Source organism: Lissotriton helveticus, chromosome 3_1 (genome assembly GCF_964261635.1).
Source record: "Lissotriton helveticus chromosome 3_1, aLisHel1.1, whole genome shotgun sequence".
Taxonomy (NCBI): domain Eukaryota; kingdom Metazoa; phylum Chordata; class Amphibia; order Caudata; family Salamandridae; genus Lissotriton; species Lissotriton helveticus.
In genome coordinates this window covers 465,383,840-465,455,928 of record NC_136061.1, presented here as the reverse complement: position 1 = coordinate 465,455,928, position 72,089 = coordinate 465,383,840, and positions in this window count along the sequence as shown.

The following is a 72,089-nucleotide window of genomic DNA, read 5'->3' as shown; positions in this document are numbered from 1 at the left end:
CTCTGGTGAGAACATCATATCATTTAGGCTTTCGAAAAAACTGTCAACAGCTTCCTGGGAAAGTTCCACTAACTCGGAAATAGGTGTAATCATGCATTCGTGCACATGATTGTTTCCATTGACATTCTGATTTGCATTGCTGACAGAAGGTCGTACCTGGTCGTTGCTGCTTTCATCTTGAACTTCACTACCCATCAATCGTAGTGGTGAAGCTTCCACGAATGCCGTCATCAGGATTGGTAGCCTTTGAGGGCAGCACAAAGCATGAACCTTGATCGGGCTCAACAATGTTTCTGCATCCATTGGCGCATCCGATTGTAGCGTCAGACAGGTGTCTAACACGCATTCTTCTCCGCATAGCAGACACCTTAATACAGGTAAAACACATCTTTGCCACATTGGTCGAAATGACAGAAACCAAGTCATGTTCAGGTCTCTAAGCCGGGAGAGTCCCAGGATTTTTGATATCCGGTCCCGGTATCCAATGGCTAGGATTGTTTCTTCCCTTGTCGCAAGAGTTTTGTCTGTGACATGGGTTGCCATACCGAAAAATAAGGACCAAGAATAGGATTCCTGCAATTAGTCCCAAGATCAGGGGAAGTCCGCCAAAAATCGAATGGACGAAATCTGGAAAAATACCCAGTATGGCTTTGAATGGTGTTAATGCCATCGAAAATACTGTCTTAAATACCTTTGAGACCCCATTGGTATCAGAAATATTTAAGTTTTCGTTTAGTATTTCTGCGAAATGTATGGGGGAATTAGTTGATAATAATGAATGTATCTCTGCAGTCGTCCTTGCGACTTGTAGATCATAAGTTTCTTTTGATGACGTGAGCCTTGTAGGCGTCTGAAGAAGCACTGTTTTCATTCTGCTTAAAGTATCTATTCGAATAGAAGTAATTTTCAAATTGGGCCATGCCCTTGCCTCCCTGTCTGGAAAGGAGCTGGGGAACAATGAGCGTCCACAGCACTTGACCTTCGCAGTCGTAGTGACTAGATAAGGAGTCCCGGGCATAAGACTACAACATCTGCGGTCTACAATTAGAATGTAACTCCCATTATAGAGTCTTTGAAAGAATGGTTCTATTTCTGTTGCAGGTGCGCCTTGCTGGTGACATGAAAGGTTGTATGAATTCCCTTCACAGGCTCCATGCAAACTAATTCCGTTACACAGAAGCGTGCCGCTTAGTGACATCGCACAATTATTGCCACTAAGAAACACTTTCTGTCCTTTATTACTGACACATGCATGTGAATAGGGCAGGTTCCATGATGTTTTAATGTACCCCTTTCCCAATTTCTCGTACATGCCAGCCTGTATATATTTTTGGCAGTATTGAAACCTGAAGGTTGAGATTGGAATATTTATTATCCCATGTATTATCCATTCACTGACAGGTCGTTCTGACATTGTCACTGGTAATCTTTCGAGTTTTTCAATGCTCAAGATTGTATAATCAGCACCCTTTTGTGCCATACTGATTTGTCTATCAGTAAGGTTAAAGATTTGGAATAGTGACGTTGTGTTGATTAAACGCCAAGGCACATAGCCTGAACGCAGATTTTGTAACGTCCAGCCAAGCTGTACAATGGAGCGCAATTGTGACTGACCGTGTTGTAATAACGGTAAGTCTTGCGACAATATGTCGATTGCTGAAGACACAATGCTGTCCAAAGAAAAAATTCTGGAGGACAGAGTCATTAACCCATTGTCCACTACAGAAAGTGATTTTTCCAAATTAATACGGTCAATTTCCCGTATTCTCTCTGCTGTTTCAATTTGAGTAACCTTCCAGGCCTCATTGTATGCTGCATATACAGAGGCTGCTATGAAACGTTTTTGACGCTGTTTGCGCGGTCCCATAATGAAATCACGCAAGTCAGCACCATCAGTAAGTAAAGTTAGGTGTTGTTTAATTTCTGCCAGTGTGGAAGTTTGTAGCCATTGAAGGCATAATTTGCCCACACTGTAGGTGGTTATTATCCCTGGGTGATGTCTTTGGGGATATCTAGGGTCTGGCCTGGTCATTTTGAACCCCTGTGTTTTGTTCAGGAATCTATCTTGACAGTTATTTGTATCTGTGGGCCAGATCAACCACTGTTTCCAATCAGGATGTGTTCTGTTTTGGTTTAATACATAATTTACGTCTATCTCTTCATCTGTAGAGCTATTGCTGAACATTGTTGGCTTTGGAATAGACGGTTTATTTAAGTCTTTGATTTTGGCTAGGCCAAGACAGGTGGTTTGTTGAACAGTGTCATTTAAAAATATCATTTGTTCTGGGATCATGCAGGCTCTAAACATAGATTCTATACCCTGTACTTGCCATTCTTTTGTACCCCAAACACTTTTCAATTCAACATTCTTGTCCCAATAATCAAAACCAAAAGTATTCATTTTTTCAAAGAATGAGTCTGAATATATCAATTTTGTGTTGGTTATCATGGTCTTTGTCCCTGTCTTGTTTGACAATTTAAAATAGAATGCTTCAGCATTACTCGTGTTAAAACCTGAAAAGTATGAATATTTGTCATAGAAGGTCCTTGAGCTTCCTTTTGGAGGGGTTGCACAATGTTCCCATTGGTTATAATTTAAAACATTTCTAGGTTGTGCAGATCTATGTAAAAAATGGTTACCATAGTGGTTATAACAGTACATACTATCATAATTTGTAGAACCCTGCAAATAATCATGTTTGGTAAATTTAGCAGACATTACTAAGTCAGACATCATATTATTAATGCTTTCGAAGTCCCAATCATCAGCAAATGAGCTTGGTTTTGCAAAGTCACTCAATGAGATCTTAATTTGGTGTGGATATTTCAGGATTTCGACCGGACCATAAATTTCATAGTCAGTGTTGTCCCAGGCTACCCCACCAGGTATCGGATTGGCTGTGAAGTTGACTGAAGAAAGTTCTCTTTTCTCGATGTGTGAAGATGTGTGTGGTTTGAGGATCAAGTTGATTTTCTGACTTGCTGTGTCCATTTTTGCATATTTTCCCTCAATGAAGCGTCCCAAAGTTAGTATCATGATGAGCCAAAGTATGAGGATAAATGCACCAAAACCCACCCAAAATTCAATCCATGGAGAAATCAGATATGTTTCTTTCAGTTGTTTCAAAAGTTCTTTAGCTTTATCTTTAAAGGTTTTTGATGATGTCTGTGTCTTTGATTCACTGAAGCCTTCAGAGGAATCATCGAAGTTTATGAAGTAGCCGGATGCAGTTCTGTCAATTGTTCCAATTGGTTCATTGGTTGCATTTTCACTTGGTACTACATTATAGATTGGTGTGTCTCTGCTAAATGTTTTTATTTGGGTTTTCAGAGGTCTGAGTTCTATTGCATTGTTGCATAGTCCTTGTTGTTCTTCTGTAGGCGTTTCGAATGTGATGAGCCTCTTCGTTAGGACATCTGTACTGGTAGCAAACCTTGGTGTTCTGCTACTTATTGGGAGTCCACTTGGCCTACTGTTTGTTATCGGCCACATGTTGTGGTTTTACCAGGTCGATGGATACAACTCGGTTCTCCTTTCTTCCAGCAAGTGGCGGTAGTACAACTGATCTTGTCCCGTTGACAGACAAGACAGGAACTGCTTTTCTGTAAGAAGGCCCAAATTCCTTCTTTACCGCTATCTTTTCCCTGACTAGATCCCCGACTTTTGGAATCCAGACAGGTCCTGCTGGGACAGGTGGTGGTTCTTCAGTGGTTGTTGGCTGTTGTTTCAATTTTATGTTGCTCAGGTCTTTTCTTGTTTTGTTTAAGTCCTGCAAAATAGCCAAACGGTCTTTGATATCAAAGCTTTTTTCTTTCACCACTGAAGTCTGACTATCAATGTCAGAGATCAACATCCTAGTTCCAAATAATAATTCGTACGCACTGAATCCCTTCAGAGAATTTCTTGGCAAGTTATTTAGACTACGTTGGACACTTATTAGATGTTTGACCCACCCAGCTCCCGAACCTAATACATTTGCCGTTATAGATTGCTTTATGTCACGTTTTTTTCTTTCAACAATTCCGTTCCCCTCAGGGTGAAATGGACAAGAGTACCGCAATGCCACGCCCATGCTGACCATGGCCTCCTTATAAGCTCTAGAGCTAAAAGCAGGACCGTGGTCCGAATGCAGCATGCCAATTGCGTATGTGCCGATAAAGACTCGCAAATCTTTTATAACAGTTCTGGCATCAGCCGTTCGCTGGGGCCACATCCATATGAATCTCGTGCATCAATCCACTGCGACCAAGATATATTTATAGTTACCATCCCTTTGTAAGGGACCACAGTGGTCTAGATAAACACAGGCTAATGGTTTATCCGAGATTAGAAGGGGCGTCTGCGCTGGACGTCTCACCGTTGATACTTTCATTTTTTGACATATTTCACATTCTAGAACATAGTTCCTTGTTTGTCTTCTCATTTGTGGCCACCAGTATCTCTGTTTTAATAATGATACTGTGGCTGAGACGCCAGCATGTTTAGAAGCAAGCCCTTCGTGTGCCGCTATTATTAGTCCTAACCTGTGTTCCATGTTTGGAATTGCCCTATCCCCCACTCCAGGGATTCGAGCAAAAGGAACATTGTTCGCATCAGTTATGTATGAGTATTTTACTGGAAAGCCTTTCGGGAGTGTTTCTATCGAATCCTTTTCTGAAGCGCTGACAGCTTGTAATATTTCGCTGTCTATTTTTGTTTTTGACCGGGTGATGGCAGCTACAGAAGCCGTTTGGACAGCTGCCTTCGCGGCCTCATCAGCCAATGAATTCCCTGCAACGTGAACGCCATCACGTTGATGACTCAGCGTATGAATCACGTGAGTCTTTGGTAGTTCTTTTTGTAAAAGAACTACTTGTTCCCAGAGCATTTTATGCTTGATTGTGCCTCCTTTTGCATCCTTAAAACCATTCTGAAGCCAGATCTGCAAATATTCATTATAAGACTGAACGCAATAATACGAATCGCACACTATGAGTGTGGGGAATTCTCGATCGGTATTTTCAAGCGCCATCTTGAATGCCAGTAGTTCAGCTCGCTGAGCTGTACAATCTCCTAAAGATTGTGTTTTAGTGATTGCTGGTTTAAATATTCCATCGTGCCAGCGACCTTTAACGATCGCGCACGCAGCACTGTAAGCTTGCTTACCCCCCACCGCAGGTTGTGCTGATCCGTCTGTATATATTATACAGCCGTAGTGTTCTAGAGGCAAAATTTCGGTCGGCGGAGGACATTCAAATTCATATTGGAGAAATTCTTGTGTTTTTAAATAAGGATCAAATTCGTACGCCACGTCTGTTGCAGCAAGAGAATTAGCCCATTGTATCCATCTCGGATGGAGAGCCTTAGCATTTGGAATGCTTGCTTTTGTTACAGCCTCTAGGGCTGGTATCGGTGTCACGATTATTATTCGTTTACCTTGTGCCAGGGCTCGGTCTTTTGCTATAGCTGTCTGTGTTGCGGTAAGAATTTTTTCCGTTGGGCTAAATTTCATTTCAGCCTTAGTGTACAAGTGTGATTTGAATGCAATTGGTACCTTTTCTCCCTCATTAGAGGTCAGGTATGTGAATCCGCATCTCCCTGGGATGACTCGAATCACAAGATTGCGTGTGTTATCACGTGTTTATAATTTTGTTTTAATTAGCATGTCTGTTTGTAGGGATCTCAAAATTTCTGTGTGTATTTGAGTCCAATTGGATCTTTTAAAATCGGGTTTTATCAGATCATAAAGGGGTTTGACCCTTTCTGCGTAATTTGCAATGTATGTTCTTCCGAAATTTAGGAAGCCTAGAATTGACTGTAAGTTTTTTAGTGTTCTAGGTGCTTGGAGTACGGCACATTTCTCTAGGAAATTGTCAGCCAGGCTTTTGCCTTCGCTTGATAATTCATATCCTAAGAACAGGACTGTCAGATGGGCAATTCTGGATTTTTTAAAGTTGAATTTGTAACCCTCTGCTGCGAACCCAAGTATTATGGTGTTCACTCTTTTCAAGTGAGTCTCCAAGTCATCATCTGTTAAGTATATGTCATCGACATAAGATAATGCTTCATCATCATATAGTTGTAGTAATTCTGTTACTCTCGCTGAGAATACCCCCGGGCTGTTCTTGTACCCCTGGGCTAACCGACAGAATTGTTTTTGAGTGCCATTTATTGAGAATGCAGTTAAATATCTGCTCTCTGGTGCTATGTTTTGACAAAAGAATCCATTAGAGATGTCTAATGTTGTTTTGTATTTTTTGCGCACTATGTTATTCATTAGTGCAGCACTATGTGAGTTTTGCACTGCAAAAGTTTTGCAACATGTGTTAAGGTGTCGGTAATCCAAAACTAGACGGTATGAATTGTCTGGTTTGGAGACCGGAAACAAAGGGTTGTTCATTTGTGAGGTGCAAGTTTCAATCACCCCCTGGTATTCTAGCTGATCTAGTATTTCATTTACCTGTTTTTTAGCTTCTTGCTTAATTGGGTACTGCCTTTGTGCAGTTGGTTGTGATTTTAACTGGATTTTGTGAGGAGGAGAGTCCTCATCCCATCCCACGTGATTTTTATATAAAGCAGGAGCTAGAGCCACTGCCCACTTTCTAGCAAGTGTGTATTTTTTATGAATAGGAATTTTATTTGAGAAGGCAGGCATAATTATTTCTTCGCCATGAGGGCACTCCCTGACAAACTCTGGTGGCCAGTCTTTTTCAGCTAGAAGGATATCATAGCCCTTGGAGAGATTATCCCAAAATAGTCCCCTTACTTTTCTAGTCTTATCCCCCTCTATACGCAATGTTATTTCGTATATTTTGTGAGGTTTGCTAACTCTGGTGTCCGCAGTTTCCACTTGAAGATATTCATTCGTGTCCACTGTCTCCAGATGATTCATAAGGACTTTGCGAGCTATGCTCACTTCTGCTGCGCTGTCTAGCATTGTCTGAGCCCATTCTCCGTTTTTCAGTTGTGTTCTCAGTATTCTCGGCATTGTTAACTATTTTAATGCTGGCTACCTTCTTTTTTGGAAATTGTAATTTCTTTTTTAGCTGAGCAGGTTCCTTGTCTTTGTACTTGGCGTGCTCTTCTCTTTGTTCTGATCGTCCTCTTCTTTCAGATTTCTGCGAGGAAGTCTGAAAAGATTGAGAGGGACGTGTATCAATGTCTTGATATCTATCAGGCTTTTTTATATTATCCCTATTTCTAAGGTTATATCTTTTCCCAGAGGGGTCACTCTGAGGTGACCTGTGTCTTTGGTTCGGAGATTTTTCTCTTCGCCTAGGAGACCTTCCTCTGGACTGGAATTTCTTTTCTTTAGGATTGGATTGTTTGTTTCCATCCCAGTTCTTTTTTGGTGATGTAGAATTATTATTAAAAAATATTTTTTCAGGACTTTCAATTAGTTGCGGTTTTACTGGTATTCCACCTAAACTATCTCCACCTAGTTCCTCATAGGATTTTTCTATGATTCTGGCAATTTCAGCTGGTTGGTCTGCTATATCTGTCTCTTTTAATCACTGGCGGATCGCCACGTTTGCTGCTTCACCTTTTATGTTGGCTAATAATATAGCCGAGACCTGCTTGAAGTCTTTCAGTAATTTCATACCAAGAGTTAAAGCGGGTTCTGGACCATATTCATCTTGAATTTGTTTTAGCACATCTGGTATTACCGAAATGGATGGAACACCGTGCGTTTTTGTGTAGATGGAAGCAAAGACTGTACCCCAAGTGTCACAGTCCTCAATGTGTGGTGCGATTCCCATTGGAAGACAGATAGTCAGAATCCTGTGCTTTTCTAGCGGGGTAGTGTCTGGAAACACGCCTCTATTTGGGTTATTTTCTGCGCTAGCCAGAATGGTATTTGTTCCCGTTTAGCCGGTACTTTACCTAGGCAGGATTGTATATTCTGTGGTGTAATTTTATTTGTGTTCCCCTGGTGAGGGGTCAGCTGTGGGAGTTTAATCGCTGGCTGAATTGTTGAAGTCCGCATCACATACTGGACTAATTGTCTATGTATTTTTATTAATTGTTTTAGCTGTGTTAGCAAGTTAGCTGCAGACATCCCGTCGATGTCTGGATGTGGTGTGTATCCGGCTAGGACCGGCCACGTTGCTCCTGGTCTACCTAAAGGACCGAGCCTGGTGATGTGATTATTATGTTTTAGGGTGCCATCAAATAAGAGCAAATGCTCTTGAAATTTGAGTGGTACTTCCACCTCCTCGAAAGGAGTGTAATTTTCAGGAGGTTCCTCTATTTTGTAATAGTGGAAGTACTTTGTTACAGGATTTGCTGCTGGAAAATTTATCCATGAATAGTATACCTCTGTCTGCCGATATTCCTGTGCCTCAATTACGAATATGACTGTGCCACCTCTAGGTGTCAGTCCGTTTTCTATAAGTTTTAAGGTTATAGATTTCCTTTTGATGACCGGGATGAGTATTATATCCGGGTCTGCGTCTTGCATGGTAGCATCAGCTGCCGCGAGTTCAGTTGCTAATCTAACTGCCTCTCTTTCTTCATCACTGTCTCCCATTTTACTGACAGGATGGTTATTTTTTTGTTTGTTTGCAGATCAGGTTTCTTATGGAAACAAAGATTAGATGCACAATATTTTGGAACAGTGTATCCTTCAACGTTGACTTATACCAAGAACCATACATAGGAGTTCCCTCCTGCGAGGTCTGGCGGATATAACCTTTCACCCACTCCAGACGTCTTTGGAGTATTATGGGAAAAGGGGTCTGAGTGGGAAAGCACGACTGAGTTACTCTAAATGTCTTACGTTAGTTTTACCGCCCTTTCCAAACGCGTTGGGCGCCATGTAGTGTAGTTCCTATCATCCCAATAGGCTCTGCGCATTGGAATAATACCTACAGCAGTAAAGGCCTAGGCCAGACGTTAACTAGGTCTACTACTGTCGATACTAGACTTAAAGTTTTGGGTTTTGCCAGCTAGCTCAGAGTTCACTAGAAACGTTCTCGAATGTTCAGGAAGGACTTAACTTCCCTGATTAGACAAGAAGGGATTTAGTTTCTGACAACCATAGAACATGACAACTTTGCTCTCCCCTAATCAAGAGTATATCTCGAGAGTCGTGTGAACAAAAGGCAATTTATTTTACTCAGTCAGTACGTGCATTCTTAGTCTCATCAGATTGTAGAGAAAAGGAAGAGACGGGCGTGTTCAATAAAAAGGTGTTATTTATTGATCAGTCTCTTTTCTCATACAAGAGAAATGGATCGATATTATTGCAATACTTATAGCTAAGTAAAGTGCATACATTAAAAGCAATAGTATAAAATAATACTGTAAAAACATTGATATGGTTTCTAAGCCATAAGATGTTTTAAAATGAATAAAATATATTACATACACATATACATTTGACTAAACGTACTCAACTGGTGTTTCTAAATACGCCTACCCCGTGTACCTGACCTAAGCTTAATACGTGGGCGGGAATAGAAAGTTACAGTTTAAGTTAAGTTTGTTTTTGTCAAGTGAATAACTAAAGAATTCTCTGTGAGGGGTTATTCAGTTCTGTACCTGGAATCTAGGTTGAATGAGGGATGGTATCTCTCGTCTCTGGTCTCGATATTCCAGGCTGCCTGCGAGGGCTACCCGGAAGCGCCGGTGCTGGATCTCGTTCTCAGCGCGTCAGGAAGGCGGGGCTGTGCCAGCGGGGTCTGCTCTGCTCTGGGCTTCGGCAAGTATGGCTGCTCCGTCTCGTCACCACCGCGTGTGTTTGCATAGGGCAATATCGGTAATATTTATACCTTTAAGGTGCCGAGATTGACGTAAGGATGGACATAGATACGTCAATAAGGATGTCATACGACTTGCTCGTTAGCACATTCTTTTGCTGAAGTTCTCGGTGAAATCAAAACAATGGCCGCAGGGTTTTGCCCAGGTTGTCATAGGTTTGATTTGTTATGAGAACTCCGTATGCCTTATCAGGGGCTGGAGGAATATCGCTTGTCTAATTAGATCGCAAGCGTTATGACCTAATCAGATAACACGTTCCTGTGCCGTAGTGTGACTGCGTCAGATAACGGTATCTGCATCATGGGGGTTTTCTGCCTCATGGGCTGACTGTTAGTTAACTTGTTGGTTTGTTTAACCAGAAGAGGGTCAGGAATAGGGGGATCGATTCAGAACCTATAGGAATACATCACAAAACTTCCCCAGGATGTATACAGTTACATGCTGGCCTTTAGGAACCAGACTCGGCGCTTCAGTGATCTTGCTCAGGCAAATCTGGAGGCCAGCCAGGAAGAGATGAAGCGGTGGTACGACCGGAATGCCACTCTGGTGGAGCTTCAGCCTGGTCAGAAAGTTTGGGTCATGTCCCCTGTGGAACCTTGTGCGCTCAAGGACAGGTGGACTGGACCATTTGAGGTTGTGGAGAAAAAGAGCGATGGCACCTACGTGGTGGACTTGAAGTCTCCCAGGAACCCCTTGCGGGTCCTGCATGTCAACCGTTTAAAGCCCCACTTAGAAAGGTCCAAAGTAGGCATGCTCCTAGCTACAGATGCTGGAATGGAGGAGGAGAGTGAGCCTCTTCCTGACCTCCTGTATGCAAAAGAGCAAGATGGGTCAGTGGATGGTGTTGTCCTCTCTGACACACTGACCCCTGAGCAGCAGCAAGATGTCGCCAACTGTTGGGACAATTCCCTGATCTGTTCTCCTTGATTCCTGGTGTCACTCAGTGGTGTGTCCATGATGTGGACACCGGGGGCAGCACTCCTGTGAAGCACAAGGCCTACAGAGTGACTGACAAGGTCAGAGCATACATCAAGGAGGTGGTCTCCAAAATGTTTGCCTTAGGGGTGGTTGAGTCCTCTAGCAGTCCTTGGGCCAGCCCAGTCGTCTTGGTCCCGAAGGCGGCAGCGCCTGGTGCTTCACCAGATCTTCGGTTCTGCGTGGATTACCGAGGACTCAATTCAGTCACCAAGACTGACGCTCACCCCATCCCTAGAGCTGATGAGCTCATAGATCGGTTAGGGGCTGCCCGGTACCTTAGTACGTTTAATCTAATGTCTGGGTACTGGCAGATCGCCTTGACTGATGGGGCAAAAGAGAGGTCAGCATTCTCCACACCAGATGGGACCTACCAGTTCCGGGTTATGCCCTTTGGGATGAAGAATGCCCCTGCCACCTTCCAGAGGTTGGTCAACCAGGTATTGGCTGGACTGGAGGATTTCAGTGCCGCCTACCTGGACGATATAGCAGTGTTCAGCACCAGCTGGGAGGAACACTTGCGCCACCTCCAGGAAGTGTTGTTGCCCCTGCGCAGAGCAGGCCTCGCAATCAAAGCCAGTAAGTGCCAGATTGGGCAGCGTTCAGTGGTGTACTTGGGGCACCAAGTAGGGAGCGGCAAGGTAGCCCCCCTGCAACCCAAGATTGATACCATCCTGGCTTGGGCACCGCCCAAAACCCAGACTCAGGTGAGAGCCTTCTTAGGTTTCACGGGGTACTACAGGAGGTTTGTCAAGGATTATGGCAACATTGTGCACCCCTTGACTTCGCTGACTTCCAGGAAGCAGCCAAGACTTGTGATCTGGACTGACGCCTGTCAGACGGCCTTTGACACCCTGAAAACTGCAATGTGCACAGCACCCATACTCCAGGCACCCGACTTTTCTAAAGAATTTGTTATCCAGACGGACGCTTCAGAGCATGGCGTGGGGGCTGTTCTAGCTCAGGTGAATGAAGAGGGCCGAGACTTACCTGTAGCCTTCATCAGTAGGAGGTTACTTCCTAGGGAACAGAGGTGGAGAGTGATAGAGCGGGAAGCATTTGCTGTGGTCTAGGCGCTGAAGAAGCTAAGACCCTACCTGTTTGGGACTCACTTCCGGGTTCAGACAGACCACAGGCCCCTCAGATGGTTGATGCAGATGAGGGGTGAGAATCCAAAGCTGTTGAGGTGGTCAATTTCCCTACAGGGGATGGACTTCACGGTGGAACACCGCCCTGGTACAGATCACGCCAATGCTGATGGTCTGTCCAGATTTTTCCGCCTTAGTGATGAGGACTCCCTAGGGTAAGGGTAGTTCTCCCCACATTTCAGCTGGAGGGGACACGTGTTAGACCTGGCATAATTGGCATGAGTCTCTCCTCCATTTTTTCTGTTTGCCTCCTCTGTTTACAATGTTTTTGCTGGTATATTGCTTTAAAGAGTGGTAGGTAATAATGGGGTAAACCCTTACCTCATCGACCTGGGTCAGTGCAATGTTATATAAAAGGGGTGGTCGATTACAAAACAGTTAAGCATCTCATTACTTAAGAAGAAAGGTACACAGTCACTGTGGACGATTCGGCAGCGGTCACGCAGATTGTGTAACTCATCTACACGCTGGACTGGACCGCCCGTTGGATGTAGGACGTTTGCCTCACCCACAGTTTGACCGGTCCCAGTATCGCCATCCACGTCATTGGTTCTTCATAGAACGGGCGAACAGAAGAACTACGACACAGGCGCGAGTCCCAACTCAGACGGGTTACCCCTCGTTCGCCTGCACATGTGCTCAATGTCACTGTTTTTAATTGTCCTGAGGAAGACCCCAAACTGAGGACTCATCTGCCCTTAACTTGGGGGTCGAAACGTCGACATCATGACCTACACATACACATCCTACCGGAAATTAGCCAAATTCAACTTATGTGTATAGTGTACACCGTGGGAACACACTGTGATCTGTAACATGACTGGAAATGTTTTGCTGAATAAGACTGAATTGTTTATAGGACACAATTCCTTTTCTTTGTCCCTCATTCTTTTCCAAACACACCCTACCCTCCCTCAAATCCCTTTCCTTATCTGACAATCACCGAGCACTAATTTAAGAATTAAGCGTAATTTACCATGTATTGTATGAATTTGAAATATAATATATGTGTAACTGCAGCAAATCACTACAATGAGTTGGATTAAATGCAATCTAAATGATATTTACTTGGTTGATGTACCTTTCTTCTTAAGTAATGAGATGCTTAACTGTTTTGTAATCGACCACCCCTTTTATATAACAAAACGGTATATTGCTTTAGGCACTGTGCCACTGCTGATCAGTGCCACAGTGCAAGTGCTCCCTATGTGAAATTGAAATTGATTGGATTTCATGTTTGGCTTATTTGGTTTACTGTCAGTCCCTAGTACAGTGCACCAGGAGTGCCAGGGCTTGTAAATACAAATGCTGCTAGTGGGCTTGCAGCACGTGTTGTGCCACCCACAGAAGCAGCATAGTAAAAGTATGTCTAAAGGTCTGCCATTGCTAGACCTACGTGCAATCTGACTGTCACGCGGGCTGCGCAAGTACACCTACTTGCCAGTCCCTAAACCTTCCCTTAACTTCATGTTAGTCACCCCTATGGTAGGCCCAAGGGCAGGGTGCATTGTAAGCATAAGGTAAGACAAGCCTGATGAGGTTGGCATGTCCTAATAGTGAATTACAGCCACATTAGTTTTTCACTATTGTAAGGTAACCTGCTCTCCATAAGTTAGAATGGGCTGCCAGGATTATTAAATGGTATAATCCTAGCGGGCTCGGGGAGCATGGTGCAATGTCGAGTTTGGTATCCCTGAACTCAGAGTTTAATAACGCATCTGTGTGGGTGGATGGTTTTTAGACTCTGTGTTTGAAAATAGCACTTTTAGAAAGTGACTATTTTCTTGACTGACTATCTACTGGTCTCTGCTGGTTTGGTGTAAATGTAAATGTAAATTGATACTTGTATAGCACACTACTCACCCGCAAGGGTCTCAAGGCGCTAGTACGAATACCGCTGTGGAACCCATCCTGGCTTTCCCTGTGAGGTGTCCACTCCTGGGCACCCCCAAGGTGGAGGCCAGGCATCCTTAGCGTTGTGGGGGCCGTTGTGGAGATTAAGCAAGCTATTGCCCAGAGTTGCAGAGTGGGACTCCATGATTGGAATAGGCACCGAGGTGAGAATTATCAGGTCCGTGGAATTTTTGAGTCCAAGACCCGCCGAGGCGGAGAATTGAACCCTGGTCCCGGGCTCCACTTCCTGCTTGACGGCTGAAGACTCTGCCCTGCACAGTGAATAGGCCAGGTGCCTCCGCCCGGCAACACCCACAACAAACCCAGGATGGGGGAAAATTCCCCTGCATGGACAAAGGAATCAAAGCAGAAAAGGGGTATAAGAGAAGGACCCCTGAACTAAGAATTTAGATCACTTCTGACAAGGAAACCGGAACCAAGGACAAGAAGCCTGCTGATCCAAGGACTTGCCTACCCCTTCTGCCAGTGTGCTGTTTGTTGGGGGAATCCTGCAGTTGCTTCTTTATTTTTGCCAAGGAAATAGGGAGAGGAACTGAGTGTGTACTCTCAAACTTTGCCAAGGAAATCTCCAAGGGTTGGAAGAGTGCCAGCCTCCTGTTGAAGTCACAGGGTTAAAGGACTTCATCATTTGCTAAAAGTGCTTATTGCTGGAACCTGAAAATCCAGCACCTCTGAAGAATCCAGCAATCTCGACGCCGACGGACGCCGCCGAATCCAGCTCGACATCGTGAGTGCAGCTCCCGTGTCCTGCACCTTCGCCGCCGGCCGCCGGGCCCGATCGACGCTAGTAGCGACGCCCCTACCAACGCCTCGACACCGAGCCCTCTCGACGCCGTGAGCGCTGCTCACTCTTGCAACATCATCATCGACATCGACGACGACGCCGTATCCGGCTTCACCTCGTGAGCGCTGCTCCTGCCTGACATCTGTCGACGCCGCTGCAGATCGCCCCGACTCCGAGGCCCGATCGACGCCGAAGACGCGACGCCGGACATCTCGATGCCGCTGATCATCGTGTGCTTCACTTTTCCAAGGTACTGTGTTGTGGGCGTCGGTTGCGACTCCGGGCTCGACGTAGCGCTCCTCGCGGTCGACGCTGAACCTTTGGATTAACTTTGCCTCGACGTCGTGTGACTCCTGTGGGGGTTACATTGTTGCCAAGAACTGTGATTTAAAGAAGAAGAGTTGCTTTTGTTACTAAAGACTTTGTGCTAAGAAGAAACTACACTTGAACTATTATTTTTTCCTTCCAAGAGTATTTATTAAGATTGTGGTATATTTTTGTCGTTATTTGGTCTTGCGCTAAGCCTTATATAAACATCCTTATTTTTATAATACTACTGTGTCGTGTCCATTTGTAGTGTATTCACTTTATTACTGTATGTGGTCATAAATGCTTAACGCACTGCCTCTGAGATAAGCCTGTCTGCTTTGCCAAGCTACCAAGGGGGTGAGCAGGGGTTATCTAAGTGTGTGATCCCCTTGCCCCTTGCCCTGACTAGAAAAGGTGTGTCCCTTTTTGTCAGAAGTCTATACCTCTGCCAACTAGAGACAGCCGCTTCTAACAGGCAGCGTCTGGGCAAAATGACCGGTGAGTGTACCTGGTCCCGACCTGCCAGGTGAATAAGCTCAGAATGTCATTGGCTGCAGGACACACTTGGTAGGACGCCCAGTGCGTCAGGACTACCATTTCCAGAATGCAGTGCGCTGGTCCGGCACCGCATCAACGATGTCAAATGTTCACGGAATGTTTCCACCTCTGAAATGCCTTGCAGGAACCACCTCTGCTCCCCATAACTGCACCAACCACACAGATACGACATAGATAGATAGATAGATAGATAGATAGATAGATAGATAGATAGATAGATAGATAGATAGATAGATAGATAGATAGATAGATAGATAGATAGATAGATATTACTTTTGAATCTAGGACCATGTTTCCATAGAAAAAGCATTTTTTGACTTGTCTATATCTTTGGCGTCATTTGATGAACTTCACAATTTTTTTTTGTATGTGAGCAAGGAATAGAGCATTTCGAAACGCGTCATATCTTTGAGGTAATAAAGAAACATCAAGCCTTACCTGAAAGTGGTTTGTGTCTCTCTATTCGCGGCAAGGAAGTTGGAGAGTAATTTGCTCTGCCTATATTTATATTCATACATATATATATTCACTGAAAAAACCATAGGTTATACACCATATATAGTTAGGAATTAGCATTTACAAAACCTTGAAAATTCACTGAAAAAACCATAGGTTATAGACCATATATCGTTAGGAATTAGCATTTAAAAAACCTTATTTTACTCACACAAAACCATTGAAATTCCATATATAGTTAGTTGCACTAACTATATATCGCGCACCCGCAATCCACTGCTGATGATGTCACATATTACATCATTCATGACATGGTCAGTGACATCACTGATGACATCACTGATGACATCTCAAATGACATCACTGATGACATCACTGATGACAACATCCAGTGACTGTATGTTTCTGTAAAGTTAAAATATGTCTTACATATTGAAGAATGAGTGGAAGTATAAGTGTCTGGATGAAGGATTTAGTAGGTGCATGACTGAATGTATGAGTGAGTGATTAAATGTGTCTCACTGAGTGCATGGGTTAGTGACTAAACTGTCTTAATTTGTGCATCATTATGTCTGTTGTTCTGTAAACTGCTGCATGTGTTGATCAGTAGCTATATGATTAACTATATGGGTTATTGATTGATTGTCCAAGTATTTGTATGGGAGACTGAGTGTGTGTGTGGCTGGCTGGGAGGTGTGTGACTCTGTGCAGATCAATGTGTCCTTGTATAAATGATTGTATAAGAGAGTAAGTATGTGTTAGTATATGTTTGAAAATGTAAGGTGCTCTATGTTTAACTGTATAGACAAGAAAATGGAAGTGTGATTGATTCTTTACAGGACTGACTAGGTGTGTGAGTAACTCCATGGATGAGTGGCAGAGTGTGAGTATCTGTATAGGTGTATGAGTGCATATGATAGTGTTGTAAAGATGAGTGATTGTATGTATGAATGATTGTATGGGTGAATAAGTGAATGTGTGTGTAGACGTAGGAATCAGTGAGTGCGTATGTAGTAACTAGTATTGGTGTGTGAATGGTTTCAAAAATTATACTCTGTATTTAACACTGGGTGTAACAAAGGTTATATTAAAATGTGAGGAGATGCATTGTATTGTCACATGAATGATATCATCAGTGATGTGGTCATTGATGTCAAATGAGATGTCATCAGTGATGTCATCAGTGATGTCATTTGAGATGTCATCAGTGATGTCATCAGTGATGTCACTGACCATGTCATGAATGATGTAATATGTGACATCATCAGCAGTGGATTGCGGGTGCGCCATATATAGTTAGTGCAACTAACTATATATGGAATTTCAATGGTTTTTTGTGAGTAAAATAAGGTTTTTTAAATGCTAATTCCTAACGATATATGGTCTATAACCTATGGTTTTTTCAGTGAATTTTCAAGGTTTTGTAAATGCTAATTCCTAACTATATATGGTCTATAACCTATGGTTTTTTCAGTGAATTTTCAAGGTTTTGTAAATGCTAATTCCTAACTATATATGGTCTATAACCTATGGTTTTTTCAGTGAATTTCAATGGTTTTTTAATAGCAAATATCATAAGCTGTCGAATGTCAAGTACGTGGTAAGTAAAAACATTTTCGTGTTTATGCACACTGATCTGCTTTGAATGCTGCCCCCCACCCCTCATTTCTATTAGGAGTTCTCTCTCTTTGCAGATAGTGAAGGGTAGTTAACGCAGGCCTTTGCCCCCGTTGTAATCCGTCGTGCCTGCTTCTCTCTCCATTTGATTGATTGTTCTCTTTGGTTCATTCTCTATTTACAAACAAGCACAGAGTCGCAATACTCTGTTTAGTCTTTGCAGATAGCGAAAAATCGTGTAAAAAAACAAAAGAAATCGAGCAAAATCAGTAGGCCACTAATGGGATCTCTTTTTGACCTCGCTAAAATAGAAACATTAGGAACAACCTGTTGAAAATAGCAATGTGTATGTACATAAGCGGCGTTCATTTGTGTTCACAGTACCCCTTGTTGATTGTTTGAATCGAGCATTGAATTGTTCGAAGTTGGTTCTCTTAAGGATCTTCTCTGCCTGCAAACGAGGAAGAATAGGAATATTCTCTCTCCCTTTGCAGATAGTGAAGGGTAGGTAACGCAAGCCTTTAACACGTCGTACCTATTTCATTCCTCATTGATTGATTGATTGTCCGAACATTGACTGTTTGGGAATTAGTTCTTTTTGGAGGTATTCCCTGTTTGCAAATTAACTTAGGAAAATCTTTGCAAGTAGTGAAAGGGTACGTAATGCGGACCTTTCTCCCCCGTTGTAATCTGTCATGCCTATCTACTCCCCACTGATTGATGCACCTGTTTCACCCGGACCATTTACTAGAGATAGGTCATCTGGTCCGACAAGAGAGCACCCCTAGTGAAAAGGACATATGCAATAATAACGAAGTGATCACTGTATCCTGTTAACAGAAACTTTAGCATGAAACAACCTGGAAAGAAAAGAATAGGAAAATGAAAATCAGTAGGCCACTGATGAACTTTTTATTAAATAACAAACAAAGAAACAATAACAATACGTAATGATAAAACCTATTATTGTCCTAGAAACAAGAAACGTTAGAAGTAAGCCCGTAATAAGAAACCTGAAAACATCGCCCCTCACTGCCCCAAAACGTGTCTGTCCCACCGCCTGCCACGGCCAAATAACGGCAAACTGGGAAAGATAGAAGTCAGCAGACATCCGCCCCATTCTAGAAACTTCCAAAGGGCAACAGGTTTTCGGCTACGCCCAGCCGGAAGCAACACATATAAGGTGGGTCCTGCTGCCACGCCTCGGCCAGGAGATCATCACGTAGGGTGTAGCCGGAGGAGAGGCCGAGGCCAGCGGGACCCGGCCAGGGGGATTGACAACACTGGAGAGTTTTAGGGGGGGGGAATGTCCGTGTCCTCGACCCTCCCCTCTCTCTCCCAGTCCGGCCGCGGTGGCCCTTGAGAGTTGCAGGTTGTCCCTCCACACTCTCTCCCGGTCCGGCCACCAACGGCCGGGGGCTGGGGCCGACGGGATCCGGCTGCAGCCGATGAGCCAAGGAACCCGTTCATGGGGCCAGAGCAAAGGGCGTCCGGCCGCCATCCACCGGAGGTCCGGCCCAAAGACGGACGGGACATTTCTTCTTTCTTGAATAATTGCTGCAACAACCCTGGGGGGGGGATGTCTTGCACATGCCTCCGACCCCCCCCCCCTCTCGTCCTCATCGCCTGGTCCGGCCATAACAAATCTCAAGCGAGACGCCGTGGGGTGCACTGGGAGGGAGAGACGGTGCGAACAGGCCTCTCCCGCCTCCCCAGGTGGAGGCTTCCCACCTGCACCCTCAGCGCTCCAGGCGCCCGGAAAAGGGTTCTTCCACTGTGGCGATGCTGCAACGTCTCGCCCGGCAGGGTGGAGCCCGTCCGCTCATTTGACCCCGCGATCGCCAGTAGCTACCGAACTCTCAAAATGGCGGTCGACCTGGCAAGAGCGGGCCCAGCATAAAGAAATGGCCCGGTCACTGGTTGACTCCACCACCGTAGTCCTCCACGACCTTGAAGATTCTAGAGGAGCCGCGGGAGTCCCCGACCCCCGCAGACACCCCCGATGGGGAATGACTGCCATGATCGCCCGTGGAGTGACGAAACTGTAGCCGCGGGACGTCGGCGCTCCCATGCTGGCGCCAGCCTCAGTTTGAATGACTAGAATCCTGCAGACCTCAGTTCCGGTGAAAGCACAGTGTGACCCGGTAGGAAAAATTGTTGCACCCCCTCCCCTTTTTGACTGATGGTTCAAACCACCGATCCTTTCCTTTGCCCTTTTAACGGAACTTTGGACTGCATCCCCCCCCCCCCCCGCGGCGCCCCACACCGTTATTTGCTGGGCGGCAACTTACTAGACATCACCTTTGTGCCACCTAGATTTCAGCGCGTTCTGCTGCCTTGGAACTATTCGCACAACAGACTGCTACTGACGACCCACCCCCAGGCAACATCTTCTGAATTTTCATAATTTGAAAGAACTAGTAACATGTCCTCATCAGGAATTTCCTCTTCAATCATCTCATCAGGAATCTCCTCATGAAAAGTCTGCAATGATGATTCTTGTAACTCTATGGTCTCCAAACATTCGATAAATTCGCCATCAAGAGATTGATCAAAAAAATCATTCAAGTCATCTCCTCCTTGTGAGAATATTTCATTATTGGTGCTGTCAATTTCATTAAATGTAGTGGATAATTCAAAAGAAATTGCCACGGTCTCTTCATTGTTTAAATGTTTTTACTGTTTTTGTTTTGTTGTATATATTTATAAGTTATTAAAGTTTTATATTCCTACTACTTTGTTGGAGTGCTATATATTTTTAATGTGACACATAATTGTAAAAACTTTGATGTACAAAGAGTCATCCCTGGAATCTTCCGCTTTAGGCTCGGTCCCCTCCCCAATCACAATACAGGATGGTTTTCAGATAGTATGAACACGTGTGGTGTGACGGATCTCATCGGGTGTGGGCCTTGATCTACTATAACTCCTTTGAAGAGGGGTGATTCTTTACAGCTGGGGCCATAAACTACATCTGCAGGGCTAGCTGATAGCCTAGGACCGGCCTGGACAATCGGACACAGAAGAAGAGGAGTGTCAGAGGGTGCGGTAGTGAATAGGGCGAAAGGGAGGTGTCGGGCGGGCACAGAGTGTGATTCTCAGGGAAGAGCAGCGCAGATGGGGGAAGGTTTATTGCCCATGCATAAGACAGAGAGCGGGGGTGAGCAGTGCCTGGGGAAGATGCTTGCGAGGGTGGGGAGCCATGCTACGAATCGACAGCGTGCAGAGAGTGGGTCTGGTCAAGGCATCTAAAATGGCTGCCGTGCACAACAAAAGTGTGGCATTTCAAAAAAGGCAAGATGGCGCAGACAATGTTTTTCAACACTTCCTCATTTCCTTCTAATCGAACGTTAACAGACGTTGGTGCATATTGCCAAATTTAAGCGATATTTATCGCTAACGATGCTTAGCAACGAATTTTTTTACCGCTAAGCATCGTCAGAAATTATCGAAGATAAACCTTGCTATTATCAAGGTTTATCGCAAATGCGATAAAAAACGGCCGCAATGCATGAATATCGCTAAAAAGTCAGCGATATTCATGCATTACCGAGCTAATGCTCTTAGCCATGTTATCCACCTCCCATTGGATAACATGGCCAAGAACTGCTCAGGGCAGGTGTTAGTTTTTGGAGATATTCGCGCTTAGCGCGAATATCTCCAAAAGTTGGTAATAGGAGATAGATATCTTGCATGTTGTAATGCAAGTTATTGTGGTATATGGAACTCATACCATAATCTCTCAGGAAAGCAGAAACTGATCCTTTTGGGACCGCCTGAGAAGGCCTAGGGGGTGAGGGGTACTCTACTTTGCCCCCTTTTCACGTTCCGAACTATTTTATTTTACTCTCTTCTGTAATTACACAAAATGGCAGCGATAAGATGCATCAGAGACAGACAGTGAGAGAAAGGAGGCCGGAGATGAAGAAGAGATGTCAAATACACATTGGAGATAATATAGTGGAAGAAGGAAAGTAAATATGAGTAAACTTACCATGTAACATAAAAATGTTCCACTCTATACTATAAGTCTCATTTTATACTACAATCACTTCGCTACAACCTCATAAATTAAAAATAAAAATGAATAATGTCTCAAACAATTTTTGTATTTCTAAATATAAATTTATTCTTCTGAATTTTCAAAATTTGAAAGAACTAGTAACATGTCCTCATCAGGAATTTCCTCTTCAATCATCTCATCTGGAATCTCCTCATGAAAAGTCTGCAATGATGATTCTTGTAACTCTATGGTCTCCAAACATTCGATAAATTCGCCATCAAGAGATTGATCCAAAAAATCATTCAAGTCATCTCCTCCTTCTGAGAATACTTCATTATTGGTGCTGTCAATTTCAATAAATGTAGTGGATAATTCAAAAGAAATTGCCACGGTCTCTTCATTGTGAGCCATTTTATTTTGAAATTGCTTGCTGTAAATTGCAGAAAAAAATAATCACTTTCATTTATCGTTTTTAGTAATACATAATATAAAACTAACTTTATCAAGTATTTAGTATAACAGAAGGACTGTAAATAAATAACAGAAAACATTTTTCAAATTATCTTAAAGTGTACAACATAGTTCCCCTTACAAATTAACAACTCACCTTTTTAAAAGTAGGAGAAGTGTTAGTACTGTGTAAACCAAACACCAGAAATTGAGCACCAAAAATTCCTCACAAATGTACCTCAGACAGTAGTATCACAAAATGGCTGTGGTTTCCTCTCATTTTAGATATATACATAACCAATTAACTTTCATCACACACAAATACAAAACCAAAGTAACATTTTAATTGGTTCTAAATTTCAACACTTTCAAATGTGTTTTCCCCATGCAATTTTCCATAGGACATTTAGATACGTCTACAGCCTGAATGGCTGAACGGAATTACACCAAACTTGGCAAAATGGTACATCAAACCTAGGAGGTCAGGGAGGATCTACTATGCCCCCTTATGGTCATTTGCCCCTTCGCTTTGGCCTCCTCTTGTCTCTCGATCCTACCGAGAGACAAGATGGCGGCCGCTACGGACTGTTTGCAATGTTTACAGACGCCGGAGAACCAATCAGCTTCGCAAAGCTCCGTTACGCGAAAAGTACGCAAAGCGGAGCGCTGTTACAGATATATATCTTTTTTTGAACGTTAATTTCTCAAAATCCACTGGAGCACATATATTGAGACCTAGCAAAGGCACATCGGGCTACCAGTCCCTACAATTTTGCCAAGTTTCGTGCAAATCCATTCAGCCGTTCGATTATTATTATTTTATATTTTTTTTGCCCCGCGGGGCCCTTTTAAAACCTCCACATCAAACCTAGAGGGTCAGGGAGGATCTACTATGCCCCCTTATGGTCATTTGCCCCTTCGCTTTGGCCTCCTCTTGTCTCTCGATCCTACCGAGAGACAAGATGGCGGCCGCTACGGACTGTTTGGAATGTTTACAGACGCCGGAGAACCAATCAGCTTCGCTTCACAAAGCTCCGTAACGCGAAAAGTACGCGAACTGGAGCGCTGCCTGGTCCGCTGTTACAGATATATATCTTTTTTTGAACGTTAATTTCTCAAAATCCACTGGAGCACATATATTGAGACCTAGCAAAGGCACATCGGGCTACCAGTCCCTACAATTTTGCCAAGTTTCGTGCAAATCCATTCAGCCGTTCGGGCTAAAAGTGAGGCCAACCGCCCTATGGAAAACTCAATGTTAAAAACACGTTTTAGGACCCCCCTTTTTTCTCGGCCCCCCCTTGACAAAACCCCCCCATATTTTCAGGGGCTGCTCAGAAACAAAATGTTCCATTTTCCTGAAAATTTCAGCCAATTTTGTCCACAAACGCCAAAGTTATTAGACATAGAATTTTCAAAAATCCCATAGAGAAAAAATCCTAACTATATATACCTACTGGCGACCGCCAGTAGGTAATATTTATAGATAGATAGATAGATAGATAGATAGATAGATAGATAGATAGATAGATAGGTAGATAGATAGATATTACTTTTGAAGCTAGGACCATGTTTCTATAGAAAAAGCATTTTTGACTTGTCTATATCTTTGGCGTCATTTAATGAACTTCACAATTGTTTTTAAAAAAGTGAGCGGGTGATTCTTGTTGCATATGGAAAGTTTTGGATGATGCGGGGTCTTAGAAAAAGGGTGGGTGGGGGTGCGAGACAGAATTACACCAAATTTGCCAGAAAGCTAGAATTTGCACCGCAGATTGGGTTTTTTGGCTGTAAATTGATTGAGTAGAAATTTAAGAGAATAAAGGGGGTCATTAGGAAATTCACCTGCCATCCTAGAGGTAACGGGACCGCCTGCCTGTCATGCGGCGGGCTCAGACCACTGATAATGATGCGACCTCCACCACGGCGGTCGCATCAGACAATTTAACATTGCGGCAGGGGCTGCTGGCTGCAGCACCCGCTGCAATGTCAAATGGCCATGCTGTGCATTTCTCTGTGCAATGTGGCAGGCACCGTGCGGTGCCTGCCACATTGTGCATGGAAATGGAGGGGGTACCCAGTTCACATCTGACCACCCGCCAACCTCCGCCAGCCTCCACCAGCCTTTCCATGGCAGTTCCACCACCATAGCAAGGCTCGCTGACGCCAGCATTGTGATCAAGCTGGTGGTGGCTTTGAGGCGCCACCCCCATATCCACGGCCTTATCCGCTCCGCCAGGCAATCATTACCATTGCCTGTGGCAGAAGCGTGGCGGGCAGGCTTTGCACCAGCCATGCTTGTGGAACAATTTCTCCGCCTCAACTGGCGGGGGGAAATGGGCATGGAGATGGCAGAAGGACCACCATCGCCGGTGGTGGCAATCCCTCAGCCATTGTAATGTGCCCCAAAGTTAGTGATATCTGAGGCCACACAACTTTGCGAAAAATAACCAGCTCAGGCAGGGAATTGCAGAGTTGTGATTGGCTGCCTGCACTACAACCAGGAAGTGTTGGCAGCATCTTAGGATGCAGCTTCAGCTGAGTCACAAACAAATGTAAAAAAGAGCAAAGGGGGCAGGTTAGGGATACTCTGACCCCCAACACTTGGTCTTGGAGTCCCCCTAGGACCTCACACAGCTTAAAAGCATTTAAGGACAAAATATTCACAAAATTGTGGGGGGAAAAGGGTCCTGTGATTGCTTTTGAATAACCCCCTAGGTGGGTCAGGTCCCACAGCATACCACAAAAAAGGTTACTGGAAAACTATGGAAACAAAGTGGCGATGTTCTAAAGTTGACCTTTGTAAAATAGTTACATTCAATTCAACTTGAGTAACGTGCCAGATTTAATGGAAAGATGCTTTTGATACTTTGAAATGCCAGACTTAGGGGCCAATTAGGATGGCGGTCAGATAACTACCCTGACCGCCATGGAAGTGGAAAACAACCGCCCACTGGTACAGTGGAAAAACCGGCAACCAAATTAGGATCATCAACCAAAAAACACCGACCGCGGCGGAACGGGGCCAAGAAACACCGCACGTAGCGGGCAGTGATGGCCAAAATCTGGCCGCGGCAGTCGGATACGCAGCAGAGAAACACCAACCCACCGCAATCATAGCCGAGACACCGCACGGTAAATTAGGATATTCCCGATGGTCCCATGGTACGTTCCGCTGTTTCCGACTGCCACGGTCGCACACTGGAATGAATAGGAGGTGCAGCAGAAGAGCTGCAGCAGAGCCACCGCAGCGGAGGATCCGTGAAAAAAATGGCGGACGAAGCAAAAAAAACACAATCAGGCCAAAAAGTGCACACAGCAAATTAACCATGCCCCCCAAATACACAAAACACACCCCAATGACACAAACACATGGCAAAAAGAAAAATATAATTTCCAAGACAACACACACAACACACCTGACAGCAATACCCCATTTGGACACACCCACATAGATGAGTATAAAACCAGCCCTTTCCCTGACCACAATCCTTTGCAACATTTCAAGACTGAAGGCCACCGACCTTCACAACAACGGATAGGCAAAGCAACACACCAGCACTACTCACACCACACACAGCACCACCACCACTTCACCTGCACCACTAACCCTCTGCACATCACACACCATACACATCGCAACCACACCCACCACTCACACCCCTGCACCTACAACCATTCTGCACACCACACACCATGTCAACACATAAAATGCCCAAATTCACAGAGAATGAGTTGAAGGTTATGATAGATGAGATAGTCAGAGTGGAACCCCAACTGGTTGGTAGCCTGGTCCAACAATAACCATTAGCCACAAGGAAACATGTGGGCAAGGATAGTCCAAAGGGTCAATGCAATAGGGCCCACCCCACGCTCCAAAAAGGAGATTATGAAGCCGTGGCATGATCTGAAGAGGGTTGTCAAGGAGATGAAAAGCAAGATCCGTGAGCTGGCTGAGAGGACTGGCGTGGCCCTCCCATTCCACCAAAGCCATTCACAAATGGGAGGAGAAGGTGCTTGCCATACTGCTTACAGAGAGTCTCACAGGAGTAGCGAGGGGGTGGAGGCTGGTAAGTACAAACAAATGACTACCGCCACAGTGATATGTTCTGTCTTGCACAACTACAAAGCTACACCACCTAGGACAAATCCCATTCATCTGCACCACACACTCACAAAATCATGTCTCACAGATCTAACATTCACCCACTCCCATTCACCCCAAACCTAGCTACCAACGTTACCATGGGGGCATGTGTACAGGCAGCTAGCACTACAACTCCCACCAGGCCCCCTTGTCCCAGAGCATCAGCAAGATGGATCCCTCCCCCCACCCCACCCAGAAGCAGTTGGAGAGTGTTTGTGGGTGGGAGGCTGTACCACTACTCCCACCATGCACCCTGCCCCACACCTCAGCAGGATGGAGCACTCACCCACCCCACCCAGAAGCATGTGTCAGCCATTACACAACCCACATCAAAATAACAGGTATGTAGCCATCTTGCCTGGGAGGGTGTATGTGGGTAGGAGGCGTATACCACTACTCCCACCATGCACCCTGACCCACTCCTCAGCAGGATGGAGCCCTCCCCCCACCCCACCCAGCAGCAGTTGGATGCATTGAGGAAGAGGTGTGGTGCCGCGGCTAGGGCGACTGACTCCGGAATCTGGGGATCACGGTGCGATCCCCGGCACCGGAGGCAGATTAGCCCAGCACCATGTGACTCTGGGCAATAGCTTGCTTAATCTATCCGACGGCCCCCAGCACCTAGAGACCCTTACGGGTGATTGTGCGCCTTACAAATGTGAATTTATTTATTTATTATTATTATTTGCAGTACACCAAACAAGCTTACAGGTAGGTAGCCATCTTCCCTGTGAGGGTGTTTGTGGGTGGGAGGCCTGTACCACTACTCCCACCATGCACCCTCCCCCACCCCACCCAGAAGCAGTAGGAAGCCATTGCAGTACACCAAACAAACGTACAGGTAGGTAGACATATTATTCTGTCTTATGACACCACTGAGTAGGATGTAAGCCACCACCATGCACACATAGATGTGTCACATTACAAAGCCAAATGTGAGCACGTAACAGGTAAGTAGCCAGTATGTGCACCCACAAATTTGTCACAAAATAAATGGTCCCATATGACGCCAGCCCTCTCATTGTACAAATATGCACACAGACCCCATTGTCACACACAATGTGCACACCGGTAAGCAAAGGAAACTTTCCCGGCTACCAAAGTGTGACACACCAAAGCACATGTAGAAAAAAGTCTGGCCACAAACATATACAGCACCCATAGACATGTGCATCGCCATGTGGCCAGAGCAACAAGGACCATTCAAAAAATAAGAAAGCATGTGTGTTGGTACAAATCAAGATATGCACCTGACAATGGCCAGTCCGTGCCCAGATGTGAGGTCTGCCAGGTCACACAAATCAACAAAGAGACCTCAGTGAGAAACATGTTGTGCCAGTCCCTAGATGGCAACAGGTCTCTGTGATCATAAATTATGCACGGGTCGCATGGTATGCATTGACACCTCATATCATGGACAAGTAATGCATGAACCACTGCATCATGTCAGGAAGCACAGTAGTGCACATAGAAAACAATGTTATGATCAGTCAATTGTGTAGTATACAAACAGTGAATGAAACAGAGCTAACACAAAGCTTGCGGGGTGCATAACAAGGACCATTTTCCATCTAATCCACAGGTGACCAAAAACTCACTGCAGAGGACAACACCAGTAACCTGCAGAGCCAGTCTCCCCCCTGGCACATGGACTCTCGGATGTTGACTCCCAGGATCCTCTGGACGATGAGCTTGAAGCCGACCCATCTGCTGTGCCAGTTAGCAACAAGTCCCAGGATCCCCACCACATCTGCTGCAATAAAAACTCCACTCCAGATCCCTGCTGTTATGGCCTGTGCGTCCACCGCCACCACCACCACCACCACCAGTGCTGCCTGCAACACACTCCCTGTCCCAGAGGATGACCACCCCACACCACCGACTGAGGACAGCGGGGAGAGGATGCAGGTGCCCACAGTGATGAGGTAACAGGTCCGTGGCAGCAGGGTAGGTGGGAGGGGCAGGGTCACCCACAGACACCAGGTGGCTGGGACCCAATCCCTGGACCCCATCACTAGAGTCCTTGGTGCTTATTAACAGGCCCAGGGACAAACAGGCCGATCAGACGAACTGTTAAGCAAGCTCATCCTTCTGATGAGGTCCATCGACACCCTCATGGGACAAATTGTGGATCTCTTGGGCCAGCAAGTGGCGGTACTGAGGGACAGGCCTGCGCCACAAACAACACCTCCACCTCCCTCTAGTGGGCCTCCCCTGCGCACGCAGAGAGGGGTGAGTCCTCAGACCCCACTGGCCCTACAGCAGGGCCCCCCTCCCAAGCAACGAAGGGGCCATCCTAAGAATACCCAGGGAGTATCTGGAGGCAAAGCACCTGCCAAATGCCAGTCACGGAGCCAGCCCTGATGTCAACCCTCTTCACCACTGCATTGACTTTTTGGATTGTCCTTCCCCACAATGCCTTGTGAATGGCATCTGTCTGTTGGACTGGGTCACCACATCAAGGTGGTGACTACTCGATTATCTCATTTACCATAACTTTCAACTCACTTCTCCACCACCACAATAGAAATGTACACCCCCTCACATGTCACCATTGTAAATAAAAAATACCTTACACACATGCTGTCGTGTCTGCTCCGTCTTTAGTGCATGATGTACAGTCTACAACATGACCACAATGTACCAGGAGTATGGACTGTATGTAGGCAAGGAAAAGTTGAAGGCACCTAGGGAAACACAACAGAACAACATTCACTGGTCTGGGTTTGGCATCACAGACATCACACAACACAACACCCACCATCCAGATAAGCAAAACATGCACACGTCAGAATGAGCAACAAGTGTCAACATACATGTCCTGTAGATGTTCTAAAATGACCTGACCCAGAAACATTGCCAAACACTGCTGAGTCAACAACTGGCCGCTGTAACAATACTCACATACCCCTTCACGATAACAGCAATATCATCAGACAATGGGTATGTTGTACATTGTCACACACCTTCAAGTGAAGTAGCAGGTGATGAGATGTTGACACAGGTCAACACCTTCCTCCTCTCCACTGACCTCATCACTGGACACAAGTTGGTTTGCAGGCGGGGTCCTCGAGTCCTCATCATCATCCAGGAGCAGGGCAATCTCCTTGCGAATGGCTAGGTTGTGGAGCATGCAGCATGCCACTGCAATCTGACACACCTTCCCGAGCGAGTATGCCAGTGTCCAGGCAGCAGAAACATGACTTGAGCAGACCAAAAGAACACATGACGTATGCTCCCATGGGCATCATTGTAGCGGATTTCAGCCGGGATCCTGGGATTCTGCAGTCGCCCAGCAACCGGGGACGGTTGGGATATGCAGAGTCACCTAGGTATGACAAACAGAAATAGACATTGCAATGTCGCTGAGGCATAGGGCAGCAGGTCACACACCCAGCACGCCATACGACTCGGCATACTCACCCACAATCCATGCACGCACGGGTAACAGATTAGCCATCAGCTGGTGGTACAATGCTGTTACACAGGATGTAGTAGTCATGGGCTGAGCCTGGGAATCTGCCACACCTATGGGAGATGATCATATCTGCCAGGCACACCACTTACACATTTATGGAGTGGTAATGTTTGCAATTCCTGTAAATGTTCTCATTTGCCTATGGTGGCACAAGACTGACATGGGTGCAATCAATGGCACCAACAACAGGGTGGATGTGCCCAAGAGGATAGAAGTCTCCCTTCACAGCTGGCAATTCAGTTCCCCTGGGTAAATGGAACATCTGTCCTTGTATATTATCATTGCAGAATGAACATCACACAGCACCATGCTGAACAACGGTTGTGACATCCCACCAGCACTGGCCACTGCCTACTGGAACGATCAAGTGGCAAAAAAAATGCATGGCTGCCATCACCTTATAAGTTGGGGTGAAAGCTGTTGGATATGTCGGGCCAGGCTGCAGATGGGGCTCCAACATATTACAAAGGGTTTTTACGGTGGCTCTATCCAGATGGAATTTCCGGATGATCGCCACATCCTCCATGTCCTCCAGTACTGTCAAGTGATGAAGCAGATATGGCCTCCTCCTAGTTGAAATGTCAATGCAATACATCATGAGATGGGTACAGCATCTCACATTCTGGATGACACAATGACAACAATGAATGCCATCAAAATTGAATTAAAGACCAGCTTACATATAGGGACACCTTCAGCTACACAAAGGGCACAACTGTCAACGTACACAAAACTAGTACCTCAAATACCATCTTGGTCAATGTGAATGCACATAGGGATGTGCCCACATTTCATATGGGCACGGCTGGGAGCATGGCATCCAGCAAATGTGTAACAAATCAACCCCAAAGTAGGTTTGTAGGTTTCTTTGTTGTAGGTTTTTATTAAATTAGCACAGTTAATTAAAACCGTTGCAATAGAGTGTCATCATAGCGCAGTTACCGCGCCAAAAGTAAAAAATAAGAAAAACATAAAGTTTAAGTTCATATACATATAACTAACACGGAAATCTTGTAGTTACCATTATAATCACGTAACAGGTTTCCAGAGCCAAGAATAAAATTAATTAGTACAGGAATACTAGGACAGGGGGCGAAAAAATGAGTAATACGTTTTTTTGGGGGAGGGGAGGAACTGGAAGGGCAGGGGCCAGAGAGGGTAAAAAGAGATTGTCCAGGAGTCTCACATACTTTCCAGTCCTTACAACCACTTGAGTGTCTAAGGAAGTAAAGCAAAGGGCCGATGCCTCCCAGCATGTTCTGATGCCCCATTGTAAATATAAGGGTTTTAAAAGAAGTCTTCCGGGAGCGTCAAGGGCGGAACAACAGCACAGAAGATGCAACCATGATTCAGACCTGTAGTTGCACAGTCTGCAGGCCCCCTCATCACTTGTTGGAGCCCATCGGTTGTAGGCAGTGGAGCGCAGACCTAAGAGACGCATGAACATTATGTTCTTCTGGACCACTGCGTTCAGATTTTCCAGGAGGTAAGATTGAGGTAACCCAGGGAGGTATGAGTTATTCAAGGAAAGCAGGATAGTTGATGTTTTTAGAACCTGGATGTCGATCCGGTAGGAAATGTGTCTGACCTGCTTATTGATAACCGTTTTCCAGACTGCGTATGGTATAGTGTCTGCGGTTCGTAATGAGTTGTCGATGTCTAGCACACTTATGGCCTTTATGATTTGGCGATTCCACGGATTCCCAGAGCTTGCAAGAGTTTCTTTTACCCGGGCTTTTAGGGTGTTGTCTACGGTTTTTAGTGTCCTTATAAAGTATTTCAGGGTATCAGCCTCACAAAAAATAGATTGTCTTTCAAGGCCCAGCTCCAGTCGTAGTCTTGCCCCGTGGATGAAATTCAGAAGATGGAAGATTGTCGCGTGGTCGAGACTGGCCGAGCATGCGCCAGGAAAGGCCTGATGCCCATAGTTTAAGGCGGGGAGAAGAGTGGCTTTAATCACCTTCAGAATGGGTTCTGCAGAAGGACTACTCAGGGACTGGTTGAGTCAGGTGAGAGAGTATGTTATTGCTCCAGCTCTCTTTTTCAAGGCGGCTAGGTGAACTGATGGTCTGGAAGACTCACTAAACGAGACCCCCAGCTAATTGTATTTTGATTTTGTTTTGATCTTTGCGGGCCCAATGTTCCACCTTAAACTTTTCTTGTTCTTGTAACAGCCGAATATTAAAACCTTTGTCTTTTCCTGGTTGATTTTTAGAGCTTTACCAGTATTATATTTGTGGAGTGTGCTTGTTGGAGGCCAGATTTTGCCTGGTCCTTTTTAACAATATTGTTGGCATATTGCAAAATGTGCAGGTTCGTTTTGCGAGGCCCAGTTGTGGCGGAAGGAGATTGCTTCTCTCCAGGAATCTTCCCAGGTTGGCGGTGTAAAGGTTGAACAAGAGGGGGGCGAGAACAGAACCTTGCTTTAGGCCATCTGAGGTTGGAATTTTTGCAGAGATTGTCATTGAGCCAGTTCTGATTTAAACCTATGTGTTCTTATGCAAGGAGATAAGGGCTCCTAGCAGACTCTAAGGGATCCCCCACTTGTCTAATTTCCTCCATAAGGTGTTGCGAGACACTTTATCAAAGGCATCGCTGTAGTCTATAAAGCAGCAATAAAGGGGGAGATGTTTTTTTGCTCTGCTTGTTGACATAGGATGACTAGAGTGGTGATGTTGTCTATTGTGGAGGCCTAAGATCGAAATCCAGTTTGAAAGTATGGTAGAATGTTGTTTTCCGCTACCTATTTTTCAAGCGACCTGAGAAGGCACCGGGCATATACCTTGGCTTCAATATCTAATAGGGCAATGAGTCAATAATTAGCTTGGAGAGAGGGATCTCCTTTCTTAAAAATTGGGCATAAGATCGAGCCTTTCCATGAGTCTGGTAACCGATAGGTAGTAAACACGTTGTTGTATACGGGGACTAAAAGTTTAGCCCAATCTTCCAGAGCACATTTGAATACCCCAGATGGAAGGCCTTTGGGCCCAGGAGCGCCATCGTTTTTCATGGCTTTCAAATACTTGGAGACCTCAGCCAGAGTAGTCAGCTCATGAGTTTCTATCTGCGTAGTTTTGACACAATATCTAATTTCACCCTCCACAGGGTTCAGGGTATCACAGCAGTATTGTTGAATCGCATGCTGGGACCAATCTTCTTCATGGACTGCGTTCCCCCTGCTCTTATTGGAGGAATGAAGTTTGTTTATATTGTGCCAAAACTGGGTCAGGTTTTTTCCCTTTAACAGGGCAAATATTTTTAGTCAGTCATTCTGTTCTTTTTGTCTCTTGGCTTCTCACAATGTTTTTTTGTAGGCTTTGCACAGTAAGGCCATATTGTTAGCGGAGTGCTCTGTGCCTTTCGATTTGTGCTGGCGCACAGCCCTCCTTAGGGCTCATACCTAGCTGCTGTACCTGTCATACCTTAATGCGTCATTTCAACCTGGCACATATCCACAACACAATGACGACAGTTGGCGCGTAAATGACGATTCTGTGCATGAGCAGACATAAGAGGCCATGCAAAAAAGTACATCATTCATTGAGACGAGCATTGCTGTTATTGTCACTGCACCTCAACACATTGACATGTGTACACATTGCAGAGTCCAGAACAACACTGTCCTGCCTACACGACCATCAAATTCATAAGTGATGTGAGGGAGTACAGGCCAATCTACGAAATCGCATACACAAACATGGCATGTGTAGTCACCAATGGAGTCAATGGAACATTGGCATTGTGTGCACAATGATGTGCCATTGACCAGGTGGGTACTGTGCACTGCTGAGGTTTGCCAGATGAACATTGCCATTGTATGGCACCCAAATCGTGGTAGCTACTGCCTGGCCACAGCGGTGTGTCACCAGCACCCCCCCATTCACACAAGTGCGGAAGTGATAGACATGGAGACATGGGAAAATGGCGGTTGGCATGCTCCGCCACCCAAATCGCCATAGCTACTGCCTGGCCCCAGCGGTGTGTCACCAGCACCCCCCATGTTGGCATGTTCCACCACCCAAATCATGGTAGCTTCTGCCTGGCCCCAGCGGTGAGTCACCAGCACCCCCAATTTACACAAGTGCGGTAGTGATAGGCATGGAGACATGGGAAAATGGCGGTTGGCAGGCTCCACCACCCAAATTGCGGTAGCTACTACCTGGCCCTAGCGGTGTGTCACCAGCACACCCCAGGTTGGCATGCTCCACCACCCAAATTGCAGTAGCTTCCACCTGGCCCCAGTGGTGTGTCACCGCCATAGACCATGCCCCAGAGCCAATGGGAACCTTGCTTGCGGTGGCATGATGCAATTTTGAAAATCGTGGTAGGCGTGCTCCGCCACCACGGAGGCGGTGAATGGATGCATTTGAAAGATGCACCATCACGATAGCGCACACCGGGCCCCTGCAGTGTGTCACCGCCATGGAGCATGCCTTAGAGCCAATGGGAACCTTGATTGGGGTGGCATGATGCAATTTTGAAAATCGTGGTAGGCGTGCTCCACCACCGCGGAGGCAGTCATTGGATGCATTTGAAAGATACACCATCGCGGTAGTGTACACCGGGCCCCTGCAGTGTGTCACCCCCATGGAGCATGCCCTAGAGCCAATGGGAACCTTGATTGCGGTGGCATGATGCAATTTTGAAAATCGCGGTTGGCGTGCTCCGCCACCGTGGAGGCGGTTGTTGGAATAGGCAGACCTGGACCACCAATTGCTGTAGCTTGGCACCTTTAAAACAACAACCGAGGGCTATATATATATGAGAGGGAGACTCACATTTCTACTGCTCCCAAAGCCTGCTGCCAGAGACCCTCACCTGCAGCTGCCTCCAGGGACTGCTGCCAGAGACCCCTCACCTGCTGCTGCCTCCAGGGGCTGCTGTCTGAGACCCCTCACCTGCTGCTGCCTCCAGGGACTGTGGCCTGAGACCCCTCACCTGCTGCTGCCTCCAGGGACTTCTGCCTGTGAGCCCTCACCTGCTGCTGCCTCCAGTAACTGCTGCCTGAGACCCCTCACCACCCAATTCCCTTGCTTTTGTCTCATGTCCGCAGTGATGGCAAGGACAGAGAAGATCCGTGCCAGACACTTCACGAGCGAGGAGCTGGAGGTCCTGGTGGATGAGGTGCTCACTCAGTACCCAAGGTTATATGGTGCCACAAATGTTGTGGCAAGTCCTCAAAGTGGGGGTGTAAGGCAGGGGGGGCACACATGTAGTTGGACTGATGCAGTATGCGCCTGAGAGTGAGGGGCTGTGTCATGCACTCCCTAACATGCTGTCTCCAGGGGGAAGGTGTGTGTACCCAATGCCACTGGTTTCTCTGCCTGCACATGCATGTATGAGTGACCTGTGTTGTGTTTTCAGCCATACAGTGATGCAGAAGGTTGTTCATGCAGGAGCCAGGACAGTGATTGCTTGGCTGAATGGCTGTGTGTGCCCCTGTTGTCCATCTGCGCCTTGATGCCCGCTCGGCTAAGTTCGCGCAATACAAATTAACTTTCATTCATTCATTCATTCATCTCAGTGTGAGCCCAGCGGGCCAGCACAGTGCCTGCCCACAAAGACAAGAACACTTCACTTAACTTACAGAGTATTACATCTGTCTTTTCTCATTGCACTCCAGCTATGCACCATCTCAGCACTGTAGATTTCACACAAACGGCCTTGTGATGAGGATTTTTGCTTTGTGAGTTTCATGTCCCTCAATGTGACATCCATTACACAGTTATCTATTCAGAGGGCAGTGACATTGAGGGCTGTGCAGTCTTGGACACAGTGAGTATACCCCCAGACACAAGTTGATTTGTGATGTATGTGTTGCTCAACCCAACAATGGACTGGAGATGTAGGCAGGCTACATAGGGGTTTAAGTGCTGGCATCCTGCATGTGTGTGAGATGTTCAGGGACAGTGTTCTCCCTCACACCTACATGCATTTACATCAGCTTTTCCCATGCGGATGTACCATGTGAGATGTGGTCTAGTCCCTGATAGACACATCATTGCATTTGTGATGAGTTTGGATCTTGATGCTATACTGATAGATGTTGGTACATAACACTGTGTCACTGATCATTTCCCCTCTTGTCTCCCATGCCTGCGGCGCAAGGTACACCAGCGTAAGGCTGTATGGAGAGCCATTGCAGCCAAGGTGTGAGCTCTGGGGGTCTCAAACCGATGGCGCACCCACTGCCACAAGAGGTGGGATGACATCAGCTGTCTGGCAAAGAACGTGGCGAAGATGACCTTGGGGATGCTTCCTCGCACTGGGCGTTTGGCACGGCGCAGCATGACTCCACTAATGGGCCGCATCGTGGCGGTGCCTCAGCCTGAGCTTGATGCACGTTTGAAGGAGCATCAGCAGCAAGCCAGGGGTAAGTATTTGGGGAGGGTGACTTTGGCTGGGAGTGGCTGCATGTGTACAGAGCCTGTGCCGGCGCTGGCCTATGTGATGTTGGTAGTGTGATGCAGTGGCATGTGAGTGCCTGCTGGGCTGGGTGCCAGTGTCACACATTTGCCCTACCTGTACTTACAAAGGCGATTTGAATGCTGTGCACTTCCATTGCAGTCTGAGTTGTGCTCATGAGCTTTCTTCTGCAGTGGGGTGGTCTGGGTAATCCTATTGGGAGGGAACGGCAGTGTTCCCAATCGGAGTGTGTCTTCATCAATGTGTCCATTGCAAGCACCAAGATTGGCGAGGCCTAGACATTGGACAACAATGCACCAGTCTTTGGGCCCCAAAGTATGACTTGGTGGGTGGCATGGGCTCATCGCCATTGTGGACTGTCATGTTGTAGTCTGTGTCTGTGTTGTCCCCTCCTGTTCCATCCAGATCTGTCAGTGGCAACAAGTAGTGTGCCCCCATCATGTCTCTAGGTGTGCTTAAAGCTAGTTGTGTGTCTGGTTGAATGGAGCCACAAGCAGGGTGTTGTGCTCTGTGGTTGTCACATGGCTCAATGATGTCTGAATTTCCGGTCCACGCACAGTTTGAGTCTACATAGTGAGTTGGCACGATGTGATTGCACAGGGCGGTGTGCAACATGTAGATTTGGCGATCTTTTGTAATGAATTAATTGCATATGTTTGTTCTGTGACACAAAGGGAGTGTACAAATTTCCCCGGGAAGAGTGATGGAGAGGGGTGTGTGCTAGTGAGTGGGGGATTCCCCAGTTGGAACTAGAACCCTCACACACCCAGCAAGCTAGGTGTCATGCTTCATCATATGGGTTCTGCTCCTCGTCAGACTGGCGCTGCAATGTCTGACGGGCTCCCGAAACCGGGGCTCTTTATCGGAGATCTTTTGTTCCCGCCATATGGTGCATGCGTGTGAGAGGGCGAGGGGAGTGTGGTCGTGACGTGAAAGAGAAATTAAAAAAGGTAAGTCAATCCACAGTTTAGTTTTATTCTCGTGGTAGACTCCCTTGGTTAAAAACCGGGGAGGTGGTGTATGAGGGGCGGAAAAAATACCCTGAAACTATTAGAGCAAATTTTAACTACTACCCTCAATTATGGTCGACATGTTTCATGCCTGATGGCAATTCTTCAGGACCTTAATAGATAGTACCACACAGTGAAAAAATATATGTTCGTGAAGGGTAAAAAACTTGCAATGTGGTATACAACCTTATTTGGTCAGTAATACCAGGGTGCAGGCCGATTGGTCCTGCTGCAGTGTAGTTACCCCAGCTGAATCCCTGAGGTACCTCACAGTCTGCTCCCGTGGGACCGGCTGAGAAGGTATGGTATCTTCGGCGGCAGCAGTCCTAGCCGAAGCACCTACCCCACGAGCGGCGTCGGAAACACGACGCAGAGCAGCTGCTGTTTGTTCTGTTGCTGTCACTGACCTGACTCTACATCTCTCTCTCTCATGCAGCATCTCCAGGGATCAAGGAGGGACAGGAGACGGACACCAGTGGGGGTGAAACTAGCACAACAGTTGTACAGGAGCCCAGTGACACAGATGTGACCAGCGCCTCAGAAGGGGACAGCAGTCTGCTGGAGGAATTCCAGCCTGAGACACAAAGTACACATCATCTAATGCCAGCGGGGATGCATCCATGTTGGTGAGCACAGGGAACAGGGACTCTGCATCATCTTTGAAAACACACAGCGGACAGTGCCCACCCTCCCAGCCACTTCCTCTGGTGCTGCCTGTGTCCTCATCAGTAAGAAGGGACAAGTGTCCTTCACTCCTAGCACCACTGCCCCTGCCCCTTTCCTCCCTGCTGCCATCAGTACTAAGTCTGTGGACCTTTTGCGACAGCTATGTGTAGGCCAGAGAGCTCTCCTCAATGCTTTCATTGACCACGACAAAAAATTGGCCCAGGTGGTTGCTTTCATGGAGGGCATACATTCAGACATGGGTGGGCTGCACCGGATTATCCAGGCTTTGTCCTCCACAGTGACATCTGGCCTTCAACAGGCACATACTCACAGTCCGGCTCCGGTCCCTTTGTCCACCCCCCTGGCAGTGACCAGGTTTGTTGATAGTGACCGCGGTCCACATACATCAAAGTCATGATACAGCACACAAAGCACACAGCAGCAGCAACCCAAGCAGTCACGGGCGCAGACACCATCCCCACAGAAGACCAAAGCCACCCCAGAGCGCAGAGAGAAAAGCCCATCAGGCTACACCAGGGGACACACCACTTACCATTGATACTGGGTCAACCAATCCATTTAGACTCCCCAAGAAGTGGAAAGGCACCCCTTCACAATCTCCCAGCCACACCGTGTCTCCTGTCTGCATGACTCCTCCTCCACGTGCCACTACACCACCTGGTCCAAGGAGCCCTCCAGCTTGCCAAGCCACTGATAGCTCTACCTCAGATGGGCCGCTCTCTCCCCTGTCAAGTGCTCAAGCTGTCCCTGAGACACAGCCAGCTCCCAGTCCACCTGACAGACAAGTCTGAGTGGTAGTCACCCTCACACACCTGTCTCTCACACAGGTGGGCCTGTACTGCACTTTGTTACGCCCCCAACTGTCTTGCTGACCATGGAAAGGTACATTCGCACACATTCCCTGTGCAGCCTCTCCTGGACATACCCTGCACTTCGTTTCTGCCACTGGCCTTGTTGCTCTTTGCTGTGTTCAAGTATTCCCTGTGCAGCTTCTCATGGACATACTCTGCACTTGGCCCTGGCCACTGGCCTTGTTGTTCTCTGCTGTTTTGCCCCTGCCTGTGCAGCTTCTCATGGACATACTTTCCCTTTTGCCCTGGACACTGGCCTTGTCATTCACTGCTGTTTTGCCCTTGTCTGTGCAGCTTCTCCTGGACATACTCTGCATTTAGCCCTGGCCACTGGCCTTGTCGTTCTCCGCTGTTTTTCCCCTGCCTGTGCAGCTTCTCATGGAAATACTCTGCACTTTGCCCTGGACACGCCTTATCCTTTACTGCTGTTTTGCCCCTGCCTGTTCAGCTTCTCATGGACATACTTGCCACTTAGGCCTGGCCACTGGCCTTGTTTTTCTCTGCTGTTTTCCCCCTGCCTGTGCAGCTTCTCATGGACATACTCTGCACCCTGAACTAGCCACTGGCCTTGTTCTCTGCTGTTTTGCCCTTGCCTGTGCAGCTCCTCATGGAAATACTCTGCATTTTGTGCCTTGCTCTTTTCTTCGCATGGTGCCTATCTGTGCAATATGTAAAGAGAGACTGTTGCCCCTCTGGTCTAATTTTCAGTGTCTTTACTGAATAAAGTTATTTTTCTGTGTGTATCTAGTTTACTGTGCCACATGGTCTGCGTAACACTTCAACATAGTCTATGTTTTGGCTCACTTACTCTATTTTTTACTGGGGTGACTCGGACTTCAGTGCTTCCTGAACCAGATACTTGTGGGGGCAATTATGTCAGTTTTTAATGGGAAGCAGTTGTTATGTTCTTAATTTGTATATTTTGGCTATGTTGTACACATGTCAGGTTGGGGTGCACTGCCAGCACAGGTTGGGATTCTATCTACAGTATTGCAGGCAGGCTGGCCAGTGTCAAATGTATGTTTATTCTACCTTCCAGTGTACCCATTGGCTTATGTGTGTGGTCATCTTGTGATGGCCAGTCATCCTAATCCCATGGCTTACTTTCCATGTGTGATCTTTGATGGTCAGGAAGTGTGCAGTGTGCAGGGGATGAGTTTCTCGGCAGTGTTGATGTGTGCATGCCCGTGCATTGTCAATTCCACATGTGTCACCCAGGTGTTGTATGCCTGTTGTTTTGATTGTTCAGCCCTGTGGATGTGGTTGTATGCACATGTGTGAGTTGTATGTTGTGCACTGTGCAGTGTGTTGGTGTGTCCTTGCAGTTCTGTCTGACTCCTACTTGTTTTTTTTGTCACTTGTGAGTATGCAGGGTGTGTGACTGCCAAGTCAGTGTTGTGTTTTGTTGATCATCCATGTGTCTTGTTACTGTTTCTGGTGACTGTGCAGACCTGCTGCTCCACACTGCCATTGTGGTTGTGCTTTCCCATGCCTTGCTGTCACATAGTGACTTCTTAACTCCAGTGTGGCATGTTGAGTGGGGTGTCATACCATCCCCTATCTGTGCTTCAGTTGCCTAACCATTGTGGGTCTGCACTCCCTCTATTGGTGTATGTTACACTCCTGCCATGTCCCCTACTGACATCCAGTACACTCCGTCAGCCTTGCCCTCGCCGCTGACCCCCGCATCCATTAAACGACCTCCGGCGGCAGATCCTTCTCCTACCTCGCCACAAAGACCTGGAACACCCTCCCTACCCACATACGGCAGACCCAAGACCTACTCACCTTCAGAAGACTCCTCAAGACCTGCCTCTTCGCACAGTAGCAGCACCCTTCCCCTCCCGTCAGGGCCTTGAGACCCTCACGGGTAAGTAGCGCGCTCTACAAGTACTCTGATTGATTGATTGACTTCACTTTGATTTCAGCTGTCCCCTTGGTTTACTTGTGTGCATGCCTCCACATCACTTCATTTGTGACACTGTGCTGTGTGGTGCAGTTATTTGGCCAGGATCAATGTGTCACTCAGGGCATTACCCCAATGGGTTGTATGTGATGTTCGTATGCTGATTGGCAGACATGGTTGCTCATATGCAGTTCAACTGTGTGTGCTACCCAGTCCTCTGGTCAAGCTTTTTCCACCTTTGTGTCCCAGACTTGTGCATCTGTTTGGTGTTGTGTTGGTTGTATGTGTTGGCTGTGATATTGCTTCACTTCCTGGGTGTGCTGTTGTCTTTGTGCTGTGCTGATTGGTGTTGTGTGGGTTGATGTTCTGTCTGTGTGTGGCTGGTATGCTTGGTGTGCACACACTGCTTGTTGTGCATGTAGTGCTGTGTGGGTATGTTTCCTTGTCATTGCCTGGTGTGCATCCCCTGGTATCCTGCAGTGTTTGCTATGTAATTTTTTGCCTGTGCATCTGTTGTTTGTTTGATGCGGCTGTGGTGTTCTGCAATGGTGCCCTTCTTGTGTGTGTTGTGGTATGTTGTCTGTGCATTGTTCATGAAGGATGAGGTTGTGCACTGCTGTTGTGTCTGTGCTCCTATTGCCTTTCTACAGTTTAGCTTTCTGTTCTTGTTGGTGTTCTTTGTGTGTTTCTGTTGGATTATGTGTTTGTCTGTTGTTTTTGTGCAGACATTTGTTCTGGCAACCCTGTGTGTGTGTGCTGTTTGCGGCTACCCCCAGGATGGGTGATTGTGTGTGTGTGCAAAGACTGGCAAGTATTGCCAGCCTTCAGTGTGTTTGACACTGGTGTTGTGTGCTTCTGGTGTGAGTGGGGGTATGTGTGTACATTCCTACTGGTGTTTGATACTCATGTAGTGTTTCAATGGGCCCTTATAGAGTATAAGTAAGTGATAGTATTTCTATTATGTTGTTTCATTTCATGATGTACATATGTTCTATGGGGCGCACTTTTGAAAAGAATGTTTCTCTTCAAAAGTGCATCACTCGTGATGTTACTTGGCCATTGAATGTTAACTGTACTCATATGTGATTCAGCTGTTGGTCTTCATTGGATGCAGACGTGCTCCCGTATCTTGCTGCTTATGCTTTTCAATAAACTACAAAGGACCTATTTTAATCATCTTGCTATCTCTATGGAACTTTATTTGATATAAAAGCTACACTTCACATTTGGCGACGATGGAAAAAGTGGCATTTTACTAAAATTTGCGCACCTGCAACTTTAAAAGGAATAAAGAGAAGACGCTTAAATACCGGATTATACCGGATGAATCTCTCCTGTGCCGTAGAAAGAAACCCGGACATCCTGAGTCAAACAACAGCCTCTTTGTGAATTTTGAGGCTTTTCCTTGGTTTCTGGGCGGATGATTGGTCTTGGCAGAAGTCATTCATGACACGAACAGCAGCGTCACAGTGACGAGCCAAGCCAACGTCATCACGCTTCTACACGCTCTGGCGGCCATCTTGGAATTATAAACAAGGCCGTTTCCATAGCAACAGAAACGAAAATCCACACATTTAAGCACAACAGATTGGTTTTCAATCGTCACGCAGGAGGAAAAGGTATTGGCTTACATTATTTTAAGAGTTATGTAAAGAAGAAGTAGTTTCTTCCAGAATATTTAACAATAAAAGAAACAGTACTAGACTTAAGAAGTAAAAGGAGATCAGATACTTCTTCTAGAAAATAACATTATAAAATATATTTGAAATATGGCTACAAATCAACAAATAGTTTACTTGGATCGTTTTCTGGCTGCTCCAGGAAAACCAAAAGAGGCATGGAAGTTATGGTATAAAAATGTTGAAAACTATTTGGTAGCAATTGGAGCAGATGAGTATTCTTCTAAAAGAAAACTTGCAATTTTGTATAGTCATTTGGGTACTGCTGGAAGGGAAATTTTTAATAACCTTCCAATTTTACAACCTCCATCTGGTAATGGAGAAGGATGGAATGAATTTACCGGGGCAGTTTTAAGACGGTACAAAAATTTTTTAGAAGAACCCAGTGTTATGATGGAACGTTTTACTTTTATGAAAAGAAGACAAGAGCAACATGAGTCTGTTGAGGAGTTTATATCGGCATTAAGAAATTTAGCAGCTGAATGCAATTTTGGGCCATATTTGGATACTGTTTTGCGAGACCAATTTGTTTATAAGTGTTTCCACAAGAAGATTCAAGAGAGAATATTAAGTTGTCGAGATCCATCATTAAGTGAAGTTATAGATATGGCAAAGAGCGTGGAAAGGTCTATAGTTTCTTCCAGATGCATCTCTGATGGGAATTTATCACGCACTGATAATGAGATGCAAGTCAATGCCATCTCAGCAAAAAACAAACCAGTGAAACCTTTTCAGAAAAAATGTAATGCATTTTGTTTCAGATGTGGCTCTAAGACTCACCTCAGCAATAGTCCAATTTGTCCAGCGTTGGGTAAAAAATGTACATTTTGTAACAAAATTGGTCATTTTAACATGGTTTGTAGAAATAGGAAAACAATTCAGGTTAGCACACTTTCCACACTTGAACATGACAATGTTGATGTTTCTAATGTTGGTATTTCAGCCCTTGAATCGAGCCTACATGATGTTCACATTAATAATGTTGAAGATTCAAATAAGAAAATATTGTTTATTGATTTAGTAGAGACATCAACAGACAATGTTCGTGTTAAAGATCCAACATGTTATGTATATATTGATCACATTAAGTTAGATATGATGGCTGATTCTGGAGCTCCAGTAACTATAATTTCTGATATTTTATTTAATACACATTGGTGCAAGAAAGTAAAACTTTTACCTTTAGATATCGTCCCAAAAGCATAAGAAGGGAAAGACATTGATATGCTGGGATATTTTATGTCCAATATTTCATGTTTAGGTAGATGTACCTTTACAAAGGTTTATGTGGCCATAGATGGTAAGTGTATTGTTGGATGGCAAGACCTTGCCAAAATGGGATTAAAATTGGTACTAGGTTCAAGTACACCAGTACAGATAAATGGTACTCCAGTTTTGCAGATAAATAACAATGGAAACAAGGAAATTGATGATTTGATCTCTAAGTTTCCTGAGGTTTTCAATGAATCTGTAGGACATATTAAAAATGTCGAACATTTGATTAGATTAAACCGAATGCAATTCCTATTGTCCACAAGTTAAGGAATGTACCACTGAATGTGAGGGATGAATTAAAAAAAAGTCTTAGATAATTTGGTATCTGAGGGCATCATTGTACCTACTAATTCATCGCTCTGGGTTAGTCCCATAGTCGTGGTAAAAAAAAGGACTCAAGCATCCACTTGTGTGCGGACTTACGTTCTTTAAACCAAAATATAATTGTGGACTGTCATCCATTGCCAAAAATACAAGAGTTGCTTACAAGTATCTCTGAGTCGAAATTATTCTCACTTCTTGATCTCAAAAGTGCGTACCATCAGATTCCCCTCACAAAATCATCATCTAAGCTTACCACATTTATAACTCCATTTGGGGCGTTTAAGTATCTACGACTCCCTTTTGGATTGGCATCCGCTGCCAGTGTATTCCAAAAGTTCATGGATACAATATTAAATGACATTGAAAATGTACAGGCTTATCAGGATGATGTCCTGATACATTCTAAGGATAAGTCTGGACATTTAAAAACCTTAAGAAAGGTGTTATCTCGTTTTAAAGAAGTTGGTATAACTCTTGGGCAAAATAAATGCAAATTTATGGTGAGAGAATTGGATTATCTTGGACATAGCATTTCTGTAGAGGGAATTAAACCTAAAATTTGTCTAACAAAAGCTATTTATAATGTTCCTGTTCCCAAAGATAAAGATGTATTAAAATCATTTCTAGGTTTAGCAGAGTATTATTCTTGATTTATACAAAATTACTCACAAATTTTTCAGCCTCTTCGCATTTTACTTAAAAAAGAGGTAAAGTTCATGCGGTCTGATGAGGCCAACTGTGCTTTTGATCTTGTGAAGAAAGTTATTGTAGAAGCGCCAGCGTTATCCTCTTTTAACCCTAATTTAAACTGCATCATTTCAGTAGATGCAAGTCAGAAAGGCTTGGGTGCAATACTTTGTCAATGGAATGGATGCAAAGAATATACTGTAGGTTTTGCATCAAAATCTCTTAGTAGTGCTGAATCAAACTATAGCACCATCGAAAGAGAGGCTCTTGCTTGTTCCTGGGCCATAGAAAAGTTCAAAATGTAAATTTAGGGATCACATTTCACAGTTCTTAGTGACCATAAACCACTTTTACATCTTCTTAATGTCAACGGAACAGGTAAGGCTTCTGCCAGATTGGTTAGGATTTTGTCTAGGCTCATGAATATAACTTTACGATTAAACATATTTCAGGAGGTAATAATTCTAGAGCAGATGCTCTCTCAAGACTAAGTTTTGAGAATGATGATGACGGGAAATCTGAAGAAGATGAAATAGAATGTGTAGTAGCTTCAATTGAGGAGCTAGTGTTATCTCCTTTTATTATTTCTGAAGCTAACTTCCTTAAAAGCTATTCTCAGGATGCAGTTTTGGTTGCTGTAAAAAATTTAATTGTTTCAGGTTGGCCGAAGATTTGTGCCCTACCTGCTTCTTCAAAAGTTTATGCACAAATTTCAGAAGAACTTTCAATTGTTAATGATGTTATTTTCAGAGGCGACCTATGTGTTCCTCCCTATGACATTAGAAAACATTTTTTTGAATCAGCTCATCAGGGACATTTGGGAATTGGGGGTACTTCAAGAAAAATAAAGGAACATTTCTGGTGGCCTGGGCTTGATAGAGACGTTACTTTGTGGATTGATCATTGTCCCACATGTTTACTATCAGACAAACATTGGAAAGTTCCTCAATTGCCTTTACATACAGTTCCTTTGCCAGAGGAAGCTTGGCATAAATTAGCCATTGATTTTTCAGGGCCTTTTGGTGTATTACCTATTAACAAACGATAAATCATTTCATTGATTGATTATCATTCTAAATGGTGTGATTTTGATTTTTGCGAAAACCCAAATTCTGTGACAGTAATTCAGTTTTTAAAAAAGATATTTCTTTCAGAAGGTCCACCTAGAGAAATTGTGAGTGACAATGGTTCTCATTTTTGTTCATCTATGGTTGAAAATGTTCTCAAATTCCATGATATTAACCCCTTCGCTGCTAATGACAAGGGTAACTCGTCATGGAGTTGCCATTCATTTCAATGGAAATGATGAACAAAAAGTAAAATTGCCTTAGCATCCAAGTGGTTAAACACTTGAGGGTGGCTCTTTATTCGCCTTCCTCAAATGGTTTAATAGAAAGGATGAACAAATGTATTAAAGAAGGAATACAGTCTGCCTTTGCCTCTAATGTGGATGTGAAGGAATTTCTTCGAAGGAAGCTATGGTCCTATTTGGTTACTCCTCATTGCACCACAGGCATTTCTCCTTTTAGGCTACTAAAGAAACGTAATCCAAATGGGAACATTTGCCCATCCTGGATTAAAGATCTTAAAATTAAAGACAGTTTTTGTTGGGCTTGTCATGATATGGATGTTATTAAGAAACATGTATCATCCCAACAATTTGTCCAAGAAAAGAATTTCAATTCAAAAATCATTTCATCTCAACAAGATTTTGAAGTAGGAGATTGGTTTATGGTAAAATGTCATGATAGGGTTATAAAAGGCATGTCAAAATTTTCTTTACCCAGTCAGGTTTTAAAAGTTTCAAAAGGATCTCTTTTTCTTGATAGGAAAGGGTGGTGGAATAAACGAGTAATTGTTAAGCTTACTCCTGAACAAGCAAAAAAGATTTGTACTACTAAACATGTTGATGATGTTCCTTCTTGTTCTTATTTTCCCCTAGGTACATCTTCAGATGATAATTTCTTATTAACTTCTCAAAATGTCTGCTCATCTGATGATAGTTCTGGTCAGGATGTTGAATCTAGTGTTGATTCTCACATTACACCTAGCACCTTCAATGCTTGTTTAACTCTTTCTCCAAGGATTCATAGGAATTGTTCTTTTCCCTCACATTTTAAAGATTATTATTTATCTTAAGCTTGTTTTAACTTTTATTAATTCTATATTTTATTTATGTAAGGAAGGGAGAAGATGTAGAGTATAAGTAAGTTTTAGTATTTCTTTTATGTTGTTTCATTTCATGATTTACATATGTTCTATGGCGCGCACTTTTGAAAATAATGTTTCTCTTCAAAAGTGCATCGCTCGTGATGTTACTTGGCCATTGAATGTTTACTGTACTCATATGTGATTCAGCTGTTGGTCTTCATTGGATGCAGACGTGCTCCCGTATCTTGCTGCTTATGCTTTTCAATAAACTACAAAGGACTTATTTTAATCATCTTGCTATCTACATGGATCTTTCTTTGATATAAAAGCTACACTTCACATGTAAATGTAAATGTAAATGTATGTATACTTGTAAAGCGCACTATCACCTTTCAGGCATCCCTGTGTGTTGTGCTGCTTTTGTACTCCTGTGAAGTAGTTGTATACATGTGTGGCTGTTCACAGTTTGACTTCAGGGCCTTCCTTTCATCCTTGTGCCTGTACATGGTTTGCCTTGCTGTCTCCCTGTGTTGTTGCACTGAGATGTCTGTGGTTTGACTTCACTGACGGTACCAGCCATGTGTGCTTTGATGGTCTGAGGGTGTTGTTCTGTGTTCCTTGTCATGATGTGATGTACACATGCTTGTTGTGTGTCTCCATGGCCTTACATTTGTGTGCAGCCCACTTTGGCTTTCCTACTTATTGTGATCCATTGCTGTTGGCATGTGGGTTGTGTATGTGTCTGTGTGACAGTCTGCGGTATGTATGTATGAGTATGCAGGCTGTGTGTCCATTTGGATGTTTGTTCCTTGTATGTGTTCATTTGGTGTTTGTACTCATTTTTGTTTCCCTGAGTGTGATGTTGTGGTGTGTGTGTTACCCTGGCCCTGTGCTACTGTACCGTGTGTTGTGTGTTCCTGTGCAGCCACTCCTGCAATGGCTGTCTCTCTTGTTGTTTGTTGTGTGGTGCAGGGCGTGGATTGACCTGGCTTGTTGTTGTGCATGGGGGTGGACAGGAGGCATACATGTCATATGCCTTCATGGGGTGTGCTAATGTGTGGTGGGAGGAGGTGTGGCCCTGTGGTCTTTGTGCCCTGCCCATGCCTGTCTCTGGCCCTGCCTTCTGCATTGTGTGCATGTATTCCCTTGTGATCACCGCTGCGATGACATGACTGGGACATTGCTGCATGATCGCGGAAGATGTGTGTCCAGGATGCAGAGGGGTGACTTGGTGGCAGGTGGGTCATGTATGGGTGCCCTAGTTGATGTGTTCCTGTCCCCAGCAGGGGGTCTGATGTGGATTTGGACCCCGTGTCAGCCCATGTGTTGTGTGTTGTGTTTGTGTTATTGCGTACCTGCAGCAGCATCCACGGTGGTTCATGAGTTGCTGGTGATGAATCAGGTACAGCACCAGAAAAACGTGTAAAGCTGGATCCATGTCGGGCGTGACCGGGTGGTGTGGACCGGGACCCTGGTTTCGCGCTCCGCTGTCTCTGGTTGTGCGGTTTCTCCGCTGTGGTGCGACTGGTTGTTTGGGACATCCTAATTCGTGGAGCGGGCGGACTTCATTCCGCACGGCGGTGAGTCTCCATGGCTCTCACCGCCGCGGTGGCGGGCGCACTTTGATGGTGGTGCACATTGCAATGCGGCGGACGGGAAATGGTCTATATTTGACCAATCTAATATGGCGGACGTAAGTACAGCTGCTCGTGGGCGGAAAAATGCATTTTTCCGCACCGCCAGCACCGCGGTGGTGCCACCGCCCGACATCCTAATGGACCCCATAGTAGTTCTATTTAGACTTAAATACTGCTGAGCTATCAGTGTATAACTCCATACTTGCCAAAAGGGACAGCAGCCAAACTGTAGTAAAAATGTCAATGCATGGATTTCACTGTCAGGACATGCAAAATCATCAAACGCATATCCTTCTTTTTTAACATAATGCACTCTGCATTAGGGCTCTTTAGACTTAAATTAAGGGTTACTTATGAATAATAAAAAGAAACAGTGGACTTCCCCAAGGATTAAAACGACAACCCCACCTGTCTGCAATGGCAGACTGGGTGTCATGCTTTGTTTTGTCACACTTGGGGTAGCATAATAACCACTTCAGTCCATGAGGGATACTTAACTTATAGGAAATAGCTCCCCCTGACACCATATACTATGGACTTATTAGTAAGTTAACTTATTGCAATTGGGTGTAGACCAATTCAACACACACTTTTTTAGGGACAGATCACTGATACTGGAGCCTAGTTGGCAGGTCCCAGTATACTTTCAGAGTCGAAAAAACAGCAGCATCAGTACAAAGGTTCAGGGATGATAATGCAAAAAGTGTTATTTCCTTACAACTGGACAACCTACTACGAAGAGCAATATGAGATTCAGGTCTTACATTTTTTAAGATTACTGTTGGTATTTTCAAACCCATCCAGATCCATTAAGGGGACAATTTAAAAAAGGGGTGGGGGCTTACAAGTGTTAATTTGCTAATACAGTTGGACTGTATGACGAATGAGTTATGTTGTGCATTGCACTTCATAACTTGCAAATTTCAGGTCTTATTCGACTTTGTAATGAGTAATCTATAGCTGACCTTTAAATGTCTTTTCAGTCAATATACATATATACATAGGTGTTTCATCAGGTGCCTAGATGTGGTGTTTTAGATTAGCAATTTCAATTCAAAGTGCTTTATTCGAGTTATTACTCATAAAAGCATGGTACACACAAATATTTAAAAGTAAATTAAATTTGTCTGTCAAACAGATTGACGCAGCACTGTTAGATATACATATAATACATTCAATTAAAAAGATTTTTCCATTACAACAATTAATAAATGGTTAAAAAAGGAATTAATACAATTAATAAAAAGTTTTTTCAAGATATGGAACGCCGATAATCTAAGAACAGGAATACAAATACAAGAAGTCAAATATTACAAACAGAGAATAGTTTAACTAACTAGCAGTCTCTGGCTTAAAAAGTAATATCAAATTCATGGGGACCAGTTATTCAGACAGAGAATAGTTATTTAACTAGCAGTCTCTGTCTGATCGCCCACGCCCAGCCGAGATATTTTGCTGTAGCTATCAAAATCCAAGAGACTGGGCTCGTACATATGATTCGCATAGCTACAGAACTACAAGTTGTCCCAAGGTTCCTGCACATAGGTGCTAACCAGACACGTCTTGGCACGTCGTATACCTTACAAGAAAACAGAAAATGGCCCAATGACTCCTTCCCTGACCCACAAGCTGGGCAGATGTTACTTCCACCTGAGCCCCATTTAGCAGTCAATGTTCTTATAGGGAGTGCACCAGCTCTCAGTTGAAATAAGAGCTTCCTGTCACCTGGCTTTGAGATAATATCCCAATATGATTCCAAGGCTGGATACATTTTAGCCTCAAGGAAGTACATAGACATGGACCCAGAGCTAGAAGTGTTTAAAATTTTGTTAGCAACATTTTCCCAAAAAATGTTTTTTAAGACAAGCTTTGAGGGAAATGATGCGCCAACAGGGTCCAGCCATAGAGAACTCAACCCAAGCTCACATAACATAGCTTTCAGAGAATTAAGCCAGCTTATTTTGTGGAAGCCATCAGCCTTGATGACATCCACAAAACCCGCGGCATAATGTGAGAGCTCGGGAGTAGTCCAGAGTCGGCGCCAGTACAGAATCGGGCGCAATCTGGCTAAATCCTTAATTTGTTTTCTGCCGAGATCGTATCGAAGAGGTAACAACGGAGTGCTTTTAGGTGTACCAGTGAGTGCCCGTAAAAATTTGTTTTCTGAGGCTTGCAAAGATTGAAGATTTTCAAAGCTCCACATTTCTGCGCCGTATAGTGCAGACCCAATAGCCTTTCCTTCATAAACCAATAGGGCGGGTTTAACAGGTTTAGTTAGAGACCTCCTGTGCTCTGAATTAATGGCGCCCGCTATTTGCCTATGCCGCAATATAGCAGTATTTAAGTGCTGGCTCCACCTGTTGTTATCAGCGATTTGGATACCCAAGTATGTAAATGAGTTGACTAACTCTAAAGGCCGGCCGCTCATCATAATTTTGGACTTGAAGCTGCGATGCGGCTTAAAAATCATAAGTTTAGTTTTAGTGGTATTCACCTCAAGTCCATGTTCCCCACAAAAATTCTCAAAAATCAACAGAGCACGCTGTAGGCCACTAGGGGTTTTTGATAAAATTAGCGTGTCATCCGCAAACATTAGTATGGGGGTTTTTAGGCCTGAGAGAGAAGGAGCATCAACTGTCGCAGGTACCAATCGAGAGACTACACCATTTATAAACAATGTAAACAAAGTAGGAGCCATTGAGCACCCTTGTCTGACGCCTCGTTCAACACGGAAATCAGCTGTGACCATCCCGTGGCCGCCCCACTGGATTTTAGCAAAGTTAGACTCGTGGAGGCGCAGTATCATTGTTAATAATTCATCTGGTACCCCCAGGCTATGCAAGACATGCCACAGTTTGACCCGTGGAACCAGGTCGAAGGCGGCCCGCAAATCGACGGATGCCGCATACAGGCTGCCCCCCCCCTAGGACCACAGTCTTCCACTGCAGCAATTGGAAACGGAACACTTGGTCAATCGTACTGGTTGCCCTTCTAAAACCTGCTTGGAAGGGAGATAAGATGTTATAATCTTCTGCCCATTCATGGAGCCTATTGACCACCACACGACCCACAACTTTTTGCACGGTGTCAATAAGGCTAATAGGCCTGTAGTTGCAGGGCTGAGCACGATCCCCCTTTTTATACACGGGGATTATCACTGCACCTCTCCATGAATCAGGGACATCAGCTCCCTGAGCAATAGAATTAATAAGCAAGTAAATATATTTGCACCAGCGTTCCCTGTCATTTAAAAAGATGTCAGCGGGTACTCCATCTAAACCAGGAGCCCGGCCTCGTTTTACTGCACAAATAGCGGACATAATTTCTTTGTGAGTAAAAGGACAATCTTCAAAAAACTTCATGGTGAGACTATCATCATCTGTGGCCAAGGTGTTAAGAGTATATTGTGAGCTAAAGAATTTTACCCATGCCTCTTGTGAGACATTGTTGTTTGGGGACTCTTCAGCTCTCTCAGAACCCCATTTTACAATGTTCCAGAATACTCTGGCATCCTTCCTATCGCAGGCCTTTTTCAATTTGCACCAATGTTGCTCATCCCACTCCCTCTTGGCTTTTACAATGCATACTTTATATTCCTTTCTGGCAAGGCAAATAGATACACAGTCTCTCTTCTTAATTGCTTGTCCAAGGGCGAGTCTTGCCTTCCTACAGTCAGCGTTATACCATCTTGCATCTTTACGAACCAAAGCCCCCTTTCGCTTATTAGGTTTTAAAAAGTGCACCCTGATCTTGGCAAAGAGGGTATCGTGAATTTTAACCACGTCCCCCAAGCCAGAAGAAGAGGCACTAATCAGTTCCATAGCTAAGATTGCTTGGTCAGTTCCGCTGTTGATAGTATCTATAGCCTGTTGATTATTAACTACAGAATCCCATCTTAGTCTGCGCATATTATTCTCAGGGATAATGAGCGGTGGAACAAAGTCATTCATACATGTAGAATTTATCTCTGCAGACCACCATTTATGAGTCACACATAAGGGGTTGTGGTCACTCTCTGGTCTCCCAGTCACCTCCATGTCACAGAGGGTTGGCCACAAGGACAAACTACAGATCACATAATCGATTCTACTTTTGTGCCTCCCGTTATCAAAAGTTGCTGAGCCATCTTTATCCCTCGCTGTTCTACCGTTCATGGCTCTCAGGCCTTTTTCGAGACACATTGCATTAATAGCTATTATATCCTCAGTCCAGCGAGACACTAGTTTCAATTGTAACTCAGGGATACCCCAAAGAGAGTCCTCTTCAGCTCCAGTGGAGGCCTCTCCTGCAACCAAAGGCTCAAACGTCCGGTTAAGGTCACCTGCTATGACAATGTTGTTCTCATGGGAGTGATCATCGAGGATGCTATCCAAGGCTGATAGTACTTCAGATCGGCCACCTTTAACACTCCTAACATATATGTTATAGATATCAAGTGACCCAAAAGTGTCAGTAGTTATTCTAATCAACTGTATATCGTTATGGTTAATAGCTATGCTTTTAACTGAGAGGTTTAGCGACTGTCGAATCCAGATGGTAAGCCCCCCCATAGGTCTACCTTTCGGACCCTTTACGGCTGGCACAGAGAAATTCAAATATTCTAATATAAAGACAGGTTCACATGCCCAAGTCTCCTGGTATATACAAATATCAAATTGGGTGATAAAACCAAGCCAATCCCCACAGTCGAGTTTAGAGGTCAATCCTGCTATGTTCCAGGAGATTAGGTTAGCAACCCCAGACACACGTCCCTCTAATGCACCAGAAGGAGGATTCGTTGTACAGGTCTCAGCTTCTACTAAAACAGCCAAGTTATTCGTCGAACCGTTATTAAGACAAATATCATTCTGGGCAGGCAAGCTAAATAAGATTTGATCCACACTAGCTATGGGTGCTACAAGTTTACCCCTGGAAAGTCAGTCACAGTCATTTAGGTTGGAAAGGGCTGAAAACCTATTTTCTAAATTTAAACCCCACTCTGTCGGCTGCACTTCCCTCCGCCCTTTCATAGGAACTACATTTCACTTTGTCTTTAACATAATCTTATTAGAAACCCTCCCACTCCGATAGTAGAAGAAATCTAAAGTGAGCGGATCGATTTCAGTAGATCTTCGCTGTGGGGGTAGAAGGTTGGGCAGAATGTTCACCAGAACTTCAGGGTCAGAGAAATGTAAAACAACACAATCACCTTGGAACTTCTTAACACTATTTCCTATCCACTTCACCCTCCTGGCCTTTACTAGTTCTTCGGCCAGCTGGTGCTTACCCCAGGGAGTTATTTTCATATTATTTGTCGGCCAATATAAGGCTTTAGACAACAGGGATGAAGTAGATTCTTCCTGCCAAGAGGCCAATAGAGGGACGTTAGCTAAAACCAAAACCAAAGGAGAAGCCTCAACTATCAACTCCACCGTGCCATCAACAGGTTCTGGAGCAGAAGATACAACAGAAGGAACATCTTTCTCCTGCACACCATCCAATGTAGATACCTGGGGAGCCACCAAATGATCAATTAGAGGGAGAGCCCCACCACCCGCCAGAATAGAGGAGGCCTTATTAAACTCAACCCTGCTGGAAACTGCATCAGGCACTTTGGCTACTTCAGCTAAGGTGTGGTTCAATATAACCCCTAAACGATTAACCTCCTTAGTGAGCTTCTCTATTCTGCCTATCAGTGGCTTGACAATTCCCTGTATCTTAATGTCAATCATGTCCAACAAGTTCTTAAATTGTCCACTGGATATAGACATACAGGCGTCGTCTAATGATCCGTCTTCCTCCACCAAGGTTTTACTAGCAGGGGATACAATCTTTCTCCGACTTGATCTTAGCCCGCCTCGCTTTGTCTGAGTCTTTCTGGCACCTCTAGTAGTACGTGGTGCAGGCACAGGAGTGAGGGCTTTGTCCTCGGCTAAGTGTTGGTCAGCCACATCTTCACTTTCAGTGTCTGTCTCTACATAGACTGACTGAATCATTGTGGTATTGTCAGCGTGGTCACAAGCAACAGCGGGAGCACAACAGGAGCTGTGTTGCTCAAGGGATTGAGCCAGGGCTGGTACCGGCGATGTTGGTGTGAATGGATTAGATGATGAACTCAGCCCAAGTGAAGATCTTCTATCGCTGTTAATTTTGGCAACTACCTGGAAAAGGTAGTTGTCCATGGTATTTTTAGCGGGGGATGACTTTTTGCCAGACATAACACACCGAAGAGCTATGAGCAAAGCCCTCTCGGAAACGTATTGAAACAAAAGAACAACAGAATTCTCAGAGTCACAGAACAATTCGACCGCTCCCGGACTAGTGCAGTAATACTAAATATCCCCCAGCTATAACAATGGCTCACCTCCTGGGTTCCTGAATTTGGGCAGAATAACTGGCCCAGCCCAGTCTCTGTTGGTCTCGGACTGTCTTAGACTGTCCGCCCTTTGTCCGGGCATCGTCCGGCGCGTCCCGCGCGCGTCCTCGCGGGACGAGGGACCTGCCGGTGCTTTATGCGCCTCCTGGCACGCTCGTTAGTGGCGTCGTCGCTGACCCCTGAGGCTGCTGGGAGTCGTGGTCCGGCCGGCGGAGCCAAGCCCGGCCGTTCGGTTGCTCACTTTGGTGAACTGGCGGAGCAAAGCCCGGCCGCTGTGCAGGGAGGACGGGAGCTGTGGAAGGAGCAGCAGACGTGAGGAAAACAAAGACAGGAGACTCTGCACCTGCCGGTGCTTTATGCGCCTCCTGGCGCGCTCGTTAGTGGCGTCGTCGCTGACCCCTGAGGCTGCTGGGAGTCGTGGTCCGGCCGGCGGAGCCAAGCCCGGCCGGTCAGTTGCTCACTTCGGTGAACTGGCGGAGCAAAGCCCGGCCGCTGTGCAGGGAGGACGGGAGCCGTGGAAGGAGCAGCAGACGTGAGGAAAACAAAGACAGGAGACTCTGCACCTGCCGGTGCTTTATGCGCCTCCTGGCGCGCTCGTTAGTGGCGTCGTCGCTGACCCCTGAGGCTGCTGGGAGTCGTGGTCCGGCCGGCGGAGCCAAGCCCGGCCGGTCGGTTGCTCACTTCGGTGAACTGGCGGAGCAAAGCCCGGCCGCTGTGCAGGGAGGACGGGAGCCGTGGAAGGAGCAGCAGACGTGAGGAAAACAAAGATTAGCAGTAAATATAGCAGCATCGAAGAATAATAAATCCATATTGCTTTTATACATATAATTTCCGTGATGCTATATTGGTAGTAATTATTCTATCAATGAATGGTCTTATCTTTGTTAATTAGTTCATTATGAGGGGCACTGCCACAACACCAGGATTGAAGGGGCGAATGTGAGAAAAAGGGAGATAATACAGATGATAGATTAAATTTAGTAGGGCTAACAAGGAATGCTTATATAATTAGATTTCCTTCTTCTCCTATTACAGAAAGTCAGAGAAGTCCCAGCAGACAGAAAGATCTTCGGCTAAAAAACAGCAATTAACTTCAACTCGGATTGGAATATGTTCCACTCCGACAAACCGGATTTTAAAAAAATGGAAAAAGTTTCATATTGTGGGAATTCCTCGTACAGATTCCAGAGTCCTTCATGTGTGAAATGGCGAATACACTTAGAAACCTTGCGAGGGAGATCACTGAGAGGCAAATTGATTAACTTTTTAATAACCCTGGGCGAAGCACTACGCTACGCTCGCGGAGTTTGCGAAGTTTTCGCAACTTCGCACTACGCGAGCTGCACGTAGCACAGTGCGAACATGCGTAGTGCAGCGTAGCGTAGTGCAGCGGTAATTTTTTGCTTGTTCGCGGTCCTGAACGTCATGTTCACGACCGCGAGCAAGCAAAATGACATCCCGGCGAGATTCTCAACGTGAGGAGGTCAGGTTTCTCATTGTGAGTGGTTGCGCATGCTCGCGACCGCTCTCAATGAGAAACTACCTGTTCGCGTTGAGTAATAATCTACTCGAGCAGTAGAAAACTACAGCTCGCACTGTGCAAGATGCCGTTTTCAATGCTTGCACAGTGCCGGATGCTTGTCCGCACTGTGCAATCATTGAAAACGCATCTTGCACAGTGCGAACATGCTACTACGCAGCTCGCGTAGTGCTACGTGAAGTTCGCGTAGTGCGAAGTGCACTTCGCGTAGCTTCGCGTAGCGCTACTTCGCGAACTACGCCCACCCTTACTTTTTAATATACATTCTTCTCTCACCCTATAGTAGAGTAAGACAAGCTCATAATTTTCATTGAATGAGGTGTTGTGCAACGCACAAATAAACATAAAAAAAGCGATAAAGTATAATGGAAGCAGGAACAGCTGGCTGAAAGCACACTACTCCTGCCAACAGCAACAGTTCAGCCTCAGCTCGTCATGCCTGCAATTTCAAAGCATCCTAACCCATGTGCAGTTCATCTTCCTCAAGACCATGTGAGCCCTCTGATGCTTTGCTGTCTCATGGGGTTGATGATTCAAGTTGTCCACAGTGGGCGTGACCTATAATCCTGTAGGCTCTTTGATCCGGGATGAGGTGTGGGGGGGGCGTCAGGATAAGGGCTCTTTTACTACAGTCATCGGGGCTTATTAACAAGACCCTTGCGCCACTTTTACGTCATTTTTTACTTGGGAAAAGTGACGTATGAGTGGCGCAAGGGGCTTGTAAATAAGCCTTATTATGTATACATGAGATAGTTAGATGTTCGAATTGAAGAGATCCAATACCACACTCTGCAGAGAGGTATAATTTTGTGCTACACCAAAGAGCGACCCAACAGCAGAGCTGTGCGGGTACCTGGTGGTTAGTTGTCAAACAGATCGTATAGCTTGGCTATTGAGCTATTCAACTGGTGGAATTCCTGTATTACTGTAACCGGGACGAGGCAGTGGAGTATATCCGTGTGCATGCTTGTTTGTGACTGACGTCTTCTGTGTAGGATGTAGGAGTGGACATCACACTGGCCATTGATGGACGATTAGATATGATTAAAGTCTCTTCCCAAATCAGCTGGTGGAGGACAGTGTATGCAATGACACCGGCGTGCTACCGGGTGTGAATTCGAGACCTCTCATACAGCTACAGTGACAGGTACTGGAGCCCAAAGAAATTATCCGCGGGACATCTACGTCATAGTAATACAGAACTGCGAACATATGTCCATGCTTTAATCATAGTTCTATATTTTGCAGTTATTTTTCAGACACCTCTGTCCCCAAAATGTCCTGATGCCACAGAGGCATTTGGGGGGAAGGTTGAACGCTGATGTGACAGTGTAGGCAGCCTTAAGGTCTTGAAGGATAAGTGAAAGCAATAAGTACGGAAGACGAATGGAATTAATAAAAAAAGAACGAGTTGTTAGAATGGTCCACATGGTGTGGGTAAAGGATAACAGCAGTTGTGACAATGTCAGAGACCAATAAACACTTAGGAGGATACACAATAATTCAGTCTGACTATAGGGAGCCTCATTAAGCAGCTTTCTAAATGGCAGTAGCCCCCACCTTCTGTATCACACTTGATTTGATAATTGTTATTGCTGGACTGGCAGCCACCTGCAACCATGGATGTCATTTTCTTTAGGCATAGAGCAACCCCAAAGCAGTTTACCCGGAGTAGGGCATTGTTGTAATGGAAAAGATCAGTAGTCCATAATAACTTATAAAACAGAAGTATATTTAATGAGGAGCTGCAGTATTCAACTGGTGTCCCTCTCCAGGCTAGCAGGCAACTGCCTTCACAAAGCAAGGAGAAAGAACACAAAGAAATGAAGAATCCAAGAGAATGTACAGGTTAAAGGAACAATACTAAATAAGTGAACCAAGATACAACATATCCTCTTTCCTTCACTTAATGCAAAAAAAAACAAAGGAAGGAAGCAAACTAAGAATAATCACAGTAATAGTCACGTAAGTAAGAAGGGGGTTTCCTGACCCTTCTAGTTAAGCTGCTACCCACTTCAGAAGAGACAGCAACCACATCCTTCCCCCTTACAATCGCACCACTCACACCATCACTTTGATTTTTCTTGTAAAGAGCCACCCTTCTAAGGTTCCAATGTTCACCATTACGTAAAGTAACAAACTTATCATGAACAGATTTGACCTGGAATGGCCCCCTAAACTTCGTCAAACCACCACAAATTCGGCCAGGTTTCACTTTGACCCAATCATTCGCCCTGATTTTTGATGTATCAACACGCACCACTTCCTCCACCTTCTTTTCACCTCCGTGGGTACCCAAACCGATGCACTCCTTCATCCAAGCTGGAATTAACTTTGTACCAGCAGTGCATCCCCTCATCACAGTAAACGGAATCATGCCAGATGAATAATTCTCTGTCGTGCGATATGCCCAAACTAAATCATCCACCAAACATTTCACCGCACCACCAGTGGTAAGAGCCATCTGAATTACACCTTTCACCATGCGATTAGCTCTCTCAACCATGCCGTTCCCCTGTGGGTTGTATAAAGAAGTCCTACAGTGTACAATACCACAAGCAGTCAAGAATTTTCCCATTTCTTCTGAGGTCAACTGAGTGCCATTGTCGGTTATCAATTTCATTGGCAACCCTTCCTCCCTAAAGATTTCAGTCAACAAGTGAATAGTCGTCTTAGTGGTTATTTCCTTGCAAAACTTCACAATCAACCATCTAGAATACACATCAATCATTACAAGGGCAAACCTCAAATCCACACTCAAACAATTGAAGGGGCCAATAAAATCCATACATACAGAATGCCAAGGAGCATTGGGATCTTCAATAGTACCGTGCAAAGACTGACTGCCAAGCTTTAACCTTTTCTCACTCTCAAAACAATCAGAACACCTCTCTACCCAATCAGACACCTGTTGATCCATTGTCGGCCACCGAAAATATTCCCTTAGCCTTTTTTTCGTGAGAGACTGTCCTAAATGGCCTTCATGAGCCAATTTGGATAACGTAAACCTCAAATCCAATGGTGGTATGAACTTATCACCCTTCATCAGTATATTCTCCTCTCTATCCAAAATATATAACTCATCAATCACTTTTAAAAAAGGTCTTACAGCACTCTCAAGAGTACTCTCACGTCTGACACCCTTCACAATCAATTCCTTTACTTTACCCAACACACCATCCCTAGCCATACTCTCATCCCATTCTACCTTTCCAACAGCACCTGAACAAAATTCCACAATATCTCCCACAGGAGCCACTGAACCCTCATTCAAAAATGACTCAACATCAGACCGATCAACTTCCTCCCATGGTAACGGAAGTCTCGGCAAACCATCCGCTTGGTTATTCTTCCAACCAGGGATATAATCCACTCTGTACAAGAACTCCTGAAGCCTTGCCGCCAATCTTGCCAACCTCGCCGAGCCTTTCCCAGCACCACCAGGCGACAATATCTGTACTGAGGGCTTGTGATCAGTCTGCAATGTGAAATGAAAACCCCACAAGTACATCCTGAAGTATTCACAACCCCACGCAGCAGCAAGTGCTTCTCTCTCTATATTAGAGTAGTTCCTCTCAGAAGCAGAAAGGGACCTAGATGCAAACGCTATAGTATTTTCTCCTGAAGGATGAACCTGTGCCAGCACAGCGCCCAACCCAACACTACTTGGATCAACAGTCAAAACAGACTCTAATTTAGTATCAAAAGGTGTTAAAATACCAGCATCACAAATCTCTTTTTTAATTCCCTCAAACGCCCTCTGCTGCTCTTCACTCCAACTGAACTTGCAACCCTTCCTGAGCAACTCTCTTATTTTCTCAGTTTTGTCCGCAAAATTCCGGACAAATTTCGCATAATATTCTATAAGGCCCAAAAATGACCTCAACTGATCTCTATCAACAGGCGCCGGCGCTTTCTTATAGATTCCAACAAATCGCGCTTCGGTCACACTCCCTCAGCTGACAAGGTATAACCCAAATACTCCACCTCTTCCACAGCAAACTTACATTTGTCCTTCCTCAAGGTCAAACCTGCAGACTCCATCCTGTCCAACACCCCTTCAAGATCACATCATGCTCTTCCTTCGTCTTCCCAAAAAGCAACACATCGTCTTGAAAATGTACCACATTATTCACCCCTTTCAGCACAGAACCCATCATTCGCTGAAACACTCCTGCTGCCGATTCCAACCCGAACGGCATCCTTGTAAACTGGAAAATGCCCTCAGATGTGATAAACGCCGTAAGATGTTTCGACTCACCATACTATTTGATCTGATGGTAGGCACTACGCAAGTCTAATTTGGAAAAAAACTTCCCTCCCTTTAATATTAGTACCAGCTCATTAATATTCGGAAGGGGAAAACTATCTACAATAATGTTGCGATTTAATGTGCGCAAGTCAACACAGAATCTATACTTGCCATCCGATTTGGTCGTGATCACAACTGGCGAAATCCAGCTTGAGGTTTCAATCTGCTCGATAACCCCCTGTCCCAACATTTCACCCAACATTTTCTTGACTACGCACCTAGCTACAATGGGTACTTTCCTTACTTTATGTTGCATTGGAGCAGCATTCAGTTTCAGCATGATCTTGTGTGCATAAGCTTTCAACTCACCAATCTCTTCCTTAAACAACTCAGGCATTCCATCAACAATCGACTGTGTAGGTACCTCATCCACCACCATCACCTGGTCTTTCGCTCTCGGATTCAACACAATATGCAGATCATACTGATGTCCCCAGCCTAATATAGGTGGACCCGATTGAGCAACATACACTTTGCCCCTAACTGATCTGCCCTTGAATGAAATGTTGGCGGACATAAATCCAATGATATCCATTTTCTCTCCTTGAAACCCACCAGGATTGATATCCCTTGGAGCTAACTCAACCTTAGGCCACTTCATACTAAATAAACAAAAATGAATGATGGTCCAGAATGACCCAGAGTCAACCATCAACTCCACCTGCACACTATCAATCACAAACATTGCTTTGGGTCTTATCTTCCTCCTGGGATTCATATCTGACTCTTCATCGCTCACACACAAAATCTTGTCAGCTCCCTCTACGCCAACAATCGTTGCTACATCTACCGGTTCTTGTTGGACAACAGCAATCTTTCCTCTTCCCAAAGACTTGCACATTCTTGAGAAGTGTCCCCGCTTCCCGCATTTCATACAATCCTTGTCTAAAGCAAAACATTTCTTGTATTCAGCAGTATGGTACGTACTACCGCACCTTGAACACATCTTTTCTCTATTTCTGTATGCTTCATTACTACTATAGGTATTATTAAACTTTTTCCCCATATTCTTCTCATTCCTTTCATATGATTTCTTACTACCAACAGCACCCACTTCCTCCAAGGAATCAATACACGATACATTCTCCTTCATATTGTCCTTGCGTTTCATCTCCTTCATGCATGCACCCGACTCTTCAACAACTTTTGCAAAGTCGATTGCATTCTGCAAAGAGGGGTTCTTTGCCGCCCACAGTTTTTCTTGCATCTTCTTGTTCTTGCATTGGACTATAAGTTGGTCTCTTATCATTTCATCCCTGATATTTCCAAAATTACACTTCAAGGACAATTCACGTAGTCGAGTAACGAACTGGTCAACACTTTCATCTTGGCGCTGAGGTTGTGTATAGAACTTGTGCCTTGCCATGACAATATTCAATTCCTTCGAATATCTTTTTTTAAGACGTGCTTTCGCCTCCAAATACACATTAGTTATGACTCTCCCTTCTGCATTTGTCCCAGGAGATAAAAACTTGAAAGCATGCTGGCCCTCTTTCCCCAAAGAGCTCAATAGCAAAGCTCGTTTCCTTGTAGCGCTAAAGTCTTTTCCATCAATAGCCTCAATATAATTCTCAAAAACTTCAATCCATTCCACCCACTCTATTGGAGGATCGCCGCTTTGCTGCAAAAATAATGGTGGCATTACCACACTGTTGCTATCCATTTTTGTTAATAGGATGTACCTTTTCTTCCTTGTAGTAGTACACACCTCGATTTCCACTGTAAATCCCTCTTTATTCTCACTCAGCAAAGTTTCAAATTAAAACGTTACAGATTTATGCAGAAATACATGTACTTGGTAGGAATGCAGGAAGTTTTAATGATCGTAGAAGCGAAACAAAAAAAAAATAATCTTTTCTCTTGCTCAAGTAAGTTTTGCAATAAAAACGTTACCGTTTTGAACAAACACGAAATTCCCAGCTTGTTTCTTCCACAATATTAAGCCGCGTTACACACCGGTTTTACTTTCCCGTTTCACAAAAGGCTTCCTTCGGCGCGTTACTTAGCAACCATTTGTTTATAAAATGGCCGCCACTACGTTGGACGCAGAGACGTCACTACGTTAGGACGTGACGAGGCGTCGTTAGGACGTGACATGACGTCTTCAATAAACAATAGCAATGGCAGTGTTCTGTAATGGCAGTGTTCTGCGACAAAGACTCTCGTGGAAGAGTTAGAGTCTCGTGGAAAAGTCTTGTGGTAAGCGTTAGCTCAGTTTTTAAATATCGCACACTGAATAACTCGCACTGCTATGAAATCGGAAAGTTACAAATTTCCCAAAATAATATTAATCTCACACGCAGGCTTTACTCACGTATGTATGAAAATTTCATTGTATGGTTCCTCACGAAGACTTCATAATGATGCTTGCCACAGCCTCTTAAAAACCGTTTGATTCCAAAAACTATCCTTCAGTTACACGGTTACAGCACACTAACTTGAAATAGTTGAACTTCACTGTCAATTCCTCCAGCACATTTAAATCACGCGTGGTTCTCTTCACCAGTTGATTATTTCTTTTTTTTAACGTTTTCTTCTTCTTTCTTTTATCATCTGTTATTTCCTCTCAGCTCTTCCTTCTGTTTCTATCATCCTCTGCTTAACTTCTGCTAGCCAAAAATCGCCAAAAATGTTGTAATGGAAAAGATCAGTAGTCCATAATAACTTATAAAACAGAAGTATATTTAATGAGAAGCTGCAGTATTCAACTGGTGTCCCTCTCCAGGCTAGCAGGCAACTGCCTTCACAAAGCAAGGAGAAAGAACACAAAGAAATGAATAATCCAAGAGAATGTACAGGTTAAAGGAACAGTGCTAAATAAGTAAACCAAGATACAACAGGCATAACTTAAGAAGAGCTCCTCTCTTTCAGCTAGTATATAAAGTCATTATTTATTATTCGTCCAATAACATGATCATACACAGCAAAAATCTCATAATACACAATGTTACATAAAAACATTAATAACAATTTCTTAAAACATAGTTAAAAACAATAGATTAAAACATCGTTTAGCACAGCTGCTGAGCCAGCGTTTTAGACAGGGTTACTATTTTACAGATCTGTAAAGACAGAGTTATCAGTTAAAAGGACAGTGTATTAAAATGATCTGACCCCAACATTTCCCTCCTGCCCTGCAAGACAATATGCCAGCCACTTGACCTGCTTTTTTTATGTAGGCGTACATCACAGTGTTATAATACAACTTTCGATCTCTGCCACGAGGCATAAAGCAGGTATCTTGATATTGTAAAAACAAGCCACTTTGTTGTATCTGACCTGAATATGCGTAAGGTTTCGGAAGGGCATGAGAAAGAAAGCAGTCGGCAAGCCAGAATAATCCATGATTTCCTTAGGCTTGCATATGTGGGACAGAAGAAAATGAAATGTTCTGTAGTCTCTGGGGGTAGACTGACAGGACGGGCACGAAGGAGATATAGTAACATTTGCCCAACTATTTTTCCTTGCATTCAATGGAAGAGACCCTCTCCTAAGATGTATGTAAAGTGCTTGTGCCTGAGGGAGTTCAATATCATCCATATACATGTCAAATTTAAAACAACTTTTAACATTTAAAAAGTGAAGGGTTTAAGTGCCTCGTCCCCCATCATCGGTACAAGAAGAATCAACAAAATCCCAACACCATTTTTTTGTGATAGACTGTAGGTCCTCCCACATCGCACCTAAGCCCAGTCTAAAGAGTCACTCCCTGACCTTATTAAACCGGATGTATGACATTACAACGCATGCTTTTACATCGAATGCTTTTACAACGCAGTTTTTACAACGCATACCATTACAACGCATAGTGCTTTTAGGTGCTGGATAGTGAATTGTTTAATTTACTATTCCAACTCCAGTCCCCGTGGATAGTAGAGAAGATGTTGAATAGTACATTAAACCTATTCCCTATCCTAGAGCGCCCCCCAGCGCAATGCGTTGTAATAGTTTGCGTTGTAAAAGTTGCGTTGTAAAGGCACTGCGTGGTACAAGTTGCATTGTAAAGGTTGTTTACCTACTAAACCAGGCCAGTTGGTCTGTATGCCTTTGAAGGGGAGATAATTCCGCCACTGCTTCCTTTACAGGGATATGGGAATTATTATTCCAAACTCTAACCAAAAATGTTAATATTTTAAGAATAGCAAAGTGCGTAATGGGCTTTAGACCTAGGTCAAGGCGTAGTGGCAATATGTGTGTATTGTTTGGGAGGTCAAGGAGTGCAATTAAAAATGTGTTTACCGCTACCTCCAGGTGTTTCACTTTCTCCAGCCCCCACAATTCAGTCCCATGGAGGTGAAAAAATAGAAACCATCAAAACACACAAGATGATGGATGAAATGTTGCACAATGGCAAAACATTCACCCCAGTCACAGATCTGTGTTTAATCCATCGTTATTTTGCTCACTAAGCCACCCCAGTTCAGAAATGGCCATGTGCAAATCAGTCTTGACCCTGTGCCGCATGGGAACAGTCCAGCAAGAACTGCCAATCCATGTCTTTCCTGTACCGGAATCAAGTATCCTAGGACCGGTTTCTGGCTATCAGCCGTCTTCAGCCAGGATAGCTTGACTCCAGTGGCTTAGTGAACAAGGGACCCACGTCTGGCCATACCCTTCCCACATAGGGTGAACAGCAAAACACACAAGAAGATGGACGAAATGTTGCACAATGGCAAAACATTCACCCACAGTCATAGATATGGGTTTAATCCATCGTTATTTTGCTCACCAAGCCACCCCAGTTCAGACATGGCCATATGCAAATCAGTCTTGACCCTATGCCTCATGGGAACAGTCCAGCCCGAACTGCCAAGCCATGTCTTTCCTGGACCGGAATCAAGTATCCTAGGACCGGTTTCTGGCGATCAGCCGTCTTCAGTCAGGATAGCTTGACTCCAGTGGCTTAGTGAGCAAGGGACCCACGTCTGGGCATACCATTCCCACATAGGGTGAACAGCAAAACACACAAGATGATGGACGAAATGTTGCACAATGGCAAAACATTCACCCCCAGTGACAGATCTGGGTTTAATCCATCGTTATTTTGCTCACCAAGCCACCCCAGTTCAGACATGGCCATATGCAAATCAGTCTTGACCCTGTGCTCATGGGAACAGTCCAGCCGAACTGCTAAGCCATGTCTTTCCTGGACCGGAATCAAGTATCTTAGGACCGGTTTCTGGCTATCAGCCAGGATACCTTGACTCCAGTGGCTTAGTGAGCAAGGGACCCACGTCTGGGCATACCCTTCCCACATATGGTGAACGGAAAAATAGAAACCATCTCAGGGGTCTCACTGATACACCTGGCCCTTTTAAACAAACAAAGAAGAGATTGGCACAGAAGCTGTAATATAAAGAAAACATATTTATTGACCTCAGATGAGGGAGAATACGTCACACAGTACCCTCAGGCAACTGTAGGAGGCATTCTAAGGAGTACAGAGAACAGGAGCCTTATATATGCTTAGGTTACATTAGGTTCCATTAGTCAGCATGAAACCAAGGGGAGGTCCTGGCATGTACCGGCATGCAAAATGACTAATATGGGTATACAAAATGTGGTTGCTCAACAAAGTGGGAGGAGAGATATTTCTCCTTAAATCAGCAAGAATTGTCTGTCGGTTATAAGCTAAGGGCATGTGCATTCTGCTAGCTAGGCTTCTCTGAGCATGTGCAAGGCTCTGGAAGAGGGAGAAAGCACATGGCAATCATATGGCTAACTAAGATGGCTGCCAAGAACAAAATGGCTTTCAGCTCATGCTAACAGCTCCCTGCAATCTTTAACAGAGGGCCGCACCAAGGCCTTTGGCCCTGTGTATTTAAAGTATGGGGGAGATTGGACAGAAGACTGATCGTTTTACCCTCTTTACTATTGAGCAGTCCGCATGCTGAAGCGTCAGCGCTCTCTTCTGAATTTGGGATGACAATGCTGAATTATTGCTGATTCTGATTTCCAAATAGGCGAAAGCGTTGACCTGTTCTAGAAGTTGGGTACTCAACATCAGTTTCCGCTTTCTGGAATTGTAAACGTTAAAGACCATACATTTTGTTTTAGAACAGTTAATCTCAAGGCCTCGATCTTTGCATGTTTTAGCAAAATTGGTAAGCACGTTCTGAATGCCCATTAGAGTCTTTGAAATGAGCAATGTTTTGTCTGTAAATAGCATAGATGGTATGAGGCTCCCATCTAATCTTGGTGGGTCACCTCCACAATCATAAAAATCTTTTATAAGCCCATTCAAGTTCAAAGTAAAAACGGTTGGGGCTAGCACACAACCCTGACGCACCCCCTTAGAGCCAGCTATGCTATTAGAGAGACTACCATCAGACTTCCACTTAACTTCGGCGTAATTATCATGGTGTAAATGAACCTATAGGTGGAGTAAGTCACCTGGAAGTCCTGGTTCTCTAAATGTGACCCAAAGCTTATTGCGATCAATGGAATCAAATGCTGTTTTAAGGTCGACAAATACAACATAGAAATGACCGTTCCTGATCTTCACTTCCTTCCAAATAAGCAACAGGAACCTTAATATTAGATCTAAGGTGCTCGTAGATGACCTAAATCCTGCCTTCAGGTGTGAAATAGTGTTGTTCTCCTCTATCCAATTTTGGAGACATAACAGAATAACTTTACAGAAGACAGGGGACCATTTATAAGACTTATTGGCCTGTAATTTGAATGGTCCCCTTTATCTCCTTTTCTGAAAATGGGAATTATTTCAGCTCCTTTCCAGGTTGAGGGGATGTCCCCACCTCCCAGAATGGCGTTAAAGATCTTTTGGAGCAATGGGCACCAGATTTTAGGCTCAGCTTTATACAGCTCTCCTTGGAGTCTATCTAGGCCAGGAGCTTTCCTCAGCTGGAGTAAGTGGATTACTGTTATAATTTCAATCAATCAGTCAATCAATCATTTTTAAAGCGCACAGCATACCCGCGAGGGTCTAAAGGTGCTGGGGGAGGGGGAGCGCCACTGATCGAACAGCCAGGTCTTGAGTATCCTCCTGAAGGTCAGCAGGTCTTGGGTCTGTCATAGGCTCAGAGGGAGGGTGTTCCATGTCTTGGTGGCGAGGTAGGAGAGGGATCTCCCACCGGTGGTTGTTCTTCGCATGCGCGGGACGGTGGCGAGTGAGAAGTCGGCGGAGCATAGCTGGTGGGTGGGGATGTAGAAGAGAGCCGTCTGTTGAGGTTGCTGGGCCGGTCTTCTGGAGTGCCTTGTATGCGTGGGTGAGGAGCTTGAAATATATCCTCTTGTTGACAGGGAGCCAGTGCAGGTTTTTCAGGTGGGGGGTGATGTGTGCGGTGGCAAGGTTCGTCGAGGAACAGTCATGCCGAGGCGTTTTGGATGCGTTGTAGTCGTTTGATGAGCTTGGTCGGGGCTCCCGCGTAGAGGGCGTTTCCGTAGTCGAGTCTGCTGCTGACGAGGGCCTGGGTGACTGTCTTTCTTGTATCTGTCGGGATCCATATGTAGATATTGAGGAGCATGCTGAGGGTGTTGAAGCAGAAGAAGGAGACTGCGTTGACTTGCTTGGCCATTGAAAGCGTTAAGTCGAGAATGATTCCCAGGTTGCGTGCGTGGTCGGTGGGTGTCGAGGCTGCCCCCAGTGCCGTCACCCACCAGGAGTCGTCCCAGGCTGAAGGTCTGGAGCCGAGGATGAAGACCTCCGTCTTGTCAGAGTTCAGCTTCAGACTGCAGGTCTTCACCCAGTTGGGGACGGCCTCCATTCCTTTATGGAAAACCCTACAGCATATTCCTGTTTCGGCATTGCGATACCTTCCTCTGTTACGGCTACATCTCCCTCCTCTAGATCAGGGGCGTGCCAATATAGAGCTTTTGAAAATATTCTTCCCAGATGTGTGGTTGTATGTAAAAGTCGTCTTTGCTAACCTGCTGAATAGAGCCCTTTTACAGAAGGTGACAGAAAAGCTGGCTATCCCTCTGTTTAGGAGCCTCAGCTAGTGTACTCCCAACTCTTTTTTGCCATGTCCTGGGCCCACTATTACATCGCCCTTCTACTTTTCATATTGTCTTGTGTCCCCTGCTTTACAGCCACTGTTAGATTGTTCCTGGCTAAACTACAATCCTCGTTATACCACAGGCGATGTTTTGTTTGGGCATATTAAAATTAGACAGCCTACTAAAATAGGGTTTAATACTGTTAGTTAATTTTTGGAAACTTGAAACAATGAGATCATCATCTTTTTGGTCTAGATCGCTAAGTGCCATAAGGGTCTGAACCACTTCTTTATAAATCTTAGGGAGTAATTTCCCATCGGCCATAACCTGGGGCCATTTAATTCTCATATTATTATTTGTGGTTACAATTGGGGTGATTGGGGCTATTGTTTAAGGAATTTGATTATATGAAATAGGGATGTCAGTTAGCTAAAAAAAAAGGACGTTATGATCGCTGTCCTCATAGATTTATACAATCATATCCTTGACATAAGGCCACAAATCAAGGTCCACCATGATATAATCATTCCTACTTTCAATGTTCCCTCTCTTAAACGTTAATTTGGCTTCCTCATCAGAGGGTGTCCACCCCATTACAGGCACTCACCCCATAGGCAAAGCTAAAGGACAGTACCTGCTGCCCAACCTTGGTACATCTTTTAAAAGGGGGCATATGTAGCTTATTTACACCCCTAGCTTGTTCTTCCTCCTGTACTGATTCAGGTACGAAATCTACTGGTTTGTAAGTTGTAATACAGTCACCATCTTAGATAGGATAACACTCTTCACTTATAGGTGTCAAGAAAATTAGAGAGCGTTGTTGAGGTTTCGGAGTGCTTATAGTGGCTTCTGAACCCATTACATATGTTGAATAGTCTAACTTGGATATTCCCTTTGGGTCATATCATGTCAATGCCAAGGATCTCCTGGGATTCTACCTCAAGTGGCTTGATTTTACAATCCAATGTGGTCTTAACCCATATTAATAGCCCGCCAGCCGGTCGGACCGCTGGTTATGGCCTAACCTCAATACTAAATGTAGTGAACCCCACCCTGTACACCCGCTCTGTCACCCAGGTTTCCTTGAACAAGCTACATGACTATTGTCCACCATATTACCCCACTCTGGGTCATTTAGCTTAGATTTTATTCCCGCAATGTTCCAAGAAACAACTGTAGTGACTGTTCAGCACCCATGCTTCCCTGTTGCGGGCTGCTAAAGATAGAATTTACAGGCATTTGATCTTGGCCAGGAACACACGTGGTTGGTTGGATGGCGAAGGTAATGTTCACTATCTCACTATGGCTGGTATTACCTGCGTCTGTTGGTTCCCTCAGTTTGCATGGTTGTAATTACAGCTTAAACCAGCATTATTTTTACATTCCCTTTAGTCAGTCTAGGCGATCCAAATCAGTAAGTGCTTAATATCTATTGCCGATTTCCATGGATAAATTGACCTTTCTGTTTAATGGATTCTAGATAGCTCAATCATTTGATAGGGGAGATTGCCCAGTTGGCTTGAGATATTTGTTTGGGCATTTGGGGAAATGTCCAGGTTCATATCTCGATTTGAGCCTCCCTCCAATAGATAACCGATGTTCCACTACCAATATTTCTTTGTCAATAACTTTTTCAGCCCGTGTTAAAAAACAGTCAAGGGTGTAATTCTGGAGGGATTTAGAGATACTCTCCCTCTTCCCCATTAACTTCGGGTTTGCCATAACAGTGGCTAGCATAGTCACTTTAAATAAGGCTTAAGTCAGTACAGGATGTCCAACAGACTTACTTGGCAGTGTTCTACTTAAAGAGTGGTCGCTGTTCCAGGCAATCTGATTCCAGGTAAACATGAGAGGCAAATAGAAGAAATAAAAGCCAAAAAGGTGTGCCCAGCCCAGCCTCATCCGGCGCAAAAAGTACAGCGTCGGCACCTCCTGGTGCTGTGGAATTATGGGGTTTGAAGTTCCCCCTTGCAGGTGATATCACGGGCATTGGTGGCTCCTGTGCTACAGGAGTGGCGAAGTGCTTTTAAGCGCCTCTGGGCGTGAAAAGTTCAGCGTCACCGCCTCCTGGCGCTGTGGAATTATAGGGCTTGAAGTCCCTCCTTGCAGGTGGTGTCCCGGGCATTGGCGGCTAGTATATAAAGTCTCTCTTGGACCTGCTTTGCGAACGAAATTAGAACTCAAAACAACACATCATTCAAATAAATTATTTTAATTGTTTAGTAGGGATTATGTTAACTCTGATCTATGGTGATGTCTCTAAACAGCATTGAAGCATCTCTGGTCTTTTTCTGTATTTTAGAATGCAGCATACCATATCCTGCAAATAGTTGAGATGGGTCTTCCTTCTATTGCCACGGTAACTTGTTTAGGGGCCAAATGAGTCATTACATAGGTGTGTGCTCCTCGAAGTACAAAACGACTGATTCATTTTGAGTTATAGGTTGAGTCTTGGCATAAGTACACTAAACATTAACCTGTTTAATGTGATGTACGTTGACACAAAATCAACAATGATTACCTTACTAACTGTATAGTATTTGTTTGCTGAACAAGAGCTCTAATTTATTTGTCTCTGTGTGCACATAGGTAGGACACATGGTAGATTAGCTAAGCCAATGGTTGTCCCAACTGGTGACATTGTGCTTGAATCGTTTTTGGATGACTCCCTTTCTGGTCGCTATATATGTGTGTGTTTTTAAGGGCTGGCGGTGGGTGCCTGTGTGTGTGTCAGTCAGTATGTTTGTATGCATGCACACCTTCTTCTGTATCTGTGTGCCTGGTTGAATGCGTGTATGTGCATTGATGTATCACTGTGAAGATCTGGGCATTACTGTGGCATTGTCAAACTCGACTAGTACTCAAAACAAAACTAGGCCAACCAGTGGTAGAAGAAGTCTGAGTAATAGTGATATACTAAACTAGATATTGAAATCAATGGCAGAACCCTTTGGTAAGTCAAAGGCGTGTTACCTGGAAACCTCATCTCAACCAAATGAGCACTCCTTTCCAAGTATTAACCAAGTCCTTGTGTTATGATGCCATGACAGTCATCATCGGATGTAAGGGTATCAAAAACATCTTGATTGTAGATGGTGTTGAAGCTTGTATAGAGGTTGAACAGGGTAAAAGTCAAGAGTCACTGTTGTCACAGATGCTCAGGATGTCATTAACGCCTTGGATTAACATCTTGGATGAGTGCTGTCTCCACACTGCACTGCACTCGAGCCAAGTAGACATATTTCAAGCAGTAGCATCTGCTGTGGCTCAGATCATCTAGCAGGTTAGTAAAAGCTCCTTTTCCTGACGATTGGTCCCAGATGTCTGCATGCAGAGCACAATTAGCCCCTATATAGAAAGACTGATTTAAAACAATTGATTATGAAAAATTATCAACAAATTACTTTTCCCTCAACTGTAGTCAGGTTCATAGAAAATCTTGAGGCCACTTCACTGAAGATGATCTTACAGGAATCTGACCTTTTAAGCAGCTAAAAGGCAGATTTTGGGAATTGTGTCCTCACTGGACAAACTGCATATGACTTAGGCCAAGATATATCAGGCAGGACTGCCCTTAGTAGATCTCTTTACAGCCTTTGAAATGGTTGACCATGCTATCCTGATTACCCGTGTCTCAGCAGCAAACTTCTGATGGATACTTCTAACAACAGATTACTCTCCTTTGTAATACACCTAGGTGCCAGACTGT